We start from the raw sequence: 71,750 nt of genomic DNA on the forward strand, positions 1-71,750 counted from the left end.
TGGATGATACCCAAATCTACATCTCCAGCCCTGATCTCTCTTCACTCCCTTCAGTCTCGCATTTTCTGCTGCTTTCAGGACATCTCTACTTGGATGTCCTCCCATTACCTTAAGCTTAACATGTCCAAAACAAAACTCCTTATTTTTCTACCCAAACCCTGTACTCTCCCATCACTGTAGACACTACTACCACTCTTCCTGCTTCACAAGCCTTCAGCTTTGATGTTATCCTCGACTCCTCTCTCTCATTCAAACCATACATTCAATCCATCGCTAAATCCTATCGATTCCATTTTCATAACATCGCTAAAATCCCCTCTTTCCTCTCCATCCCAACTGTTACCGTGTTCATACAGTCACTTATTCTTTCCTGCCTGGATTACTGCATCAGCCTTCTTGCTGACCTCCATGCTTCCTGTCTCTTCTCCAGTCGAGTCCATACTTCACCATACTGCCCGGATCATTTTTCTACAGAAACGTTTAGGATATGTTTCCCCACTCCTCAACTCTAATGGTTGCCCCTCCACCTCGGCATGAAACAAAAACTCCTCACTCATGGCTTTAAGCACTCAATCACCTTGTCCCCTCCAATCTCAAGTTGCTACTCTCCAACTAACAACCCAGCAAGCCCCTTTCACTCCTCTAATGTTAACCTTCTCACTGTACCTCGATATCTTCTGTCTTACCACAGAGCCCCCTCATCCATGTCCTGCCTCTGGCCTGGAATGCCTTTCTTCTTCGAATCCATCAGCTCATTACTTTCCCCCTGCTCCAAAACCTTACTGAAGGCACATTTTCTCCAAGAGGATTTTCCCTTCCTTTCTCTTCTCCCACTTTCTTCTGTATCACCCTGACTTGCTACCTTTTTTCAGCTCCATAGCAATTATGTGCATATCTGTAATTTATATATTTATATCACTGTCTCTCCCAACTGCTTAGCACAGCACTCTGCACACAGCAATCACTTAATAAATACTATTGAATGAATGAATGAATGAATGAATTGATAATTTGCCCAACGGGAACAACCAGGTCAACAAATTCGAGCTAAGGGCTTTTTCAATGGAGGAAAGAAGGTTAGTCCCCTCCAGGAATTAGGCAGCTCAAAACTGTACATCATGATAGTCCAAAGGGCTACTGAAAATTAGGTGTTGACCTTTAGTTAATGAATTAATCAATGCATGCTATTTACTGAGCCCTTACTGTGTGTAGGGCAGTGAACAAAGTGGTTTTTATGGCACAATACAAGCAAGTTGGGCAAAATCATGCTTGCCAAGATTCATGATTGGTGGGAGAAAGTTGGAATTCTTTCTTTGACATATTCAATAATTACATGTGTCCCTGAAATTTCTTCTATTACTTTACTAAACCCAAGCTGACAAAAAGAATGCACAAATTGGTGTGACTGAAATTTGAAAATTAAAACTTAATTCTTCCATATGTGTAGAAGCCATTGGGGGTGAACTCTCAGGTCTCACCAAGATATCTAAATGCTTTCTCCTCACTTTTGCCCCATTTTAGTGAGTATAAATCACATGTAACCACTGACTGGGATTCTTGGTGGAAATAAATATGAATTGGCTTCCTGTTGCTCTAGCACTAATTTGAAAACACCATTTTTACAGTCAAAAAGGAGTGCGTGGGGGAGGGGAAGGGATGAGGTTTGTGATCTAGAAACAAGGAGAACTTTATTTTCAGGGTTAGAAACGGAGCACATTGCAGTGATACGATGAAACAGGTAATCATCATTATTAAACTAGAAAAATACACCTAAACTGAACCTGTGCAGGTTAAGAGGAAATGCAGAAAAGAGGTAGAGAATGCAGGCACCCATTCTGCTACCTCTCACATGCTCATCGAGTGCTCTTATCATCGGAGCTAATTCCCTACATTGCTGAATTCTCCCGCAACACCAATGCAAACTGCATGGAAGAGCCTGCTTACCATTTGCCATTTCCTATTTAAAGAAAGATCGTGGGCAACTGGCTAGCCCGCTGGAACTAGATCCTAACTCCAGATTGGCAACGAGTCCTCTTCACCCCACCCACTCACAATCTACTTCAAAAATTTCAAGCTCCATGGACACTGCTGGCTTTCACAGGTCTACATCTTCTGGGCAGAGTTAGCGGTGGGGGAGCATGGCTTGCTGGTATCATGCACGAATTTTATGTATGAGGCTTTGGGGTCGAGTCCGGGGTCCACAATCCCTGTGACATTGGACATGCATGGTCCACAAGGCATCACTGCAGGACTTAACACAGAGTTCCAAGGATAGATGAGTTGTGAGGATATACAATTGGGGATCCTGGTTTAGGAGCTCCCGCATAGAGTTGGCGGAGGGGTGTGGGAGGGTTTTGTCCTCAAGAAAGTGAGGTTGGGGAAAAGGGAAATTAGTTTGCAGGCACAAAGAAGAAAACCAGGGAATTTCAGAATGAAATATGCAAAATAGGATTATGGAAAGAAAATGAGGTGCTCCGGAATCAAAGCTGTCTTGATAATAGCATAGCTTCAATTCTCAGAGGCTAGGGTTTGGACCTTTACCTCTCATGATCTTTTGGCCTTTGATATATTGAGAGTGGCCCATAAATGACGATGAAGGAATTACTCAGGGAGATGGATGTGATGCCTGAGTGGGGTCCAGGTCTCTCTGCTGCTGGAAAGGGAGGAAAATGTAGGCTTTTACTTTGGACTGGGCCCTGATACCCATGCTGCCACTTGAATCGATTTGACGGTTTCTCAACAGATGGACTGACCTTCTGGATCATTTTTCTACTTCCTTGTTTATCATTCATTCATCAAATGTAGTCATTGATTTTTAAGTACCGTGACATCCGTTTACCACAGGTAGCACTAGATAGTAAGCATTGTGTGACAGGTTTTATCCTACTTTTCTTCTAGAAATATAATCTGAGCTGGGCTTCAGTGACACTGCCCTCTCCTGGCTCTCCTCCTAGCTTTCTCTGCATTCCTTCTCAGTCTTTTTAGTGGGCTCAGACAATCGGTAAATCAACCCATGGCATTTACTGAGCGATTACAGTGTGAAGAACACCGTATTAAGTGCTTGGGAGAGTACCGTCCAAAGGAATTGGGAGACATGCTCCCTGCCCATAAGGAGCTTCCAGTTTCTAGGGGTGCCGTGGGGCAATAGACATTAAAATCAAGTATGACTGAATACAGAAGTTCTGTGGGGCTGAGGGAAGGATGAATAGGAAGTACATAAAGGATACAGTTCCAAGTACCTAACATACGAGGAAGAAAGAGGGAGTAGAGGAAATGAGGGTCTATTAGAGGCTTATTTGGGCTCCTCTTCTGCCTCCCACCTTCAAACTGTGGGCGGGACACCCTCAAGACTAAGTTCTAGGTCCCCTTCTTTTCTCTATGTACACCCACTCCTGGGGGAACTCCCCCAGCTTCAGCTACTTTCTTTATGCAGTTGTTTCCCAAATCTACCTCTCTGGCCCCAACCTCTCTCCCTCTCTGCATTTTCATATTTCCTCTCTTCTTGGATGGCTTACTAACACCTCCAGGGGTTTTTATGTACAAAACTCAATTCCCATCTTCCAATCTGATACCCTTGGGTCTTCCCAAAAACATAAAACAGTGCTCGCCCCGCATTAAGCACTTCAAAAATAACTTGAAGGAGAATTTTTTTATAACTAAACCCTGTCTTTCTCTAGACTTTCCCATACCTGCGGACAATACCACCATCCTTTCTTTTTCCAAGTTCATAACCGTGGCTCTACCCTCGACTAATCTACCTGTCCCAAACGTCTGTCTGTACTACCTTCAGAGAGCTCTAGAATTTGTTCGTTCCTCTCGATGCAAACTGCTACCTCGCTAATCTGAGCTTTTATATCAGGCCTTGACCTCCTCGCTGACCTCCCTGCCTCCTGCCTCACCTCTCTCCAGTCCTTTCTTAATTCTTCTGCTCTCGTGAGGTTTTCAAACCAACCGCTTAGTCCATGTTCTCACAACTCCTCAAAAACCTCCAGTGGCTGCCCAACCATTTCCACATCAAACAGAAACTCCTCGCATTGCTTTAAGGCACTCAATCAGCTAGCTATCTCCTACTTCACCTTCTTCATCTCCTACTTACAAAGCAACCTGAACCCTTCATTGCCCTAAAGCAAACTGGTCCCTGAACCTTAATCTCATCCTTTGTAGCCACTGACACCTTGCCCACATTTTCCCACTGACCTGAAACTCCCTCCCCATTCATGGCTGCGGGACTACTATTCCCACTATCTTCACTACCCTACTCATATTATATTTCTGTGACAAGACCTTCCTTAACTAAGCCCTCACTACTTCTATTTTTCCTCCCGCCTTTGTCACTATGCACTTGCTTCTGCCACTGTTAATCTCTTGAATTCTCAACCCAAACTACAATGCTTGTGTACGCGTTCATCTGCAATTTATTGTGTTGTCTGCCTAGTCCTTTAGTCCATCAGCTCTTGGCGAGCAGATACTATGCCTACCGACTCTGTTTGTAGGTCTACATACTCTCTTTTATTGGACTCTCCCAAGGGCTTAGTACAGTGCTCTGTACCCAGTAAGTGCTCAATAAATACCACTGATTGATTAATCTTTCACCTAGCATGCAGGATGGTGCAAAATGGGTGCCCACAGTCTCTGCTTTTGCTCTGGTCCCTGCTCTGCGGATCAGACAGCCTCGTGGAAGGAGCATGGGCGTAGGAGTCAGTGGGGTCCTGGATTCTAATTCTGATTCTTCCACCTGACTGGTGAGTGGCCTTGGGCAAGTCACTTCACTTCTCTGTGCCTCAGCTATTTCTTCTATAAAATGGGGATTATAACAGTGAGCTCGCTGTGGGACAGGAGGTCTGTCCAACCTGATTAGCTTGCTTCGTTCATGTATTCATTCATTCAGTCATGATTACTGAGCGCTTTTGTAGAGCAGTGCACTAAGAGCTTGGAAAGTACAACTCAACAACAGATAGAGAAAATCTCTGCCCAACAACAGACTCACAGACCGGGGGGGGAGGGGGGGGCGGAGGGTGGAGACAGACACTAAACCAAAAGAAAACAAGTAGGCAAGCATCAGTAGCATCAATATGAATAAATAGAATTTTAGATCTATAAGCATCATTAATAAAATAAATAGAATGATAAATATGCACATATATAAACAGGTGTTGTGGTGAGGGACTGGGATAGAGCAGAGAGAGGGGGTTGGGGAGATGGAGGGGGAGGATGAGCAAAGGAAAAGGGGGGTCCGCCTGGGAAGACCTCCTGGAAGAGGTGAGCTTTCAGGAGGCTTTGAAGGAGAAAAGTGTGCTAGTTTTGCGGATGTGAGGAGGGAGGGTGATCCAAGCCAGGAGTAAGACGTGGCCCAGGGGTCGACGCTGGAACAGGCAAGACCGAGGGACAGTGAGGAGGTTAGCAGCAGAGGAGTGAATGTACAGGCAGGGTTGTAGAAGTAGAGAAGGGACTTGAAGTTGCAAGCTGATGGAGAGCTTTGAAGCCGAGAGTGAGGAGTTTTTGCTTGGTCCAAAGGTTGGTAGGTAACCTCTGCAGATTTTTAGGAGGGGGTTGACGTGCCTAGAGCGTTTCTGTAGAAAGATAATCTGAGCACCGGAGGAAATATAGACAGAAGTGGGGAGAGACAGGAGAGACTGAAGTGGGGAGAATTGCTTCCACCCCACCTTACAGATCAAGTGCCTGACACGAAGTAAACACTTACCCAGTGCCATAAAAAAGATACAGCACAAGCATATGTATGAAGCGGATTAGCAACAGAGAAACACGTGATGAAAACAAAAGTGAAAAAGACTCCCTGAGCCTTACTATGCCTGAATATGATACTAATAATAGTAACAGTGTGTGTTAAATGTTTACTAAGTGCCAGTCACAGTACTAAGTGCTGGGGTGGATGCAGGAAAATTGGGTTGGACACAGTTCCTGTCCCACGTAGGGCTCACGGTCTCAATCCCCATTTTACAGATGTGGTCACTGAGGCCCAGAAAAGTGAAGTGACTTAACAAGGTCTCACATTAGACAGTGGCTGAGCTAAGAAACCATGACCTCTAACTTCCAAGCTAGTGCTCTATGTCATACTCTTCTGCGGTTTACCAAATAGGCCAAGACACAGCGGTGACTGCTGCTGTTAATTTTGAGGTCTTAGAGATATTTTGCTCTGTGACCAGACTCCACCCATTCGTTGTACCACTTAATGATCAATTTATACCACATGACATTTCAGAATAGTGTGAGAAAGACTGGATGGCTCTGCGCAAACCATTATCACTACTGCAAAACAAATCAAGTACATATCCTTTTGACAATAACATTTCCCTTTCCTTTCTTAATGACTAGAGTTTGAGCATACTCAAATGTCAAGAAGCGAAATGTAGCATTACTGTATTTTCCGTGGTTCAGCATGTGCTAAAGGTTTCTAGAGTGACATTCACACTCATAGATATCATCTGACCTTCGATAGGATCCATTTCAAAGAGAGGTGCTGGAATAGCTAACACATTACCCCATGGAAAGCATACAGAGACACCTAAGGACTCATCATGATAGACTGCCAGTGAATAGGATGGGACAGGTGTGCCAAGGATCTAGAACAGAGGGGCTGTGAGTCACTGGAATTGATTGTCCATCGTTTCCTATCTCACCCCACTTCAATTAATTAAAATTAAGCCAGTTGAAGCCAATTAAATTGAAACCAATTAAAATGGACTCCTGCTCAAGTCTCTGTTGGCACACTTCACAATATTCTGATTGCGAAAGTAAAAGGTCCCATTGTTGATCTATTTTCTCCTTCTCCTGAATGGTTTAGCAACTCACACTCTGAAATAGGTACTCAAAAATTAGAGAGAGAGAGAGAGGGAGAGAGAGGGAGTACCAAGCTGAACATGTCTTCCATCTTCTTAGAGATCATTTATTCATTCAATAGTATTCATTAAACACTTACGGTGCACAGAGCACTTACTAAATACTTCAGAGAGGACAATATAACCATAAACAGACACATTCTCTGCCTACAACAAGCTTACAAATGAAAAAGGAGGGAGAAAGACATGTAAGTAAATAAATTAAAGATATATACCTAAGTGCCGTGGGGTTAGGGTGAGGGGACCAAAGGGAAGAAGACAGGGAGATGCAAAAGGGGAGGGAGAAGAGGATCAGGGGACTTAGTCAGGGAAGATCTCTTGGAGGAGGATGCCTTCAATATGGCTTTGAAGAGGGGAAGAGTTATATTCTGTCAGATTGGAAGAGCAAGGGGCTCTAAGCCATAGGCAGGATGTAGGCAAGGGGTTGGTGGCAAGATAGATGAGATCAAGATACAACGAGAAGGTTATCATTAGAGGAGTGAAGTGTGCAGGCCTGTTTGTAGTAGGGGAGTAGTGAGGTGCGATGGGAGGGGGCAAGGAGATTGAGTGTTTTGAAGCCAATGGTGAAGAGGTTTTGTTTGGTGCAGAGGTGGTTGGGCAGCCACTGGAGTTTTTTGAGGAGTGGGGAATCATATCTTGAAAGTTTCTGCAGAAAAATGATCCAGTAACGGAGTAAAATGTGGACTGAAGTGAGGTGAGATAAGAAACAGTGTTCCCACTGTCCCCACTCAGTTCTTTGACAGTGGAGGTTTTTTCTTGTTCGTGAGGGATAGGGTTTTTTTTCCCTTGCTTCGCTGTTCTCTCGTCCACTTCTCTCTGCCATTCTCCAAGAGGTTTAACATTTTAAGAAATATGACAGGGACATTCATATTGAAAATTGGAGCAGCATTGTAGTGTTCCTCTGCCATCAGGGAAAGCTCCGTATCCAGACAGTACATTTGTCTTTTTCTGCCTAAAGGAAATATTGGTTCCCAAAGGAGTAGACCACCTCTGAACTCAACTGTTACTTATTTAAACCTTTATTCTTCTCTTCCATGTCGGCTCAGAAAGATCTTTTTTTAAATTGGTATTTGTTAAGCAGCATAGGTTCCAGGCACTGTTCTAAACTCTGAGATAGAAACAAAATAATCCGGTTGGACTCAGTCCATGTTCCACATGGAGCTCAGAATCTTAAAATTAATCCCCATTTTATAGACAAGATAACTGAGGCACAGAGAAGTTAAGTCACTTGCCCATGGTCGACCAGCAGACAAGCATCAGAATGGGGACTAGAACAAGGTTCCTTTAACTCCAAGGTCCTTCTGACTCCTCTATCCACTAGGTTCTATTACTTCTTCATTTCCTCTTCATCTGGGTAGATGCAGAAACTATCCACCCTCGGGGTATGTGGAGGAAGGGTGAATGGGTGCAGAAGAGAAATTGCAAATACTAAAAATGATGCTCTCCTCCTATCTTAAATAATTGACGAATTAACAGAAAGCTGCCCTCTCCTGTGAACTGCTTTCATCTCTTTCTCTCTACAAAGTCAGTCAGTTGCCAGCAACCAGCACCGCTCTAGGTCTTGAGGAGAATTGCTGCATATTGCAAAATCACACTAAATCATTTTTTCCTGTTCATTATTCTGACCATCCACACTCATATTTGGCTTTTATTTGTCTTTTAAGCTAACCCTGGCTTCTACAAAATAGAGTGGTTTCTTTGGTGCATGTCTTTGGTAAACCTTACTTTAATGTCCTTTAACGTATATGTCCCCCTCTAGAAAGTAAGCTCCTTGAGGGCATGAGTGGGCCTACTAACTATGCTGCATTGTAATGGTCCAAACCTATAGTATAGTACTCTGCATACAGGGAGCACTCCATAAGTACCATTAATTGATGATAGGAAACTCAGTGACAGTTTTGTCAGTTTCCTTGCTTTCTTGATGAAATTGAGGCACAAAGTTGGTAAGAGACTTTTTCCTTACTTCTCTCCCACTATGCCCGAGCTAGAATCTGCCCAAGTGTGGATAAGGTCAGCCTTATGTTCTGATTTCTGCCAGCAGCGTTCAGCGGCTTGAGCATAAGAACGAAGAAGGTGGACAGTGCAGGTGATCCAGGGCTGAGGGTTAGTGGTGTGAGAGTGACGAAGGGATAGAGGAGTGAGTGCATTGAGTTATGTAGGGAGGGTGGTGTTGAGAGCACCGATTTGGTCATGAGGAGTGGGCTAGATGGGATGTGATGTGCTGAACCAGATGGGTGGGTCGAGAGAGCAGTTGTCTCTGAGGGGGAATAGTGCAGATTTACAGGCAGGAAGAGTACGAGAAAGGAGACAAGTGAGAAGGTTGTGGTCACAGATAGGAATTTCAGAGTTGGTGAGGGTAGAGATGATGCAACGGTTAGAGATGATGAAAGTGAGTGTGTGTCCAAGTTGGTGGGTGAAGGAGGGGGAGTGGAGAAGGAGGGGGAATGGAGAAGGAGGTCGGTGGAGTTGCGGCGTGATAGTAGGCGAGGGGCAGAGGGGTCTCCGGGTACATCTATGTGGATGTTGAAGTCTCCAAGGACCTAATTGGACATGGAAAATGATAGAAGGAACATGAGAAAGGGGTCAAGATGGATAAAGAAGTCAGAGGTGGGTCATATCGGGGATTGGGGGGTGGGGTGGGGGTGGCGGTAGAGGACAGATTCAAGAATCTGGAGGGGGTGGTAAAGCCGGATGATGTGAGCTTTCAAAGAAGGGAAAGAGAGGGATCACAGAGGAGGGATGGTGCGAAAGTAGCCCTGGGGCGCGAGAAGGTAGTCACCACCTTCTCCTTTCCCAGCGATTCTGGGGAAGCGGGAAAGCAATAGACCTCCGCTGGAGAGAGCAGCAGGGGATATGGTGTCATCTGAGGCGAGCCTGGTTTCAGGAGAGGCGAGGAGGAGGACAGAGTGGAACAGGAGCAGGTCAAGAATGAAGGGGAGTTTCTTCATGATGGAGCAGGGGTTCCATATGCCATACTTGGCCGCAGCTGTGTGTGTGTGTAGGGGCGGGGGCTTGGGGGATTGTTTCGGAGGTGGGGGTGTTGAATGGGATCGAGTTGGCAGCGGCCAGCGCACTTGGAGGGGGTGTAGGGGTGGCGCTGGGCCTGGAGGAGAGCGGGGACGTGGGCAGGTGGGAGGAGCGGGAAGGGCTTGGATGGGAGGCGGTTGCCGGGGGCTGGAGCGGGGAAAGAGGGATGAGGGTTGACCCTGGGACATTGGGATTCCAGGGGAGGGGGCTGCTCAAGGGAAAGGAAGGAGTCGGGTGGCAGAGGGGGTTGGGGAGGTGAGGATTGGGTTGGGCTGACAGAAGTAGGGGGATTGAAGGTTCGTGGTGAGGTCTATGAGGTAAACAACAGTTGAAACAGTTATTGCTTAGTATGCGACAGCAATAATGACATAAACGGCTGATGTCCAGAGGAGATGGTTGAATTGCGGTAGGCCATTCCGTGGAAAAAGGACAATGATTAGGGAAGCCCGGGGACTCTAGCTGAATTGTCCCCGAGTCAGTGGAGAGAGGAGGCCAGCATTCAGAGCAGTCCTGCAGAAGACTGAATTGTTATAGGGGACATGGGAGTGAAAACGCCTGGGATGAAGGGTAAATAACAGGGTTTGGGCACAGTAGGTGAGAATAGAGGGAGCTATTGAAAAGTAATAGTGCGAAAACCAGGGTCTCTGTCAGCGGGGCTGGTTGGGAGCGGGGACATTATTCAGCCACACATGCTCGTGTCTGAACGCAGGGAAGGAGGGAGTAGGAAGATAGCCACGTCTCAGCGGGGGCAGTTGGGGACCACAGTTCTGATTGGCGACCCGATCAGGCTGAGGTCACTTCGAGGGGAGATTCTAGTGATCACGGGTGGGGTCCCCAGCCCGAGGGTGCTGCATATTCAGCAAAGGCATTAGCCTTCGGTAGGAGAGATTCCGCTTTCAAAGGGCAGAGGGTCTGTCGGGAGGTAGAAGACCTTCTGGCCCAGCTCCGGGTCATGCGGGAGGGGGGACCTCGGTGGCCTGGGGAGGGTGAACCCGGTGGCCTTGGGCAGAGGGTCCGTCCGGGAGGTAGTCCACCATGAGACTGGGCCGTGGGCCCTACGGGAGGGGGGATCTCAACGACCTTTGGCCAGTGCGGGGTCGGGGTTGGGGTGGCGGAGGGACTCGGCGAACGCGGGCGTCCAACAGAAGGCCGTGGTCGCCAGAAACACAGGCAGCTGAGCGGAAGAGGAGGGTGTGGAGCAATAGAGGGCGATGTGTTTGGCAAGGAGGAGATCATTGGTGAATTTTGAGAAGGCACTGACTGTGGAGTGAAAGGGACGAAAGCCAGACTGGAGACGGGTGAAGGAGAGAATTGGTAGAGAGGAATTTGAGACAGCTGGTGTAGGCAAATCGCTTTAAAGAGTTTGGAGAGGAATGGTAGGTGGGAAATGGGTAAGAGGGAAATGGGACCAGAGGGGTAAAGGGAGGGTTTATTTCAAGGAGCGGAGGCTTGGGTATATTGCAAGCCGTGGAGAAAAAGTCACTGGAGTGCGAGCAGTTGAGGTGGCATTTAGGGAGGGAAGAAGGCCGCAGGGTAAGTGTCTTGATATAGTGTGAAGGAAAGGGGTCGGAAGCGCTGGTGGAGGGGATAGGTTTTGAGAGAAGTCAGGAGGTCCCCTCTAAAGTCACTGCTGGGATAGATGGGAGAGTTGAAGAGGGGGCCGGAAGGAGTAGGGACTGAGAAGTGGCAGAGATTTTTGGGAAATCACATCTGACCGCGTCAAAGTTTCTTAACAAAGTAGGTGGCCATGTCACTGCGGGTAAGGGAAGGGGAGGCCGTTTGTGTGTGTGTGTGTTTGTGTGTGTGTGTGTGTGTGTGTGTGTGTATGTCTAAAACTGAGCTCCTCATCTTCAATCCCAAGCCCTGTCCTCTTCCTGACTTCCCTATCATTGTGGATGGTACGACCAACCTTCCCGTCTCTCAAGCCCGCAACTTCGGTGTCATCTTTGACTTGGCTCTCTTGTTCACCCCACACATCCAATCCATCACAAAAACCTGCCAGTCTAACCTTTAAAATATCGCCAAGATCCGCCCTTTCTTCTCCACCCTAACGGCTATCTTACTGTTACTGGCTCTCACAATATCCCGGCTGAATTATTGTGTCAGCCTTCTCTCTGATCTTCCTTCCTGCTGTCTCTCCCCGCTCCAGTCTATTCTTCATTCCGCTGCCCAGCTCATCTTCCTGCAGAAACGGTCTGGGCATGTCACTCCCCTTTTTAAAAACCTCCAGTGGTTGCCTGTCAACCTCCGCATGAAACAAAAACTTCTCATTCTAGACTTCAAGACTCTCTATCCCCTTGCCCCCTCCTACCTCTCCTCCCTTCTCTCTTTCTACTTCCCACCCCGCACGCTCCGCTCCTCTGCCGTCCACCTCCTCCCGTCCCCCGTTCTCCCCTATCCCACCGTCGACCCCTGGGCCACGTCTTCCCGCTGTCCTGGAATGTCCTCCCTTCTCACCTCCGCCAAACTAATTCTCTTCCCCTCTTCAAAACCCTACTTAGAGGTCACCTCCTCCAAGAGGCCTTCCCAGACTGAGCTTCCCCTTTTCCCTCTGCTCCCTCTGCTCCCCCTCTACTCCCTCGCTTCACCTCCCCTCAGCTAAGCCCTTTTTTCCCGCTTTCCCTCTGCTCCTCCCCATCTCCCTTCCCCTCCCCTCAGCACTGTGCTCGACCGCTCAATTGTATATATGTTCATTACCCTATTTATTTTGTTAATGAGATGTACATCACCTTGATTCTGTTTATTGCTATTGTGTTAATGATATATTCATCCCCTTGATTCTAATCACTGCTATTGTTTTTGTCTGTCTCCCCCGATTAGACTGTAAGCCCGTCAGTGGCCAGGTCCTGTCTCTATCTGTTGCCGATTTGTACATTCCAAGCGCTTAGTACAGAGGTCTGCACATAGTAAGCGCTCAATAAATATTATTGAATGAATGTATGCAAGTGTTTGCGGGGGCGGGCAGGAGGACTAAGGAGTGAGTCAATGGTCTGGAACAACTTTCAAGGGCGATGGTCATGGGTGACAATAAGAGTGGAGAAATAATTTTTCGGGGCAGAGGAGAGATCAGAGTTAAAGCAGGAGAGGATGAACCAGAAGTGGACAGTGTCAGCCTGATATTCGCATTTCCACAACCAGCGCTCTGCAGCTCGTCCTCAGGAGTGAAGCCGGCAGACTTTGGAGTTGATCCGGGTTGCTCTAGGTTAGTGGTACGAGATTGGCGGAGGTATTGAGTGAGTTGATTTCAGTAGGGATGATGGTGTTGAAGGTGTCAGTTTGGTCATCAAGGGAACGTAGGATGGGTTTGGGGGCTCAGCGAGACATTAAATTTGGAGGTCTCTTTGGGGGAATAGATTTATGTTGAGGAGATGTGTGGCACTGAAGGCAAGTGAAAAGGTCGTAGTTAGTTAGAAAGTTTTCAGAGTTGGTAAGGGTCGAGACTGTGCGGTACCTAGAGACGATGAGATCGAATATGTGTGCAAGCTGATGAATGGATGAGGTGGAATAGAGCCGGAGTTCAGTGGAGATGAGGAGTGATAGAATGGGGTCATCAGTGGGATCATCAGGAAGTCCTATGTGTATATTCAAAAATTCATTCCCAAGGTTGAATGTAGGCATGGAGAAAGAGAAGGAATGTGAGCAAGGGATCAAAGAAGTTAAAGAAGCTGAAACTGGGACGTCGGGGTCCTTTTTTTTCCCCTTGCATTCCGTACTGTGCTCCTTGCCACCATATATTTGGCAGCAGGATGTTACCTACACGACTACAGACAATAGCACCATAAACAGCAAAAACCTCAAACAACAACTGCAACAATAATAATGATAATGACAACAATCCAAACAAGCAAAATAACAACAACAAATAAAGAACGACAGCAAGAACAACAACAATAATAATGACGATTGCTATTTTCGTTAGGACCTGGACACTGTCACCTTTCGGGGAAATTTCTGATAGAGACAATGCATTGGCCAGGGATCTGCCAGACAGAAGTGGACCTTGACTCTCCTGCTCTCCTGAAGGCTTTCCAGAAGCCTCTGCTTAGCTGATTCCACCTGGGGCAACGCACACCATGGCCTCCTCAGTTGCTGCAGGCTTCTCCCCCTCTGACCTAGGGGCTCTCACTTGAACTGAACAAAGCAATGGAGGAGAAGAGGTGGCAGTTGATTTCAGAAAGTTCCTCGACCACGGGGCAGGGATTGAGATCCGGACTTCAGAAACTTCCTCTAGGCTTCCTAGGAATTAGGGGTGGAGGGGGTGGGCAAGGGTCTTTCCAAAGCCGCCCTCCTCTGACTGGGTATAGGGCTGGCAATTCTCCACGGTCCAATTCAAGTGGTGCCTTTCCAGTCCGGCATCTCTGACCAGCAATCATAGCGAACGTTTCCCGAATATTCCGAAGAACCTTTCTACTGCTCTGCCCGGTCCGGGCAGTCTCGTTTCTAGCGTGTCGAAGAGTGATTCCTGCGGACTTTCCCAGTACGGAGAAGCAGCATGGCCCAGTGGAAAGAGCACGGGCTTGGGAGTGGGAGGTCATGAGTTCGAATCCCGGCTCTGCCACTTGTCAGCTGTGTGACTGTGGGCAAGTCACTTAAATTCTCTGTGCCTCAGTTACCTCATCTGTAAAATGGGGATTAAGACTGTGGCCCTGATGTGGGACAACCTGATTACCCTGTGTCTACCCCAGCGTTTAGAACAGTGCTCGGCACAGAGTAAGCGCTTAACAAATACCAACATTATTAACATTATCATTACGGACGGAAGGGGCTGGAGGGGGTGGGGGGAAGGAGGAGAGAGGGGAGGGTAGGGCGGAGCAGAAGGGTGGCGGGGTGCGGGGGGGAGGTGTGGAAGAGAGGTGAGAGAAGCAGGAGGAGTCATCGGTAACGCTTGGTTTAGAGATTGTTTCTAGGATTCTAGGTCCCCAGTTTCGAAGGCAGAAGAAAGGCGGAGGAGAACCAGGATGGAGTAGAGCCATTGAAATTTGGCAAGGAGGGGTCATTGGTGACCTTAAAGAGGGCCATGTATCCCAGGTGAAGAGGGAGGAAGCCAGATTTCGCAGGGGCCGGGGGGGAGAACTGGAGGAGAAGGAGTAGAGGCAGTGGGTCCACACAAGCCGATCAAGGAGGTTGAAGAAGAACGTCAGGAAGCAAGAGGAGGTGAGACTTGAAGGATTTGAAGGAGACCACGTCTGGTAATTTTTAATTCACTGTCAAAATAAGGGCTCAAGTCGTTAAAGGAAAGAGATGATGGGGTACGGTAGGGGCCAGAGGTTTGAGAAGGGCGTCAGTTGACAGAAGCCATTGTCGTGAGCAGTGATGGAGTAGTATTTTTGCTAAGAGGATGAGAGAACGGAAGTAAGGTAGGGGAGGAAGGCGTTGCCATGGCCGTGACTGGCCTGATGTCCAGATTTCTGGCCGCAGCGTTCCACAACCTGCACACAAGAGCAAAGGAAGAAGAGGTGGGTCAGGACGATGAGTTGGTTGTAGGATATCATCATCGTTTGGACTGTGAGCCCACTACTGGGCAGGGATTGTCTCTATCTGTTGCCGAATTGTTCATTCCAGGCGCTTAGTACAGTGTTCTACATATAGTAAGTGCCCAATAATATTATTGAATGAATGAATGATTGAATGAGAGTGCCAGCGGAGTGAGGGAATTGAGGTGCCTTCCAATCGACAGGCAGGCGTTGAGGGCGCAGTATCAGGTGTCAGGAGGAGATAGCTGGGTATGGAGACTAAATGAGGTGAGATGCCTAGGAAGTTGGAGGGGTTCAAAATCTGTGTGGGGGAACAGGACAGAGCTGAGGAGGGTGGGCGTGAGGAAGGGAAAGCAGGCAGTTAAGGAGGATGTTGTCAAATAGAGGAATTTCAGAGTAGGATAGGATGTTGGGTGGCGATAGCAAGCGAAACGTTCGGTTCAGATCTTCCCACTCCCCAAGAGGGGACGTCCATCCACCTCCACAGCAAACAGAAACTCCTTACCTTAGGCGTTAAAGCACTCATTCTGCTCGCCATACCCTACCCCACCTAACTAATCTCCTACTCCAGCCCCAGTCCGCACACTCTGCTCCTCTAAACGCCAGCTTGTTGGGTGTGTCCCGCTCTCGTCTGCCTCACCGTTGACCCCTCTTCCCCACCACCCCCCTGGTTGGGAACTCCTTCCTCTCCATATACATCAGCCCACCACCACTCTGTCCACCATCATGGCATTACCAAGGCCACGTCTCCCTCAAGAGGTCTCTGATTAAACCCTCTTTTCACGGACTCACTCACGTCGGCCGTGTCTATGCACTTCGATCTGTAACCTTTGGAGGCTTGACATTCGCCCCATCCCCAACCCCATAACATTATGCACATAATTTTTAAAAGCACATTGTAATTGATACATATTAATGTCTGTCTCCCCCTCTAGGCTGTAAACTCGTTATGGACGGAGAATGTGGCTGCTAATCTGTTGTACAGTATCCTCCCAAGGTCTTAGTGCAGTACTGTGCACATAGTGAGCACTCAGTCAATTAGATTGATTGATTGTTTGATGATACATAACTAGATATGGGAAGCAGCATGGCTCAGTGGAAAGAGCCTGGGCTTCGGAGTCAGAGGTCATGGGTTCGACCCCCGGCTCTGCCACTTGTCAGCTGTTTGACTCTGGGCAAGTCACAACTTCTCTGGGCCTCAATTACCTCATCTGTAAAATGGGGATTAACTGTGAGCCTCACGTGGGACAACCTGATTACCCTATATCGACCCCAGCTCGTAGAACAGTGCTCTGCACATAGTAAGCGCTTAACAAATACGAACATTATTATTAGATAGGTAGATGGATAGATAGGAAGGCAGATATCGAATTGTGATTAAAGATGATGAGATCAAGCAAGTCGGTGAGGGGATAAGATCGGGTGTTACACTTAACTCTCCCGTGCATTTTGTACAGTGCTCTGGCACTCAGGAGGCGCTCAATAAATGCAAATGATGGATTGAATGGTAAGTTGATTGGTTGCGTGATGGGAGCAGGAGACCAGTGGAGCTGAGGAGTGAGAGACATCCGGCTATGGAACAGTCATCGGGAAGGTTCACATGCACCTTGAAATCCCCGAGGACCAGTTTAGGGATGAATAACAGAAGGAAAGTTACAAAAAGGTCAAAGGGGTCCAAAGCTACAGAGGGGTGGACTAGGTGATGGTAATGCTAGCGGTGAGTAATAGGAATGGCGGGTGAGGGGGATGATTTGGATTTCAAAGAAAGGAGAGAGATGAGAGGGGTGGGGCAGGAGATGTGGTGTTATCGGAAAATGATACTGGGGCCGGGGGAAGGAAACCAATTCCTCCCCTTTTCTCAGTGAGTCTTGAGGAGTGGGAGAAAATGAGGCCCCCTAAGGAAGGAAGGGTGGGGAAGACAGTGTCGTCTGGGAGAGCCAAGCTTCCATAATGGCGAGGAGTCGTTCGGACTGAATCAAGTACAGGATGAGGGCAAACTTTCTCTTGGGTGTACCGGGGTTTACACAGGCCACAGTTGGCAGAGGCTCTGGAGTTGGAGTGGGGAGGAGAGGGCACGAGGGGTAGGATGAAACCGAGCTGATGGGGAGAGTGAAAATGATGGGCTGTGGGGAGAGGGAGAGGCTTGTGGGGCAGCACAGAGAGAGAGGGGTTATTAGAGGGTGGGGATTGAGAGGACATGAAGACGTTAGGGTGTACTAAAGAAAGTCCGCGATCGTCAGCGGTTAAGCAGGTTCTTTAAAGGGTTGGGGAACCCAGTAGCTCCCAGCCGGGAGAATCCTCAGAGTGAATGGGCGAATGCCCACAGGTCCTTGGGGCTGTTCAGCGGAAATAGACCACTGTTTGCTAGTCGTTAGTGGCTGAGTTGGTGTATAACATTCTGGGACTCCAGTCATCTCGTTGGTCCGTCTTCAAATTAAGGTCGGATTCCCAATCCCTTAAACTCCCTGTGTGTCTGGAGGTCCTGAGGGTGTCTGTGCGTGGGAGAGAGAATGGGTGTAGGGAGGGGCGGGTGTGGGAGAAGATAATCAGGTTGGACACAATCTATGACCCAAATGGAGCTAACGGACTCAATCCCCATTTTACTGATGAATAGCGATATTAAGTGAACCGCCCAAGGTCGCCCAGCAGACAGGTGGTGGAGCCAGGGACTAGAACCCAGTGTCATGAGCCTGTTGTCGGGAAATTATCTCCCATTTGCTATCAGGCGCTGGAACTAGGGGTTCTTCGACGCCGAATTTCTCTCCCCTTTGGGACCCAGCGCTCAATCTACGAGCCTTTCTCCAGGGATTTGACTCACTTTAATATCAGGCCCTGAATGACAAGTTCAAAGTGAAACTAACCCACCGCCCTAACCAGAGGAAAACTTGATTCCACGTTTAGCCTAATTTAACAAAGGGGTGGGTGCAAACACACCTAGTCTCACACTGGCATCCAGACAGAGTAGCTCTGCTTAGCCACGTTTAGCCTAATAGAAGAAAGGGGCGGATGCCTATACACGTACTCTCGTGCACACGCAGAGACACAGACTAGCTACCCATCCAACGGGTTTTCCCAACGTCTTGCGGGTGGCCTCCCAGCGGAGGAGCTCGAAGCAGTCTGGGAGACCGCGGCACGCGTCCCGGTTCAAGTCTTAGGTGCCTTGGCCCCGGCCTCGCAGACCGGTTCTTTCCTCCTTGGGTCAGTTGCAGAGCAGGAGTTGCAGAGAGGCGGTGTAGTCCTGATTCGCTGCTCAGATTGCCTGCTGTTTTCAGATCGGTACTGGCTGAAACCGGGGTCATCGGGGGACGGGGGAGAAAGATAAGAAATGGGAGTGGGGGACACCATTGATCCTTCCTCCCACGTTTACCCCGTGGCCTTATCCTCATCTGGCAGGCTTTGTTCTGCCCAGCAGTGCGATCTATCTCCTCCTTAAACTCCTCTGCCAAACAATTCCGTTTCTCCTCAACAATTCAGGCCCTCCCCAGATTTCTCAGCAAGATAATTGAGTTTCTCCTCCAAATCTTTCTTTGACCTTTGTTGCTCACGAGAGAATATTCGTGAATATTCATTCTTTCATTCAATCATATTTATTGAGCGCTTACTGTGTGCAGAGCACTGTACTAAGCGCTTGGAAAATACAATTGAGCAGAGCAATAGAGACAATCGTTGCCCACAACAGGTTACGGCCTCGATGGGGTGGGGGGTGGGAGGGAGGTGTTGGGAGAGGGGAGAGAAGGCCGATCGACAAAGAAGTAAACAGTCATCAATATAAATAGAATTAAAGATAAGTACATATATACCCAAGGGTTGTGGGAAGGGGAGAGGGGGTAGACAAAGAGAGTGAGTAGGGGCAACGCAGAGGAGAGGTAGAGCTGAGGAAAAGGGGGACTTAAGCTGGGAAGGTCTCTTGGAGGAAGTAAACCTTCAGGGGAGCAGGGGGGAAGTGTGATTGGTGTATTTGAGCAGGGAGGACATTCCAGGTCAAAGGTAGAACGTGGGCCAGGAGTCGGCGGCGGGACAGGCAAGAATGAGGCCCAGTGAGAATAGTTAATAATAATAATAATGTTGGTATTTGTTAAGCGCTTACTATGAGCCGAGCACTGTTCTAAGCGCTGGGGTAGACACATGGGAATCAGGTTGTCCCACGAGAGGCTCACAGTCTTAATCCTCATTTTACGATGAGGTAACTGAGGCACCGAGAAGTTAAGTGACTTGCCCAAAGTCACACAGCTGACAAATGGCCGAGCCGGGATTTGAACCCATGACCTCTGACTCCAAAGCCCATGCTCTTTCCACTGAGCCACGCACCAGAAGAGCAGGGTGTGTGGACTAGGTTGTAGAAGGAAAGAAGAGCGATAAGATAAGAAGGGGCAAGATGTCGGAGAGTGCTGAAGCCAATAGTGAGGAGTTTTTGTTTGAGACAGAGATTGATAGACAACCACTGGAGATTTTTTTTGAGGTTGCAGGGCCGGGAGTCGGGGGTAGCTGCGGGGCGGGGAGGCTGCAAGGGTGACATGCCCAGAATGTTTCTATAGGAAGATAATCCGGGACGCAAAGTGAAGTATGGACTGAAGTGGGGAGAGACAAGTGGTCACACCTTCGATCTATCTCATCTTCTCTTACCGTAAACCATCTCCATCTTCACCACCTCTGAAATCCTCTCTCTGACCATAAACTTCTCACCTGCCTCCTCTCTCACACTCCTCTCTTCCCTCCCCCGTCCCCCCCCCATCCTTTCTACACAACACAACTCACTTGCTCCCCATCTCTTTGTCGCTCTCGCATCACTAACCGTGGACCAGGTGGAACCGAAGCCTGCGTAGACTGCCTGTCTTCCCCCGTATATTGTTTGAAACAGAACACCGAAGAAAGAAGCGGATAAATCCAGGTTGTTTATTTAGAGTGGAACATGGTGGGGGTGGGGGTGCGGATGACGTTGGGAGGCTTACCCAAAAAAACGGTCCGTGGCGGCTGGCGGACTTAGAGAGATCTCACCGCACTCTCCCCTCACATGCACTGCCTTATATCCCCATTGGTGTCCCGAGAACAAAGGGGGTTCTGCTGGGGGAAGCATCGGGCATCTGGCTCGATGTTTCCTTCCAGATATCCCTGGGGCTATCCCAGGGTTCGTGGAACGGTATGTAGGGCACTTGGCTGTCATCCTTCAGACGGTCTTGTTAATGTCGTGGGGCTGTCCTTCCTCCGGTTGTCCCATCTTCCAACCCGAGGTTGTCACTACGCCGGCTCTGTACAGTCGACGAGGCAGGTTGGAATGAGGTTTGCCTTGACCATGAGAGTTCAATGTTCCCTACCGAATATGACCATACAAACCCACAACCGTGGACCACTTCGACTGTCCCCCTCCCTCTCTCTTATGCTCGAACTGTCAAATGCCGCTGGCGAAAGTTTAGACACTAGGCCAACCTTCTTCCTTTGAAATTCATCCTTTCCTACCTTACCTCTGCCCTCTCCTCTGCCACGCAAAAGTACTTTTCTGTTCTTATTGACACCACCCATGCCCATCACTCCCATCAGCTCTTTCGGACATTTAACTCTCTCCTCCGGGCTCCTGTTCCTCCCCCTCCTCCATCCCTCACGCCCAACGGTCTGGCCACCTACTTCATTAGGAAAATTAAGACCATCAGATCTGAGCTCCCCAAGTCACTCCTCCACCTTTTACATCCCCTCCCCACCACCACTCAGTTTCTCATCCTTCCCAGCAATATCTTCAGAAGAGATCTCCTCCCTCCGATCAAGTGCCACGCCCTCGACCCGTGTTTCCGGCCGCTTTCCCTCTCACCTTAAAAAAAACTCACCCTTTCCCTCCTCCCCTCCTTAACTTCGATCTTCAACTGCCCACTCTCCAACGGTTTCTTCCACTCTGCTTTCAAGCATGACTACGACTCTCCCATCCTAAAAATGCCCCTCTCTTGAACCTCACTGCCCCCTCCAGTTATTGCTCCATCTCGCTCCTACCCTTCCTTTCCAAACTCCAGAGCGAGTGGTCGACACTCGCTGCCTCGAATTTCTCAACTCTAATTCTCTTCTGGATTCCATCCAATCTGATTTCTGTCCCCTCGACTCCAACCAAACTGCTCTCTCAAAGGACACCAATGACCTCCTTCTTGCCAGATCTAGTAGATTAGACTCTATCCTAATCCTTCTCGACCTCTCAGCTGCCTTTGATACTCTCGACCATCCTCTTTTCCTCAACGAGTTATTCAAGAGTCTTCAAGAACTCTGCCCTCTTGTAGTTCTCCTCATCTCTCTGGCCATTCATTCTCAGTCTCCTTCACGGGCCCCTCTACTTCCTTTCATCTCCTAACTTTAGGGTTTCCTCAAGGGTCAGTTCTCGGTCCCCTTCTGTTCTCCATCTATAATCACTCCCGTGGTGAACTTCGCTCCCTCGGTTTCAACTACCATCTCTACACGATGATACGCATATCTATAATCCCCTCCCCTCTTCTCTCTCCCTCTCTCCAGGCTTGCACCTTCTCCTGCCTTCAGGACATTTCCACCTGGATGTCCTTCCACAACCTTAAACTCAACATGTCCAAGACGGAGCACCTTATCTCCCTTCCCAACCCCGGTCCTCTCCCTGACTTTCCTGTCACTGTGGGAGCTTTTTCATCCTTCCCGTCTCACAAGCCCACCACTTTGTTGCCATCCTTGACTCCACTGTCTCATTTCCCCCACTTATCCAATCTGTCACCAAAACCTGCCGGTCTCACCTTCACAGCATTGCCAAGATCAGCCATTTCTTCTCCATCCTAACTGCTACATTGTTAGTTCAATCACTCACCCTCCCCCGACTGGATTACTACATCAACCTCCTTTCTGAACTCCCAAACTCCTGTCTCTCCCCACTTCAATCTATATTTCATTCTGATGCCCTGATTATTTTTCTACACAAACACTCTGGGCATGTCACCCCGGTCGCCCCAAATTTCCAGTGGTTGCCTATCAATCTTGTATCAAATAAAAAACTCCTCCCTATTGGCTTCAAAGGCTATCAACCTGTCTCCTCCTACCTCACCTCCCTTCTCTCCTTCCACAGCCCAGCCCAAACACTCTGATCCTCTGCTGTGAACCTCCTCACTGTGACTCGTTCTCCCCTGTCCCGCCTTCGACCCCTGAGCCAAGTCCTAACTCCGGCCTGGAATGACCCTCCTCTTCACGTCCGCCAAAATAGCACACTTCCCAACTTCAAAGCCCTACTGCAAGCTCACCATCTCCAGAAGGCCTTCCCAAACAAAGCACTCCTTTTTCTCTGCTCCTCCTCCTCATCACCTCTACTCCCTCCCTCTGTTCTATCCCCTCTCCCCGTCTCACAGCATTTATACTTCTATTTATTGTGTTAATCTTGTGTATATATCTATAACTCTATTTATATGTTTACACTGGTGTTACTGATTCCTGTCTACTCGTTTTGTTTTGTTGTTTGTCTCCCGCCTTCTGAACTGTGAACCCGTTGTTGGGTAGACATTGTCTCCATTTGTTGCCGAATTGTACTTTCCAAACGCTTGGTACAGTGCTCTGCACACAGTAAGTTTCTCAGTAAGTTAGCTTTCAATTAAATTTAATGAATGAATGAAAGAAGGTGGAAGAGGAGGAGGAGGAAAAAGAGGAGGCAGGCAGAGGAGTCAAAGGAAGAGGGGGAGGAGAAAAAGAGGAGAGGGAAGGGGAGGAGGAAGAAAAGGAGGAGGAGAAGACAGGGTAAAGGGTATGTCAGGAAACACAATTCAGATCTGAGGGAATCTTTCTGACTTCCGTTCTCCTCCAGACAAAACAACAACAGTAATGGTATTTGTTAAGTGATTACTACGTGCCAAGCACTGTTACAAAAAGCACTTTGGCCCTGGCTGTTCTTGATCAGGACGTTTATATTTGGTTAGTTACTCCCACCCAGTTCTTGACCCGAGCAGAACTGCCTTGATTTAAAATTCAAGGAACAAATCTCTAGGGTGAGAGTGATATGAGAGAGAGAAAGAGAGAGACACGGAGAAAGAGAGAGATGGAGAGAGAGAGTTACATTACATGCGAACTCAAGCGGTTGCTGCCTCAACTCTTCGAGCCAGTACCATTATGGCTGGGGGAAATGCATTGGCTCCATTAGTGCCTTTCTTCTTTCCCCCATCCTCCCACCCCACATCTACCTTTGCTTTCGGGAAGTGCAAGGGTGAATGACACGTGGCGAGGGAGAGGCATCTACTGCCAATGCTCCCACAGCTCCTGTCTCTCCACGCTTCAACTCGAATTGGTGGCAGTGCAACAAAGCAGCCCAACGCAAGACTCGTGGGCTACATGAATGGGAAGCCCTAATAATGTTGGGATTTGTTAAGCGCTTACTATGTGCAGAGCACTGTTCTAAGCGCTGGGGTAGACACAGGGGAATCAGGTTGTCCCACATGGGGCTCCCAGTTTTCATCCCCATTTTACAGATGAAGGAACTGAGGCCCAGAGAAGTTAAGTGACTTGCCCACAGTCACACAGCTGACAAGTGGCTGAGCCGGGATTTGAACCCATGACCTCTGACTCCAAAGCCCGTGCTCTTTCCACTGAGCCACGCTGCTTCTCAAGCCCTAGACGTTCGGGCCCCAGTCCCACGCTTCAGTTAACGGATGACGCCGAGCTCTACTGAAAGGGTGTTTTTGTACCTAAGCCGTTCATTCATTTGCTGTTGTCTCTTGGGATAGTGCCTGGTGGCACTTGTTAACCAAGAAAGGGGTTTTAACAAAGTGGAAACAGTGAACAGGGTCCTTCGGTTTGACCTGAACGACTGAGAATGGAGGTCCTGGTACCTGCATTTGAAGGCATTGGACAGTTGGGTGTAGTTATCCAGTCTTATGTAAAGGGAAAGGGGAACCTCACCACGGCCCTGAAGGTTTCCATGAGGTGGTTGCACTTTTTTTCTATGGTGCATCACTGAGGAGAAATCCTTCAAGATGATGTTGGAGAAAACTTCACACTCTCTAATTTGGGTTCAAAAGGGTATGTTAGAGGGCAAGCGTATTTCCACTACCCGTTCTACTGATATTAGGAGGGAGCAGTGCTGGACAGGCAGAGTTGCCTTTAGTAGCAAAGGCCGGTTTAGCTGAAAGCAAAACAGAGTTTCCTTGCACACCGTTGGTACAGCACCCGAGGTGAGCACAGGATAGAAGATTCAAATTTTAAGAAAAGCAGCAGTACATTCTCCTCTGGGGCAATCTCCCGTCCCTACTCTGTTCTTCTATAATAGAGGCTAAGTAGGCTAACATCACGCCTTGCCTCTGGCCTGACTGACGGGCTAGGGGCCTCCTGCTCTAACCAAGGAGGAATAGTTCCATTCTTCCTTGAAATCTATAACCTGGCCATCTCTCTGACAAGACAGGCAGCAGAGGCTAAAGCACGGGAGATGGGGGGCGGAGGGGTGGAGAATGTGCTGCACTTGCGACGGGCAGCAAACTCAGCAGTACTTGCTTTTCTATGTTATGAGTCCCTCATCTTCCCTCCCAAACCCGGTCCTCTCCCAGACTTCTCTATCGCCGTGGATGGCACAACCATCCTTCCCGTCTCTCAGGCCCGCAATCTCGGTGTCATCCTTGACTCGTCCCTCTCGTTCACCCCACACATCCTATCCATTACCAAGACCTGCCGGTTTCACCTCTACAATATCGCCAAGATCCGCCCTTTCCTCTCCACCCAAACGGCTACCTTACTATTACGGGCTCTCGTTATATCCCGGCTAGACTACTGTGTCAGCCTTCTCTCTGACCTCCCTTCCTCCTCTCTCGCCCCGCTCCGGTCTATTCTTCACTCCGCTGCCCGGCTCATCTTCCTGCAGAAACGATCTGGGCATGTCACTCCCCTTCTTAAACAACTCCAGTGGTTGCCTATCGACCTCCGCTGCAAACAAAAACTCCTCACTCTAGGCTTCAAGGCTCTCCATCACCTTGCCCCTTCCTACCTCTCCTCCCTTCTCTCTTTCTACCGCCCACACCGCACGCTCCGCTCCTCCGCCGCCCACCTCCTCACCGTCCCTCGGTCTCGCCTATCCCGCCGTCGACCCCTGGGTCACGTCCTCCCGCGGTCCTGGAACGCCCTCCCTCCTCACCTCCGCCAAACTGATTCTCTTTCCCTCTTCAAAACCCTACTTAAAAATCACCTCCTCCAAGAGGCGTTCCCAGACTGAGCTCCTCTTCCCCCTCTACTCCCTCTGCCATCCCCCCTTTACCTCTCCGCAGCTAAACCCTCATTTTCCCCTTTTCCCTCTGCTCCTCCACCTCTCCCTTCCCATCCCCACAGCACTGTACTCGTCCGCTCAACTGTATATATTTTCGTTACCCTATTTATTTTGTTAATGAATTGTACATCACCTTGATTCTATTTAGTTGCCATTGTTTTTACGAGATGTTCTTCCCCTTGACGCTGTTTATCGCCATTGTTCTTGTCTGTCCGTCTCCCCCGATTAGACTGTAAGCCCGTCAAACGGCAGGGACTGTCTCTATCTGTTGCCGACTTGTTCATCCCAAGCGCTTAGTACAGTGCTCTGCACATAGTAAGCGCTCAATAAATACTATTGAATGAATCAAGCAGGCCTAGAGGCAGCCAAGCAGGTCTAGGGGCTCTGAAGCTCAGAGAGAAAGGTCAGAGAGCAGGCGGCCAATGCAAGGTTCTGACCACTGTGCCTTCACAATCCCCCCTTTGGGGTTTCATTCCCTCTTACTCCCCCCTTCTCCCCCGCTTATGAGACTGTGAGCTTGTAAGCTGTAAGCAGGGAACGTGCTTACTCATTCTGTTGAACTGTACTCTCCCAAGAGCCTCAATATATAAGATCAAACGAGTGAATGCACTGCATTTCGTAAGTGACTGACTGACTGATTATAGCCCAACAAACAAGGCACAGGCAAGGAGCCCTGTGGCCAGGGCTCATGCTCTTCCAAGGACCCTACACTCCTTTGGCTGCTCTGCACCACGGGCAGCTGTATTTGGTCAGACTTTGAGGTCTGGGGGACCGGCAGCAGAAGGGCGTTTTGATGTTGGGGGTTAGAAGTCTATTATGGTCTGATCCCCATCATACCCCAAACTTCCTTGTCCAACCTCTCTTCCTCCTCGCCCTCCTTGCTGTAGGCCAATCTTGAGCATCCTCAGAGTTATCTGATGGTTCAATTCACGGCTCTGTAATTATAACGACACTGGAGAAAAAGTCTGCCTAGGTAAAGCACAACAGCAAATATTACTACCATCGGTAAGCCATGACAAGTGAGCTTCCAAGATTTCCACACAAGCCAGTGAACCAGTCAGTCTCCGAGGTAGTCATTAGTGGTTTCTTGGAGATTCTGTCCAGCCATATGAATTGAGTCTAGAGTCTTACTGATGTCACCTCCGTGATCTGGGATGAGAGTACACCACAGTTTTCCTATGAGTGAACACACACTCCCTTGACCAGCCAGAGTAGATTCTAGGCTGAACTGTTTTGTAGGGCCATGACTTGGAGAGGTATTTGTTTCCTCATGCAGGCCTCGAATGGCACTGGTCATGGAATTTGCCACCTAACCAGAACTACTTAGACTGTAAGCCCGTCAAACGGCAGGGACTGTCTCTATCTGTTGCCGACTTGTTCATCCCAAGCGCTTAGTGTACATAGTAAGTGCTCAATAAATACTAGTGAATACTTGCTAAGAACCTGACTCCTTTACCCATGTGGGCCAACATGGGTTGGAGGAAGTCAGGATTGGAAAGATTCAATCGGTTTCCAATAGTTCCCGGTGATTCCTTAGTCTTCCGAGGGGAGTGTGTTCAGGTAAGAATTGCTGGCAGGGGTGACATATCCTAAGTAACAACTTCTCGACCAATTTCCTGGCAATTTCCTGATACGGTTCCGATCTTCATAAATTCAATAGGTCTGAATGCAGCCTTTGTGCCGCTGTTGACTTTGTCAGTAGTGTAATCAGTCAGGTTCTGGGTGACTGGAAGCATGAACATTCCCTCTAGGCTACAAATGGGGCACCCCAGCCCATGCCCAGTAATACTGAGATCAAAAGAATATCGGATCAAGGTGTAGTGAAGCAGATTGGCGTAACAGGGGCTGAGATATCCTACACTGCAAAATCAACTAAACCAAAGGTTACCCATTCCATTTTCTAAATAAATTACCAAGAAATAGAAAGATTAGAGTAGCCAAACTAATTATTTCAGGAGTTTTCTACCATTAGAATACTAAGAAACGTGACGATTCCAAAAGTAAAACATAGGATTCCAGGGCTCTTTTCCAGGGCCTGTTGGCATTTGAGTTTGCCTCAGACTGTTGCTGCTGCTCGAGCTGCTGCTGTTAACCATATGCCATCGTGGCCTCAGGAGGAATGGCAGTATTCTTGCAGAGAGAGGCGTAGATTCGGGAATCCAAGTTCTGGGACGTGATGGTGGTAGTGGTCAGGTGGATCAGGAATGCTCCTTTCCACTGAGGTGCCAAGGCGTCCTTTCACCTGCAGACCTTGACAGGTACCCAACCCCCCATTTGTAGAGAATGGCAAGAATGAGTCAGATTCTTCTGGGCTGGCCTCCTAGACCAGGGTGTGATTACTCTGAATGCGTTTAAATGATGATCTATTAAAATCTAATCAAATCAAATTATATATCAAATGAATGTTTTGCAAGATTGGCGGTGGTGGAGGGGGGAGGCAGAAGCCCTCCTAGGGCATCCTGTGGGTAGTTCATGCAGTTTTTCTTTGACCCTGGCTCTCCTGCGCTCATGAGCTAGAGGAAACGTGTCTGGCCTTTTGAGATTTCTTTCAGCCCAGTTTTTAGCCAACGTGTTTTTCAGTATTCTATTTGGTCTTTCCACTGTTTCAGCTGATGGTGGGTCATGAGGGCAGTGGATGTTCCTTTGCATTCCTGGGGCCTGACACACTTTTTTTATAAATTGTCCCATGCAGTGCATTCCACCATTACCATTGAATTCTACTGGAATCTCAAATCCAGAGGAAAGAAACTCTTTGAAAGGTGTTGAACTACGAATCTAGCATCAATCTTTACCCATGGGCAAGCCTTGGTCTACTTGGAAAATGCATCGGGGGAAGTGGGGGGGTGGTAAAGCGGAAGGAACAAGTGGGCACAGCGGTGAAGGGAGGGAAAAGGGGGGCTTAGTCTGGGAAAGCCTCCTGGAGGCGGTTAGCTTTAGGTAAAGCTTCGAAGGGGGAAATGTGACAGCTTGGCAGATTTAGGGAGGGAAGGCATTCCTGGCCAGAAGTAGAACATCGGCCAGGGGTCGCCGGAGGGACAGGCGAGAATGAGGCACAGGTAGAAGGGTAATACCATAGGAATGGAGTGCGTGGGCTGGGCTGTAGAAGTGGAGAAGGGAGGTGAGTTAGGCGGGGGCAAGGTGATTGAGAGATTTATAGTCAATAATGAGGAGTTAACCTCAGCCATTCATCCTCTGCTGGTTCCCTCTGTTACAGTGTCACATTTACCTAGAGAACCTGCGTGGCCCCGTGAAGAGAGCTCGGGCTTGGGAGTCAGCAGGACCTGGATTCTAATCCCACATCCGCCAATTACTTGCTGGAGGGCCTGGGGCAGGTCACTTTCACTTCTCTGGACATCAGATTCCTCCTCCATAAAATGGGGATACCTGTTCTCCTTCCTACCTAAGCTGTAAAACCCTCGTGGGACAGGAACTGTGCCCTTACCTAATTAGCTTGTATCTACCCCAGTGGTTAGAAAGTTGTTTGACACATAGTAACCGCTTAGCAAACACTGAGAAAAACCCTGAAAAATGAAACAAAAACCAGTTCTGAACTAACTTTCCCAACAATGATATCCACCCTTCACAAAACAAGAAACATGACCATTTGATTGAGGGAAGTATTCTTCCTTCAAACACAGTTATTTTGACGTTTAACCTGACAGCTGCAGGTCCCAGAGGGCTTCTTCTATTCCTAATAAAGCCTCGAAAAAGATTGGTTAGGTTTCCTACTCGATGCCTCAGCTGCAACCCACCGAATGATTTCAAGAATTGTTGAGAGAAAGGAAGCAGACTACAAAAACCTAATCAGTGAAATGGCCCGTGAAGCTACCCAAATTCTGTTGGGAATTTCTCTCCACAAAACGCGTTACACACTTTCACAACACTGACCAGTTCACTTAAACATAACCCACCCTAAGCACACAACACGTACACACACACACACACACACACACACACACACACACACGCAATACTTCTAGTATTGGTCTGCTAACTATTGTACTCTACAGAATGTATAATGTATTTCTCTTCAGCCAGTAGGTCTTTGGTAAATACTACCGATTGACTGCAGTGGGTGGAAGGGAAGAGAAAAATAGACTGCTTGACAGGTCCTGTACTAATGGTGAATTTTGGTAATCCTCCCTGACCTTAGTTTTCAATAATCCCAGATTCCTGAAACATGACATTATCTCTTCTCCAAGCATTCAGTAATGCAACAGCATAAACCTATTACAATAAACTGCTCATTGTCTGGGCGCCTGAGGTTCCTGGCTTTCCAAGCATTATTTCCCCGGTTGCTAAGTTCTTTGGGTTCGTGGCTTCAATTCCTGGTTCACCAAGCCTGATTCTTAGTGGTGCACATCTCTACGGTTCATGGCTGCAAATTGTTGCTCAAGTCTAGAGACTCAGAAACTCATGTAAGGCAATAAATTTCCTAATTACCTCCGCCAGCCTCACAGGTGCCAGAGAGGGATTTGCCTATCTCCTGCTTGCCAGCACACTGGAAAACTCCCAGTCAATAATAGCAATCACCCAGGCAAGTCCCTCCCTTCTTCTGTGTCATAGTCCCTCTCATCGTGGCCTCACTGTGTCCACAAGTCTTTCTTCTTTCGTCTCAGCAATGATTTTCCCAAACATTAAAGTTAAACAGACTCCTGCCTGCCCACAATAGCTCCAACCTCATGTCCTTAGAACACCCAAATTACCCTACTTCCCCATGCCCCACCCTCCCCCAGGCACAAACCCTTGGGCTGGAAGGGAGTTTAATGTAGCATTCATTCAATAGTATTTATTGAGCGCTTACTATGTGCAGAGCACTGTACTAAGCGCTTGGGATGAACAAGTCGGCAACAGATAGAGACAGTCCCTGCCGTTTGACGGGCTTACAGTCTAATCGGGGGAGACGGACAGACAAGAACAATGGCGATAAACAGCGTCAAGGGGAAGAACATCTCGTAAAAACAATGGCAACTAAATAGAATCAAGGTGATGTACAATTCATTAACAAAATAAATAGGGTAACGAAAATATATACAGTTGAGCGGACGAGTACAGTGCTGTGGGGATGGGAAGGGAGAGGTGGAGGAGCAGAGGGAAAAGGGGAAAATGAGGGTTTAGCTGCGGAGAGGTAAAGGGGGGATGGCAGAGGGAGTAGAGGGAGAAGAGGAGCTCAGTCTGGGAATGCCTCTTGGAGGAGGTGAGTTTTAAGTAGGGTTTTGAAGAGGGAAAGAGAATCAGTTTGGCGGAGGTGAGGAGGGAGGGCGTTACAGGACCGCGGGAGGACGTGACCCAGGGGTCGACGGCGGAATAGGCGAGACCGAGGGACGGTGAGGAGGTGGGCGGCAGAGGAGCGGAGCGTGCGGGGTGGGCGGTAGAAAGAGAGAAGGGAGGAGAGGTAGGAAGGGGCAAGGTGATGGAGAGCCTTGAAGCCTAGCAGCAGCGGTAGACACAGGGCTGGATTAGAGTTGGCTGGGATAAATTTTTGTTTTGCTTTGTTTTGTTTTAAAATCTGAGGCTAGTGGGGACAGGTTCTGAAGTGTGGCCCTATTGGATGAGTGGGACTTTGTACCTGTCCTTGAAAGTGTGATCCATTTATGAAGGTTACAACAGCACCCAAGGCTAGGCACACCTATAGGATGCATTCGACATGTTTCCCCTTGGCCTGCAATGTGGAACTTTAAGGGCAGCCTTCAGAATGTGCTGATTAGGTAGGCACAGTCCCTTTCTCACGCAGCATACACCATCTAAGACGTAGGGAAAGCAGGCATCTTATACCCATATTACCCTGGAGAAAACCGAAGCCCTTATATTTTAAACTACATTGATTGATTCATTCAATCGTGTTTATTGAACACTTCCTGTGTGCAGAGCACCGTACTAAGCCCTTGGAAGGTACAATTCAACAATAGATAAAGATAATCCCTGCCCAACAATGAGCTCAAGGTCTAAAAGGGGGAGACAGACAACAAAACAAAACGATTTGTTCAGGATCACTTCGTAGGCCAGTAGCGGGCCTGGGACCAGAATCTAGGTCTCCTGGCTTCTAGTCCCACACACTCCCCAGAAAGCTACACTCTCTCCGTGGAACTGCACTGCTTCTTATTCAAAACAACAGGCTGAAACCTTTGGGGTATCCCACTTGTTAGGCTTCTTCCAGTGATTTCTGAACCATTTAAAAATCTTCAAGAACAAGCATCAATAGGGAAAAACCTTTATAACATATCGCATGCTTGGATGCATGATAACATATTAGGATCTTCTTGAGTCTTGCCACCTCCCAAGGACATAGGACACAGCAAGTGGCCAGCATATACCTCGGACTGACTTATTGACTTCAGTATGTGAGCTATCTGTCTCCCGGAGCTCTGCTGCATTCATCCCAACCTCCACAGTCCGTAGAAACCTCAAGTCCTGCTCTCCGCTTTGTTCCTTTTGTAGTTGTCCCTTACCCCTCCCTGCTGCATCGCTGAGACGCTAAACTCCATAACCTTGCAGGGAAGAGTCAGAAAGCCATTAGCAGAGTAGCCACTATCTCTCAAGCCTTCTCCCCGTATTCCCTCTAATTTTTTTCTCCCGGTTCCCCTCTCCCCACCCCCAAATCCACCTCGCCACACACACAGTTGCCACACCCCATGACTCCTCTAAATCACTTTTGACTTCCACTGCTGCAACATCTTCCTTGGTACATACTTACTGGATGGCTGTTTGCAATTGGTTCACTTGCAGTGATTGAGATCACATCAATTCTCTTTAATATAAGTGTTCAAGGAGCGATAAGTGTTCAAGGAGCCACTGCAGGTTTCCCACCTGTTCGTGGCTGACTGTGGAGGGGAACAGGCCAATTCCTATCCTGAAGGACCAACGCGGGGAAAAATTAGATAGACCTCAGTTGGGGTCGGCTTTATCTGAATTTTAACCAAGTCTTATCCTGGAGACCCTTTGTACAGGCAAAGAAACTGAGGCACAGATCATTTGTGAGACTTGCCCAGGGTCTCGCTTCGGGCAAGGGGCAGATCGGAAATATAACCCAGGTCCTCTTTTTCCAAGCCCATGCTTTTTCCACCAGGCCATGCTGGTTCTCTACTTTTTTTTTTTTAAGAAGGCAATAGTTAAGTCCTTGCTAACTGAGAAAACTTCAAGTACGATTTCACTTCCTTTCAAAGTACAAGCTTCCTCAAGAAGCTAACATCTTTCTAAGAAATGATTTGTAATCAGACAGCTGTGCAATTATGAAAATTTTTAATTTAATCTATATCAAAATTCATGTACATATTTACTTTTGTTAAAATGCCAAGGAAGGATTAAATTGCTCACAGTCTGCAGAGGTTTTGTAGATGCAGTCCCGAAGATGTGCTTTTGCGGCCAACTGAAGTACATAGGATGCTTTCAAAGAAGATAGACATTCCCCTATAACTACAAATCTCTATCATCCCACCAACAGAAGACTGCCATCCATTTTCCGGGAGAGAAACTTTTCTAACTTTTCATAAGTAGTATAATGATATTAAGTTTTGTTCTAGAATTTAGAGTATTGGACTTCAGAAAATCTTCACAACTCTTGCCAGTGACTAAGAAAATTACATGTTTAGGCTGGCTCATTTCCAGAAAGTGGGGCTATCGAATCCAGTAATGCTAAGCTATCATTATTCCTTAATGAGAATAATCCTAGTGCTAGCTGGGCTACGGGAATAAGTACAGCTTGAGAATTCAGTTTATTGGTTAAGTGGTTTTAGCCTAGTATAGGCCTGGTAGCTAAAACTGCTGAGAACTGAGTGATGGTGCTCCTTCCGGAGAGAAGGAGGGGGTGGGAGGGAGGGGAAGAGAGAAAGAAGAAGAGATACACCCCTTATTCTTTCAGTGTCTTTGGCACTGTTTGATCACTATTTATTTGGTCAGGATAACATGTTCAATATTGTGCACTAATTTGTTCATTCGGTGTGCTCACAACTCCTCCAAGAGTCCTTTCCAGACTAAGTCCCAATTCTCCTCATCTCCCACTCTCTTCTGTTTTGCTCTAGCTTGCTTCCTTTGTACTTCCTCCCCTCCCCTCCCCCCCGACCCGACCACACCCAGTCAACAGCACTTCTCTCTATATTTCTAATTTCATTTAAGTCTATTGCTGTCTATCTGCATTGCAGTCGCCCCCACCCCCGGCGCCCCCATCCCGCGCCCCCCAGACAGTGAGCTCCTTGTGGACAGGAATTGTCACTGTTGATTGTTGTATTGTACTTTCCTAAGCGCTTAGTACAGAACAGTGTTTGGTACATACTAAGTACTTAACAAATACCATAATTATTACTATTACAGTGCTCTGCACATAGTAAGCACTGAATAAATACGATTGAATTGAATTGAATTGAATTGAATTGAATTGAATTGAATTGAACTGAAGTGAAGTGAATGTGTCTATTATTTTATCGCACTTAGTGCAGTGCTCTGGACACAGTAAGCGCTCCATAAATACGATTGAAGGAGTGAATGAATAATACGTACTAAGCGCTTAACAGGTTTCCTCGATTATTACATAACTTGCTATTAGAGTAATGTATTATAAAGATATGCACAAAATGTGCATAAAGTAAACATATGTGCCTTGTAAACTATCATCTTGAGCTTCGAGATGATAGTTGAGAAGTGTTATAGTAAGCGATTTTAGCTTGGGAACTAACATGACCAGAATATTAGGGTGCATGGCATTTTCGCTGAATAGTTTTAGCTTTATGGACTTCATTTATTAGGCCTCAATGTGGTTTCTATCCAGAAAATTTCCTCGCATATTTGGATCCCTTCACACATGAATCCCAAGTGATGGTTTGGGTTTTGGCAACTTAGGAGTAGTTCTCAGGAATGCAACAGGTAAAGTCAGCGTTTATGGTGACTGTAATCAATCGATCAATGAATCAGTGGTGATAACTGAGCGTTTGCCATGTTCAGAGCACTGAACTAAGCGCTTGGGAGAGTACACTGTAACAGAAGTAGCAGACACGTTCCCTGCCCACAGTGTCTGAGGGAGGCAGACATCAACAGAAATTAGAGAGTAACCATAACCCAAACCCAACCCAAACCCAAAATCTTAAACCAAAAACACCCTAAGCCCAGGTTTAGGCTGTGGGGAATCCGTTCCCTTTCTCCCATTGGCCCCTCGGGTTCCGGATGTCTCGGCCATCAGATCAGGATCCCCAGGCCGCCGAGATCGCTGAAGACTTGAGTCTCGGGGGCTCGTGGAGAGGGCTACCTGGCCTCCCCGCCTCCGGCACGCATGCGCCGCCTGGCCGGCCTGGCCTGACCTCGTTCCCCCGCGCGCGCCCTTCCTGGGCCTCTTCCCGTCTAACTGGCTAACGGCTGAAGGAGTGGTGAGGGCAGCTCCTCTCAGAAAGGAGAACGGGAGAGTGTGAAGTGTCGCGTTCATCGATTTTCCTCTTAAGAGGTGACATCCCTGTTTCCTCTAGACTCCCTTCTACAGTCTTCAGAGCCTTCATCTGTTATGTTCAGTTTTATTTTCCAAAGAGAACGCGAAACTCCCCAACCAACCCTTACTGGCCCCGGCCCGCCGGGTATGGGGGCGCACAAGCCCTGAATGCTTTACAGGCAGATCTCCGATTTGATGGATGTAGTTTTACTTGGTCCACTCAAAAATGATCCGATTTGAATGGTTTTATGGCGGATTTTCCCAGGAGTGCACATGGATGAAGTGCATCTTGTCTGCCAAATCATAGGATTTCATGGGTCTTAGGGAATCCTCCGAAAGCACTACAAATGTAATGAGGGCAGACGACAGTGTGCCCTCTATAGCTTTAGTTTTTGACCCAATAGCAGAGCAACTGCCCTTCTTTTGAGCCTTTAGAACTGTTTTTTACATTGACCCAAAAGATGCCACGATCTCCATTTGAAATTTTAAACGTACAAGAGAAGCCCTTTAAAGATCGTGGTTTTGGATGTGTTTTAGGTGGGTTTTTTTGCCAAATCAAAACGACGCCACCCTGAAAAAGGGATAAACATAATTCAAAAGACTTAATATTGCTATTCATTGCAGTGAGGAATCAGTCGGTAATGATGGACTCCCAGAAAACAGCTTTAGTGACATCTTTTGAAATAGCAAAGGAAGAGCAAGATGAACGTGCCTTTCAGGAAGAGGAAAACAATGATCCCAGTGGCTCTGAGGACGATGTCGGGGAAGGTAGAGTACTCTAAATTGTGTGATAAGTGCAGCATTATTCATACAGTAGGTCGCACTGTTTAGTACTACATATCTCCTCAACTATGCTGACCTGCTTCACTTCATCCAAACACTGATGCAACAATCAACCCATCAGTTGGGTGCTGACTGAGCACTTGCTGTAGGCAGCACACAGTAAGTACGGTGTATTCAGGAAACCACAATATAGCTAGCAAGCAGGATCCTTGTCCTCGGGGAGCTTACAGCTCGGCGGGGGAAGTAGACATTAAAATAAAATACAGATGAGGAAGACACAGAGCAGAAAGGCAAAGTGAGTAACAGAGAGCTTAGGGGGATAGAATCATTCATTCGTTCATTCATTCATTCAATCTTATTTATTGACCACTTACTGTGTGCAGAGCACTGTACCAAGTTCTTGGAAAGTACAATTCAGCCACAAAGAGAGACAATCCCTGCCCAAAACGGGCTTGCAGTCTTTAAGGGGACAGGGGAGGAGGGGATGGAGGAGGAGGAGGGAGGCACATATCAAAACAAGTCAACATACCCATAATCCCTTAACCTTTGTTGTTGTATCAATAATAACAATATAAAGAAATAGAATTAAAACCATATATGCATTGAAACAAGTAAACAGGTATTAATGTAAATAAATAGAATTATAGATACGTACATTTATATATACTCAAGTCCTTTAGGGCAGGGAGGGGGGACAGAGCAAAGGGTAATAATAATAATAATGTTGATATTTGTTAAGCGCTTACTATGTGCAGAGCACTGTTCTAAGCGCTGGGGTAGATACAGCTTAATCAAGTTGTCCCACATGAGGCTCACAGTCAATCCCCATTTTACAGATGAGGAAACTGAGGTCCAGAGTCCCACAGTCACACAGATGACAAGTGGCAGAGCTGGGATTCGAACTCATGACCTCTGACTCCCAAACCCGGGCTCTTTCCACTGAGCCATGCTGCTTCTCCTTCCGGGTGATGTTGGGGGGAGGGGAGTGGAAAGAGCTGAGGAAAAGGGGACCTTAATCTGGGATGGCCTCCTGGAAGAGGTTAACCTTCTGGAGAACTTTGAAGGGGGAAGTGTGATTCTTTGGAGGATTTGAGAAGAGAGAGCATTCCAGGCCAGACGTAGGACCTGAGCCAGGGGTCGACGGTGGGAAAGGCAAGAAGGAGACAAAGTGAGGAGGTTATCTGCAGAGGAAAGGAGTGTGCGAGGTGGGCTGTAGAGGAGAGAAGGGAGGGGAGTTGAGGAGTGGGGAAGTGGTTGGAGAGCTCTGAAGCCAATAGTGAGGAGTTTCAGCTTCATAAGAAGGTTGATAGGTAACCACGGGAGATTTTTGAGGAGGTGGAGAAATGTCCAGAGCGTTTCTGTAGAAAGATATTCCGGGCAGCAGAGTGAAGTAGAGACTTAAGTGGGGAGAGACAGGAGGTTGGGAGATCAGAAAGGATGCTGATGCAGTAATCCGTTAGGAATATGATGAGTGACTGTACCAAAATAATGTAAGTGTAGTAGCAGTTAAGATGGAAAGGGCGGATGTTGGCATCCTTGTGAATGTGAGACCGTTGGTAGTGCTGAGCACAGTGACGGGAAAGTCAGGGAGAGAATTGGGTTTGGGAGGGAATTAAAGGAGCTTTGCCTTGGATATGTTGAAACTGAGGGGAGGGAAAATGAAGTGGGAGGGGTGAAACGTTAGTCAGACAGGGCTTCCTAGGAGATATAGATTTTAGTTTTTTTTGGAAAATGGGGCGAGTGTGTCCCATCACCTGGGAAGGAAGAGGGAGGTATAGGTGGGAGGCAAAGGCCAAGAAAAAGCAAGACCAAGGCACAGTAAATCACGAACTTGGACAAACACTTGATCTCATCATCTCTATTAACTGTGCTGTAACCTTAGCAAGTCTGAAATCCTATACACCAACCTGAACCTCCTCTGCTTTCTCTCCTACACCCACTCCCTGCAAGAGAAGCAACGTGATCAAGTGGCTAGAGTTTGGGCCTGGAAATCCAAAGGAACTAGGTACTAATCCCGGATCTGCCATCTGTCTCCTCCGTGACATTGGGCAAATCCCTTCTCTGGGCCTCTGTTCCTTCATCTGTAAAATGGGAATTAAGACTGCAAACCCCATGTGATACACAGACGGTGTCCAACCTGATCAACTATGTGCCTGGCACGTGGTAAGATCTTAACAAATTCCTTTGGAAAAAACACCCCAAAACAAATTTCCAGTAACTGTCTTGTCCCCACAACAGTGACCCCTTAACCTCTTGACACGCCCTTCCCTTCGCCGACCCCTCCCAGTGATCCCAAATAATCGTGCCCTATTTGAACTCCCTACCCAAACTAACCTCTCAACACACAAATCCTAGAGTGCAGGCCTGGGAGTCAGATGGTTATGGGTTCTATTCCTGGATCTGCCACTTCTCTGCTGGGTAGCCTTGGGTAGGCCACTTTACTTCTCTGGGCTTCAGTTACCTGATCTGTAGAATGGAGATTGAGACTGCGAGCCCCATGTGGGACGGGGACTGCATCCAACCCAATTTGCTTGTATCAACCACAGCGCCTAGTGCAGTAACTGGCACATAGTAAGCACTTAACAAATACCATCACCATGATCATCATTATTACTTTTATTACTATACCTGCTCTCAACTCTGTCCTCACCTCCCTTGTTCCCCTCTGTCTCCATCGATCTCGTGCCACCTGCCTGGAGCGATAGAACCCCTCCAAGCTATTGTTCTTCCACTCCTTGGTGGAAACTCGGGCAACAAGCCAACCTCAGCCATATCAAATACATCCTCACCTTTCCTCTGCCCAGAAACATTACCTCTCCACCGCTATTGACTTTAAAGGTCATTGTTCCATGGTTTCTGATTTAGGACTCCCTTAATAAGCCCCTAGCGACCCCACCACCTCCCTCATCTCTTGCCCTTGATGACCTGGACATTGACAAAATAGAAACCATTAGGCCTGAACTCCTTAAAATACGTTCCTCAATTCTCTTGTCCCTCCACTTCATCCTTACATCCACTCTCTCATCCTTCCCCGCTGGCCCTCCCTGAGGAGATTCCTACCTCTTCGGAAAATCTTGCCCCTCTTAACAGTGGCTTTGGTAGCTCTTCCCACCATAATAAAGCAGTTGTCCTCTTTTCCCTCTATGATGACCTCTGCAACCATTTGTTCTCTGTTTGTTCCTTCCCTTCTGCTTTCAAATAGGCCTACATATCAGCTAACTTAAAATAAACCTCCCTTGATCCTTGATCTCTTGATGAGTACCATACTGCCCATCTCCTGTTACTGCCCATCTCCCTCCTACCAATATTCCTTTCCCAGTTCTTTGAAGCAGCTGGATACACTCCCTCCTTCCAATTCCCCTCCTTCAACTTTCTTCTTGCCCCACTGCTGCCTTGGCTTCTGCCCCTTCTGATCCACTGAAACTGGTCTCACAAAAGCTAGTAATGACTTCCTAGTGGCCATATCCGGTGTCTTCAATTCCATCCTAATCCTTCAAGACCTCTAAGCTTCCTCTGACCTTGTGGCCTACGTCTATCTCCAGAAGTCACTGTATAACCTAGGTTTCTCTGACACTGTCCCCCTTTGGTTCTCCTCCTGCCTCTCTGGCAGATCCGTGCTCTTTTTTTTTCCAGCTTCTCCTCGGACTCCAATTCTTTAATGTATGTTCTTCTCAAGATGTAGTTCTAAGTCCCCTTCTGATTGATCTCCACTTTCATCTGCTCCCTTGGAGAACTCACCCCGTTCTATCGCTTCTCTTACCATCTGCATGGGGCTGAATCCAGATCTATTTTCCCAGTGCCGACCTCTTTTCTTCATTGCAATATCACATTTTCTGTAGCCTTCGGGACCCTGTTTATTGCCTATCCCTCCAATACTTCGAACTTAACATGCCCCAAACTGAACTCCTCATTTGTCCACCCAAACATTTCCTTCCCGCTGCCTCTCCTCTCATTGTTGGCCATACCATCCATTCTCCCTGTTTCACCAGCTCACAACCTTGGCACTATTCTTGGTCCATTTCTCTCCTCTAACCCAAGTATTCAGTTAGTCACTAACTTTTATCTATACCCCGGTTTTGTCTTTCTAACCCAACTGCTCTCATGCTGGTCCAAGGACTTGTCAGTAATCTGTCTCAACTACTACATCAACATCCTTGATGACTACCCTGCCTCCAGCCTCATCTCTCCCCAGTCCAGTCTTCACTGCGCTGCCCAGATCACTTAGAAAAAACAAAAGATTCTGCACGTCTCCATACCCAAAACACTCCAATCGTTGCCTAGCCAAGCCCTCCACCTAATATAATAGCATTGTTATCATTATCATAATCAGTAGAGGCAAGAGGGAGAGGGTTGTTTACCTTTAAGAAGGCAGTTTCTGTGGAGTGATGGGAGTGGAAGACAGATTGTAGTGGTCAGCAACAACAGCAACATGAACAACAACGGGTGGAAATGAACAAAGAGCAAGCCAAATAGCTATGTGGGTGGATGCTTAAAACACTCACTTGTCATTAGTTTGTTTTGGGTTGCTGGATAGAAGAGAGAAAAGGAGGAGAGAAGCATGAGGCAGAGTGTATAGGTAGATCACTCAAGAGTTTTGGACAAGAATGTTAGGAGGAAGATGGACCAATAAGTGGAGGGAGTCTTGGGGTCAAAGGAGCGTTTTATTTTTTCAGGTTAGGGGAGACCATGGCATGTTTAGAAACAGTGGGGAAGAAGTCGCTGGAGAGCGTCCAGTTAAAGATGGAGGTTAGGGAGGGAAGAGTGGAGGGGGCAAGTCCTTGGAGAAGGTGCAAAAGGATGGGGACGGATGTTGATGTAGAAGTGTTGGATTTTGAGAGAAGGCAGGAGGTGTCCTCTTGGGGAACTGCTGGGGCAGTTGGGAGAATTGAAGGAAGGGCAGGAAGTGGGAGGGGTTGAGGAGAATGAGGGAAGATTTTAGGGCGATCACGCCAGATAGTTTTTGATTTTTTCAAAAAGGTCGTTAGTCAGATCATTAGATGCCAGATGAAGTCAGATGAAGGAGGCCGAGGTTGACAAGGGTTTTGAGGAGGCAGTTAAGCAACTGGAACAACTGGCAAAAGCAGTGGACATGGGTATCAATAAGGAAGGAAAAATAATTCTTCCGGACACAGGAGAGGGCAGACTTAAAACATCTAAGATTAAACTGGAAGTAAAAGAGGTCTGCCTGAATTCTAAATTTCCTCCAGTGGCACACTGTAGCTCCTGGCCAAGAACGAAGGAGCAAACTATGGAGGTAATCAAAGGCTGAGGTTTAGTGGTACGAGGCTGGCAAGGGGATAGGGGAGCATGTGGGTTGAGTTCAGTACAGAGGGTGATGTTGAGGGCGTCAATTTGGTCTTCAAGAGAAGGTCGTTTGGGAAATGGCATAATGAATTGAGAAAATTGGGTGGGCTCAAAATATCGGAGGTCTCTATGGGGGAAGAGATTTTAGTTTGGGGTGAATGGTAAAACATGGCGTGGTAACCGGCTCTGCACTGATTCATAGAACAATTCCCAACAACCTCAATGGCAACTGTTCAAGCATAGTAGGGAATCCCAGAAGTGAACCAGACCTCTGGTCTAGGTTGGCCACTTGGAAAACAAGGGGTGAGACAGTTCTGGGTTAGGCAAAGGCGAGCCACATTGCATAAATCTCTGGATTAGAGAAGCCCTAAGTGAGAGGAGACAGATTTTACATTTCTGACTTTGAAAAACCTCTTGGGTTGTTAAGTATTTATTCAAAATATATACAAAGTAAATTTCAAGGGCCATTACAATTCTCAGAGTTTGAGGGCAGGATAGAGTGTGATGGAAGCCATGAATAGTTCACTTCAAAAGATAAGTGAGCTTTTGCTAGCATTAAGTGTGTTCTTGAATTTCTTCAACTTGTAATATTATTAAGAATGAAGGACCAGCTACCAAAAAAACCCCAAAAACAAACAAACAAAACCCAAACCAGTGAAATTCTTGCACCAAGATCCTGAAAGAAAAATAGTTTAGTAATAGTAATAGTAATTTTTGGAACTCGATATTTAGGGTAGCATTGCTGTTTAGACAAAAAAAAAAAAGACCATTCTGCTGGCCCCACCCAGGAAAGAAGAATGTAATAAAAAGACTGAAAATTTTAAGGATCCTCTTGAGAAGACAAGACTCTTAAGAAATGCTACTTAGAATTAATGTTTCATGTTAACAGTTGTACTCCTTCTTAAAATACTATAAAACCTCTAGGCAAATTTATTTGTTTCCCCTTGACAGTTTTTCAGCTGTTTCTAGAGATAGATGAGCTGACAGTGAAAATCATCAAATTACTTTACGTTCTTTCTGTAGGAGAGTCTTCCAGATCTGAAAAGCGAGGGATGAAAAGGCCTCTAAGGAATTCTCATGAAACAGATGAGGAAGATATGGGGTAATGTGGTTCAAGAAGTTTGTGCTTCCGGTTAAGCAATAAGCAATAATATCCACTTTGGCAGATAGTAAAATAGTGGAGAACACTTGCATGGTATATTCCTTCCAAGATGTGGCAGTGTGGCTCTTTTATTTCTAAATATTTACCACTATTGATACATGATTCTTTTAACAGGGATGTCCAAAGTATCCTGGAAAGATTTAAAGGTATGTTTTCAACTCTTACCTTTTCTTTTGTTTTGCTTTTTAAAATGGCTTTTGAGTAAGCTGTGTGCATTCAATAAAATCTGAAATAGGTAACCTCAGAATAGAAAGTGCCAAACTTGGAATATAAATTTATAGAGCTTTTTAACTGATGCTGAGCTGTTTGCAGTGCCAGTCATCCTGAATCTGGGGATATACCAAAGAGGAGAAAGGCTATCATTCTTACAACCACAATGGCTGAGTTATAAGGACCGGTTATAGGTTAAAGAGTGGTCCAAACAGCTTAATAATTGTCATGGCAGCAAAGTCCCCAGTAGATGATTACTGACAGAAGCACTACTTTGACTATGCAGAGCAACGTGTTACAGAGGCCATAGGTGTCAATACCTTGGGGCCAAATGGGGGCACTTGCATCCATGAATTTCCAGCTGTGGCAATGAGGACTTTGTTGTTTTCTTCCACACATTTGGGTCTGGACTCTAAGCTTCACTTTCCCCAGTAAATAGAGTTAGGAGTAATAAAGGTACTTAGAGGGGAAGTGGGAAAAGTAAGAAGCTATTGGTTCAGGCACTGTGCCATCTCCCTTAGAGTCCCTTACTCACAGTCCAGGGGCTAAAAGATGAAATATGTGATATAGTAATAATGATGATAATGATGATGTTAATGATGATGATAATCCTACGTGACCTACTCCGCAAGAGCATAAAAGTAGCAGGTTATTATTTCTGGAAGTGATAGATCCTCAGACTTCTCAGCCCTCCAGGCAGAGCCCAACTTTCCCAATATTCTCACTGTAGAGAGATTTAGCATCACCTTCTGTTGATGTCAGTTGTCGGTGGGTCTTCTCACCAGCAAGAGCCAGGAGTCTGATAAGCCCTGAGAACTTTGTAACAGGCTGAAAAGAACTGAGAATTTCCAATCAGGGCTCAATCTAGACCTTGATTGTGAGCTGTTTGGTCGGCCCATTCCTAAGACTCATTCAAAGCTATTCCCCGGTACTCAAGATGGGAAGTTGGTGCCTCCGAGAGATGTGACTCGAATGCCCACTTAAAACTTCAGGAACATGCCCACAACCTAAGTGTTTCTGGCAAGAGCAGAGAAGAGATACGACCTAGTGTTTTAGTGGATAGGATCCTGGCGTGGGAGTCAGAAGGATCTGGGTTTTCTCATCTCAGCTCTTCGACTTGTCTGCTGTGTGTCCTTGGTCAAGTTGTCTAACTTCGCTGTGTCTCAGTTACCTCAACTGTAACTGTGAAGACTACGACTGTGAGCCACTTGAGAGGCAGGAACTGTCCAACCACACTTGCTTGTATCCACCCCAGGGCTGAGCATAGGGCCTCGCATTCAATAAGCCCTTAACAAATAGCATAAAAAACCGAAAAGACAGCAACAAAAGCGTTGTCACTTCCCTCCCAACAATACTCATCTCTCATCCTTCCTCAGCAGTGGCAAGCAGGCAGGGAAGTTATATTCCATCAGACAGGTGGCTAAATGGCACTAGAAGGACACCTTGAAGTGGTACTTTTTTATTCCTCGAGAAGATGCCTGTCACTCGATTGGCATTAACCTTTATTTCTTAGCACAGTTGGTGAAAAGGGGCAGGAATGTTAGGGAGCAGGAAGATAAGAAAAACACCAGTTTGAGAGATCTAATAGGCAGAGAAACTCCCATTGGGCTTCCTTTCAGCCCTAATTAGAATCTCTTCGGTTATCACCCGAGACCTAGGTTGATGTCACCTGTCACCTGGCAATGTTTTTGCTAATTGGCGTGGCAAGAGAAAGAAGCCGGAATCAAAAGCTGAATTTATACAAAATTTATTCCGCACATAGAACTTCTCTTTCGAGAAGCTTCGAGAAGGATATTATTTAATTATTTGGAGGTGAAGAATTGAACTATTTCAAAAGAAATGCAATTATTTAGTTATATTGGAGATTCCCTGATCGGAGGATTATGCTTATGCGCTACTTGCATGTGGCAAAACACCTAGCTTCCATCCACGAACTCTTCCCACTCGTGAGGAATACATGAGCGTTCACCAGGCAGTTAGCCACCCCACGGCTCCTCACTTGGTGTGGGCAGGGCGGGGATTCCAAGATCCGCACAGTGATGATGTGCAGCCGTTTGCCAAGTTCTCGACCTGCTACCCTTGATGGTCAGAACACGTAACTATTTAAAATAATGTTGGTATTTGTTAAGTGCTTACTATGTGCAGAGCACTATTCTAAGCGCTGGGGTAGACACAGGGGAATCAGGTTGTCCCACGTGGGGCTCACAGTCTTAATCCCCATTTTACAGATGAGGTAACTGAGGCACAGAGAAGTTAAGTGACTAGCTCACAGTCACACAGCTGACAAGTGGCAGAGCCGGGGTTCGAACCCATGATCTCTGAGTCCAAAGCTCGTGCTCTTTCCACTGAACCAGGCATTTATTGCCTGGGCTTCCAGGCTTTCCCAGCTACTGGCCTCGGCCTGTCCAATCTCTGCCCTCCACATTCCTCTGTAACTTATTTGATTGACACGGGGGTGAGGGACACCTTCGCTAGTCCTAGCCTGGCCTGTTAAACTAGCCATTATGGTTGCGGGGGCAGTGCGCCACCCTCGCTTCCGAGTCCCACTTCGCTGGCTCGGGCAGTGACGGGATAGCTTTTGACCTTGAGATGGTGGGGAGCCCAGTTCACCTTGGGAGAGAAGAATAAATCTGAGAATTTAACTCTGGGTACCAATATTGCTGGCTTCCCCATCGAGTAGTTTTCTATGTATTTAGCCAGAAAACTTCCTCTAATTAACCTTACACACATTTCAGTCTGCCAACCTAATCCACAACTCACTCCTTCTCTGTTTACTCCTTACCCACTATTACTTACCTCCTTGCATAACTGCCTCGTTCTTTTGAATAGATTGTGTGACCCAAAAAGTAGGGAGGGATTATGGTAGGAGAGAATGAAGTTTCCCAATAAAGAGAACAATAGAACAAAAGAAAGAAGAGGAGGAGAGAAGGAAGAGAAAATTAGCGGCTTAATTAAGACAGACTTCTCCTCTACTGAACTCTCTCAAGGATTGCCTTCAATATGCACACAATGCCTTAATGTCCCTTCCATTCCTCACTGCACTGTCCTGTTCTCAGTTCTCAGTCTTAATGGCTAACTTCTCCACCTGCTTTGAAACCCATTTTCACCCTTCCTTCTCCTTCTCCAGCATATTATTTGGTGCCTCATTTAATCTTTAATTTCCTCCTAAGTATCGGGATGAGGCAATTCTGTGACCAAATGCCTTTTACAGCATCACTAAACTCTTCCCTTTCCTCTCCATCCACAATGATATAATGTTCATCAAAGTATTTACTCTCTCCTGCCTTGATCACTGCAGCAGTCAGTAATTGTTGACCTCCCTGCCTCCTGCCTCTCCCCCCTTCAGTCGTTACTTGCCTCTGTTGGCCAGATCATTCTTCCTCAGGAATGATCAGTCCGCGTATCTCTACTCCTCAAAAAGTTCCAGGCATGTCCCGCCCATCTCTGCCCTGAACAGAACCTTCTTACCATCATTAGCTTTAAAGCACTCAATCTTGTCCCCTCCTACCTTACCTCCTTGCTTTCCTATGAGGACCTAGTCTGCACACTTCGCTCCTTTACTGCCAACCTACTCCGTGTACCTTGATCTTATCTCTCTCCCCACCGACGTCTTGTTCACTTTCTGTCTCTGGTCTGGAACGCCCTCTCTCTTCATATCTGACAAATGATGCCTCTCCCCACGTTGAGAAGCATATTAAAGGCACATCTCCTCCAAGAGGCCTTCCCTAATTAGGCTCCCACTCCCTTCTGGGTTGCTCTTGCACTTGGATTTGCACCCTCAACTTCATAGCATTTATATCTGTATCTGTAATTTATTCATCTTAATGCCGTCTCCCCGGCTAACTAGTAAGCTCCATGTGGGCAGGGAATGTGCCTACCAACTCCCTCATATTGCACTCTCCCAAGCACTTCGTACCGTGCTGTTGATTGACTGATTGATATTGATTGTTTGACTGGTTGATTGATTTACTCTTCCCAATTTTGAAAGTTAGTCCCTTGCCACCAGCCTCCCCAGGTACCGACATTTAGCCAAAATACAATCAGTAAAACTGAACACTATGGATCAATCAATCAGTCAATCAATCAGTGGTATTTATGCTTACTGTGCTTTCTGGGTGCAGAGCACTGAACCAAGCTCCTGGGAGATTATAATACAGGAGCGCTAATAGACTCGTTCTCTGCACACAGGGAGCTACTGTCCAGGGGAATTATGGGACAAAGGGGGATTAGCTTGCTATGGATTCCTTCACCATGGAGTAAAATTCCAGAAGCTTTTCCTCCGTAGTTCAAAGGACTTGGAAAATCACAGAAGAGCAACTTTCTAAAGTGTGGCTTAAAGCACTGGGCACCCTCTCCCACAGATTTGCCTCATGCTATTTGATGGATTGTATGAGCAGTTCTGTCCAACTCTACAGGGTATTAACTGTGGTTGAATAATTAGCATTAGTTTGTAGGCGAGGTATGAATGAGTTGATATAAGTAAAGAGAAGCACAATGAGTAAGGTGCCGGGCCCAGCAAGAGAGATTACCCATAGATCTCAGGGGAAGAGCTAGTAACACTTGATAGTTCATCATTGACAGTTGCTGAGCATTCACTGTTCACAATGCGCAGTATTAAGTTCTTGGGAGGGAAAGCAGGAGGCCCCAGGGTGCGGGTGATGGGATAGCCCACGGACAAATGGATCCACCAGTGATATTTACTGACTATTCGCTATGCAGAACACTGTACTGTAGTAGCTTGGTACTACTACCACTACCACAGTTACTCAAATATCTATACCTCGGTAGCCAATCTACCATACAGGTGGCAATGGCATTAGATACTCATTAACATCATTACCATCAGTAATCATTAATTACTGATTAATGATTAACTGCCCACCTCCTCACCATCCCTCGGTCTCACCTATCCCGCCATCGACCCCTGGGCCACGTCCTCCCGCGGTCCTGGAATGCCCTCCCTCCTCACCTCCGATAATCGAATTCTCTTCCCCTCTTCAAATCCCTACTTAAAGCTCACCTCCTCCAAGAGGGCTTCCCAGACTTAGCTCTCCCCTTTTTCCCTCTGCTCCCTCTACTCCTCCCTTCACCTCTCCACAGCTAAACCCTCTTCTCCCAAATCATTACTCATTACCATCAGTAATTCCTGGGTGACTGTCGTGTAGGGGACATTTACTTGAGAATGCAAAATAAAATTTTTAACTAGATGATTGATCCCCTAGGCTTTTCCCTTTACCGCTAATCTCTTGTGGAGAGTTCATCCACTCATAGTCATTCAGCAATCACATTTGGGCAGAGGAATCCCAAGTCTCTCTCCCTCTATTTTTCATTCTCCACTCCTGCCCTCTCACCAATCTCATATATTCCTCCTGTCTTCAGGATATCTCCACTTGAGATACCCTAAAGGCAACTCAAACTGAACTTCTAATCTTCTCTCTACATCTTCCTTTTCACCCAACTCTCTAGGCCTCAAGGCTCTCCATCACCTTGCCCCTTCCTACTTTTCCTCCCTTCTCTCTTTCTAGTGCCCACCCCGCACGCTCCACTCCTCTGCCGCCCACCTCCTGACCATCCCTCGGTCTCGCCTATCCCGCCGTCGACCCCTGGGCCACGTCCTCCCGTGGTCCTGGAATGCCCTCCCTCCTCACCTCTGACAATCAAATTCTCTTCCCCTCTTCAAATCCCTACTTAAAGCTCACCTCCTACAAGAGGCCTTTCCAGACTGAGCTCCCCCCTTTTTCCTTCTGCTCCCTCTACCCCCCTTCACCTCTCCACAGCTAAACCCTCTTCTCCTCCCTTTCCCTCTCCTCCTCCCCCTCTCCTGTCCCACCCCCTCAGCACTGTGTATATCTTCATCACCCTATTTATTTTGTTTATTTTGTTTAATGAGAAGTACATTACCCTGATTCTATTTATTTGTCATTGTTTCTATGAGACGTTCTTCCCCTTGACTCTAGTTATTGCCATTGTTCTTGTCTGCCTGTCTCCCCCTATTAGACTGTAAGCCCGTCAAAGGGCAGGGACTGTCTCTATCTGTTGCTGACTTGAACATTCCAATCGCCTAGTACAGTGCTCTGCACATAGTAATCGCTCAATAAATACTATTAAATGAATGAATGAACCTCTTACCTTTGGGCATTTGATATTCACCCCACCGTCAACCCCACAGCACTTGAAGTAAATATTTTTAAATGATATATTATAGATTACTAATTTAATTCTATAAGTGAATAAATAATGAACTATATAAATAAATTTAATTTGTATGTATACTTTTAGAGACTATATAATATAAATTGACATGGATAAATATATAAAAATAAATGATAAATTTATATGAATAAATAAATCTGCTTGCCTCTCTAGACTGAAAGCTCACTGTAGGTAGTGAACTTGCCTGCTAATTTGGATCAATAATACTCTCGTAAACACTTAATACAATGCTCTGCACAGAGTAAGCCCTCAATAAATACCACTGAGAGATTGATTGATTGGTGACTGATTATTTCTTCTTTACCTTGAGCTGTGATCAGATATTTCATTAGGTGATTCTTGTCCCAAATACACCTCATTAATTTAGATCCAAGTGAGATTTTGAATTCCACATTGGTCTGGCACCACACTTAACTTGTTTTTCTGACAACCAATCACTCGATCAATCAATCGTTCTAATCAAGGCCTTACTGTGTGCACAGCATTGAACTAAGTGCTTGGCAGAGTTCAATATAACAGTATGATAGAGTTGTAAGAAACGTTCTCTGTCCATAACGAGATCACAGTCTAAAGGGGGAGTCAGACATCAGTGTCATTCAATAAATGAATTCCTGATATATTCACAGAGTGCTGAGGGGCTGAGGGAGGGGTGTCTAAAGGGAGCAAATCCAAGTGCAAGAGCAGTGTCGAAGAGGGTGAGAGAAGTGGAAATCACAAATAAGAGATTGGTCCCAGTTTTAGAAAAGGTTTACTTGAAGTTAAAAGAATTTCCAATCCATCTGAAAATAATCTTTTTTTGAAAACACCTGCCACATACGGCAAATTCATTCTTTACAGAATTTGTGGAGCCATTGCCCATTTTTTACTCTATGCTAATACTGATGATTCATTTTTAATGTCTGTCGTAACCTCCGTGTAATAGAATGTAACAAAATTCCTCCACTACGTGAGGTATTAATAACTGTTTCACTGTAGCTGATATTAGCAAGATTGTTTGTGCAAAGAGAAAAAGACTGGAAGTGGACACTAAAGCTTTGCTCCAAGTGACTACCCAGAAACTTGAACAGATTTGGCAAACGGAGAAAGAGCAGAGGTAAGACTTTCAAGGGATGCCTCTATTTGGTGGATTTATTTTGTGTTTTATCCTGTTTTCTACTTCGTTTTCATGCCAACAAACATTCCAGAGGGATGTGTGTGTGTGTTTGTGTGTTTTCACTTCTATGCAAACTATTCTCAGCCCGATTCTCACTGGAAGTCAATGAGGTAATTAACAACACAGCCTCTTGAGTATGTCCAGATCCACAGAACTGATGTTTTTATAGCAACAGAGGCTGAAGTCCAGTGGTCAGAATTTATGATGGAGCTGGTCAAATAAAGCCTAGAGGCTCATTCAAACATTCCAATCCCAAGTGACACACTCACCCATTGGACAGTTCATTTATTGAGGGGAAAAACAATCAGATTTACCCCGCAGTTCTGAACTGACTTCAAGCCTGCTGCAAGTGTAGCCAGCAACTGTTAGAATTGTTGAGCTTGCTTATGGCACTGGGGCTGGAATGGAATCCAGGGTTGCTGTGGGTGAAGGTACAGCAATTTCCTGTCTCTGAAAGTTTTTCTTCCTTCCTCATTCTTTACTGTGTGCAGTCCAAACAAGTCCAAACAAGCTATTTACTGAATACCTCACTAGCCAGAATGATTGTCATCCCTGATTAATACACTGACAGTGGATGTTTAATTTTGTCAAATACCAAAATATCAATATCGTGAGTAAGGACAATGAATCACAGAAATGATCAGAGTTTCTTTTCTAAGTTTTTGGGCTGGTTTGATAGTCTTCTTTCAGTAGTACAGTCAGGTCTCCTATCACACGTTAGCACATTTGAAAATATCTGTAGCTTATTTATTGATTTACATTAATGTCTGACTTTCCCACTAGGCTTTAAGCTCCTTGTGAGCAGGGACCAGGCCTACCAACTCCCCCTTCTAGACTTTGGACCCGTTGTTGGTTAGGGATTGTCTCTGTCCATTCCCGAATTGAGCTTAGTACCGTCTTCTGCATACAGTGAACGCTCAATAAATATGATTGAATGAAAGGATGTTACTTTGTACTCTCCCAAACACCTAGTACCATGCTCTGCACAGGATAAGTGCTCATTAAAAATGATTGATTTACTGATTGATGTTAGCTGTGGTTTCATGTTACAGGAACCTCATTCTATGGAAAAAAAAATAACATTATGATACTCATGCTTTGATCAGTGCCTCCCAGCCCCCCTCCACCTCCTCAGCACCGCCCCACCCACCAGCCCAATAGAGACATACACAGAACCATTTCTTCACACGCACAGCTTCTATGGGTTTCAGCTTTTTAATCATATTATTACTCGATTTTTATTGTGGCATTTATCAAGTACTCACTGTGAATTAGGTTCCATGGTTGATAGAAGATTGGCAGATGAAAAACTGCACCTGTACTGCATGAGGCTCACAATCCATCCAATCTACCTTGAATTGATAAGGAGTCTGAGGTCTGGAAAGTTAAATGATTTGCTCACTGTCACCCAGCAAGGCAGAGACACAACTGCAACTAGACCCTAAGTCTCCTAATTACTTGTCCTATGATCTTTCTATGAGTCCGCACTCCCAAGACACACAAAGAACATTCCCAATTCTTCAGTCTTCAATAATCTTCTGTTCATACTATTTAATCGAAATTGGTGTTGGAGGAAAACTGACTGTACTGATAATTTTTCATTTTCTGTCAGGAATGTCTATTTCCTGTGGATGATGATGACCTCTAGTTATTTTGCCTTTTCAGGAATATGATCCAAAAAGACTATTCCCAGCACTTTCTGACAATATTTAAGCAATGGGATAAGGATATTCAGAAAGCTGAAGAATGCAAAGAAAAATTAGGTGTAGGTATCATACTTTATTTCTTCTAAAACAAATATTTGAATATTCTGTGTTTAAAATGAACCATGAAAAATACAGCAGCTCAGCACCAGGCTTTAAGTTTTCTAGCCTGATGGAAGACCAAGGAACAAACTGGGTACCTTTTCATCCCATCTTTTCTTGTACCTCATTATTTATTATAATAATGATAATAAAAAATTGATAATAACAATTGTAGTATTTCATTCAACCAGTTATATTTGTTGAGCGCTTAATGTGTGCAGAGCACTGTACCAAGTGTTTGGGAATGCACTGTACTACAAAAAAACAGTGACATTCCCTGCCCACAAGGAACTCACAGTCTAGAGGTGGGAAGATAGACATCTATACAAGTAAGTAAAATTCCAGATAGGTACATTAGTTTGGGAGTGGGAGAGAGCAAAGGGAACCATTCAGGGTGACGCAGACGGTGTGGGAGATGACAAATGAATGAATGATGGAGCACTGAATGAAGCACTTGGGAAAGCCTCATAGTGTTGGAAGACACTTACCCTACCCTCCATGAGCTAATGATCTAATCAGCAAGGCAGTCCCGAAATGACTAACAGACAGAAGAGGAAAAAAACGGGATATGGAGATGAGTAAGTGGAAATGGATATGGAGATGAGTAAGTGGTTGAAAAGGGCATTATTCTTCAACTACAAGAGATTCTACTGCGTGTTTGAGCGAGAATTTAACCACATGCTTTTTCTGACAATGCAAGCCTGCCTGCAAGCCACAGTGCAGTCACTTATGGAAGCTAAGTCTGTACACTGGTGAATGGCTCAGCCTTGCGTAAGGTGGGTACAGCAACCCGAGTTATATTATCATGCAATTCTGTAAGAACACATTCCTTGCGTTTTAGAAGAACTAGGTCTTAACTTGTCTGCTTATTCAAGGGATTACTAAATTAGTGTATGACAATTTTTTTAAAAAAAGATAAATTTCTCGAATTTTACTCTTCCAAAGCAAGAGAATACATCACAGTTACTTTGACTTTTGTATTTTAGAAGCTGATTTATGAACAACAAAAAGTTTGCCAGCAATTAAGATTGATTCAGAGCCAAAGGCTGAATACAATTAAGCAGATATGTGAACAATTTTCAAAGGTATGGTGAATCATATTAGTGCCCTTGTTATTTGCAGAGGTAACATGTCACCATAGTGGCATGTCCAAAGAGAGCTGTTTGTCTTCCGATGAAAATCCTGTCCTTTTCCAGACTTTCCTTCCAGCGCTTAGAACAGTGCTCTGCACATAGTAAGCGCTTAACAAATACCAACATTATGTAGAAGTCACCACCATGTTTCCCGTCTCACAAACCCATAACCTTGACGTTATCTTTAATCGCTCTCTCTCATTCAGCTCACTTATTCAATCCATCACAAAATTATGCCGTTCTCACTTTCACAACATCGCTAAAATCTTCCCTTATCCCTCCATTCAAACTGCTACCACGGTAACACAATCACTCATCCTAACCCACCTGTATTACTTTACCAACCTCCGTGTTGACCTCCCAACCTTCTGCCTCTCCCCTCTCCAGTCCATACTTCACTCGACTTTCTACATTATTATCTTTCTACAGAAACATTCCAGATACCTCACCCTCCTCCTCAAAAGTCTTCAGTGGCTGCCCGTCCATCTCCGTATCAAACAAAACCTCCTCACTATTGGCTTTAGAGCATTCCATCACTTCTCCTTCTCCTACCTCACCTCCCTTCTCTCCTACAACCCAGCCAGCACACTTTGCTTTTTTGGTGCTAATCTTCTCACTGAGCTTCAATCTCACCTGTCTCACTGCAGATCCATGGCCCCCGTCCTGCCTCATGTTTCCCTCCTCAAATACGCCAGAAAATTACTCTCCCCACCCCCACCCCCACCACTACCCTCCTTTAAAGCTTTCTGAAGGCACATCTACTCCAAGAGACCTTCCCTGACTAAGCCCCAATTTTCCTCATCTCCCACTCTCTTCTGGGTCATCCTGACTGGCTCCCTTTGTTCTTTGCCCTCTCCACATCCCAAAGCAATTAGGTATGTATCTGGAATTTCCTATATTTATATTGCTGTCTGCTTATTTCTACTGATGACTGTCTTCCCTCTCTCCCCTCCATAGACTGTGAGCTCATTTTGGGCAGGGATTGTCACTCTTTATTTTTGTACTGTACATTCCCACACCTAATACAGTGCTTGCACAAAGTAAGGGCTTAATCAGTATGATTGAGTGAATGAATGAATGGAATGAATAATTCCCTTGGCCCCCAGATATGGGAGAGGGAGCAGGAAGCCAACGGTGACTCACTTTGTGGTGGTCCTCCTTGAAGACAAAATGAACCAATCAGAGAAAGATTGAGGAGGAACTAATAGGACCAGGTGAGGAGGAAAAGGACATGGGAGGTATGGCACGGGGAAAATAGTGCTGAGGAATCTGGACATACAGAGCACAGGAAGGGCTTGGAAAAGATCGCTGGAGGCCAAAGAGTCCAGCAGCCAGGATTCTGGAAGCATGAGAATCCTGCCCGCAGGTGAGGGGTGTGGGAGAGGGAGACCCAGGGAAAAATGTTTTGAACTGGTTTTGTTTTCATTTGTTATCTTGTTAAGTACTAGGAAATGCCATTGAAATATCAGATCCGGGGGCCTGCCTGCAGTAGGGGCTGAAGGACAAGCTCCGGAAGATGTGGAGACAGGGTGAGCCAGGGAGCCTCAAGCAATGGAGGGAGTTCTTTGCCAGTGGACTACCTGCAGAGAGTCCTGGACAGGGGATGGGAAATGAAATCATCTGGGACCTGTTAACTTATAGGTTTTTCAGGAGATGCCTAGACGTCAGCCCTACAGTGACAGCAGCAACAGGAGTGCAGGAACTGGGGGGAATAGATGCCTTCAAAATGTTCTTGAGGAGAACGGGAGGAGTGGAGAGCATTAGGAATGAGCAAAGCAGTCCGGGCCCTCCTTCAGTGGCTCTGGAAGCTCATTCATTGTGGATTCGGGGATGGAAATCCTGGATAATGTCACATGCCACAGTGGCAAGTCATGTGCAACAGTAATAGGCTCTTACCTTCCCATGAGGCTAGTGGGAAAAATTAGTTTATGCCTCTGCAAGAGTTTGGAGCAATACTGCTGCTCTATCCATTTGGATCTTCCAAGAGATAGGTGAGCTCCAAGTATACCATATCCCTTCCACCACCTACCCCCACCCCACTACCTGCTTAGAGAAGCAGCGTGGCTCAGTGGAAAGAGCCCGGGCTTGGAAGTCAGAGGTTGTGGTTTCTAATCCCGGCTCTGCCACTTATCAGCTGTGTGACGTTGGGCAAGTAACTTAACTTCTCTGTACCTCAGTGCCCTCATATGGAAAATGGGGATTAAGACTGTGAGCCCCACGTGGGACAACCCGATTACCTTGTACCTACTCAGCACTTAGAACAGTGCTTGCAACATAGTAATCACCTAACAAATACCAAACTTATTATTATCATTACTATTCACACGTAATCACACACAACCATACATACACACGCTTCTCTCTCTACTCTCCAGATGGTCCATAACCTATTTATGGACTCATTTCGATTAGCCCATTGGATAAAGCTTGGGCCTAGGATTCAGAAGGCTATGTGTTCTAATCCCAGATCTGCCACTTGCATATTCTTTTGACCCTCTGAGACCTTTGTGTTACTTATCTTCTCTTTGACTCATTCACTTCATCTATAAAATAAAGATTAAGACTGTGAGCCTCATGAGGATAATGGATTGGGTCCGAACTGATGAGCTTACCTCTTTACCGGTTCTCAGTACAATACCTGGCACAAGGAAACACTTCACAAATACTGTAAAAAGTAGCAAATGACACATACCACTTAAAAAAAACACATCGGTGAAAAGAACCTCACGGGTCCAGAATCTCTTCTTTGGATGGACTCCAGGATACTCCAGGATGCTGATTTGTACATTCCAAGTGCTTAGTACAGTGCTCTGCACATAGTCAGCGCTCAATAAATACTATTGAATGAATGAATGAATGAATGAATGAATGAATGAATCCCAGGAGGAATTTGTGCATGGGGGAGCCTGGTTGCATTTGGATCTACAATTAAATCTAAAGGGACAACATCCAGAGGGACCTTTACTCCTCTGTCATACTAAATTCCTAGAGCAGCTTACCTATAGATAAGCTGGAAACTTTACTCCTGAACTTCACGTTGCATGAGATTCATTTGGGATGAAACTCTCACAAATAAAGGGAATAAATTCTTCCAATAGTATGAGGGAGTGGCCAAGTCCTTTCTCCAACAGTTAACTGAGATCGACTCCTTGGGAAAAAATGCTAATCGGTCGCCAAGTCACTAGGACTTCACATCAGTTCCTGTTATAGCCCTGGGAACCTGAAAAACTACTCCAAACCCGGGTGCTTGTAAGGAGTTTTTTCTTTTTTTTTAGGTTGTCTCAGTTGTCCGGTCTCATTTTTGACAGGAGATTGTAACTGAAAAAAAGAAAAATGAAGGGAGGAAGGAAAGGTGGTATGGAGAGGGAAGGAGGAAGGAAGGAAGGGACCGGATAAATGAAGGAGAGAGAGACAGAAAGAGAGAATGTAAAAAAGCTGCTTTATTCCTTCATTTGAGAGTGTGGTTTATATCTTTTTCAAAGTGTAAAATTCCTAGAATTGCTTAGCAAGATGGGTAATTTATCATCACGACTTGAGCACTGAGATGGTTATGCTAGTTAGGTACCAAGTTATGACTGTGTGACTTGTTAAAGTTTTACAAAGATTTACATTTACAAGGGAAAATGTCCTTATTTTTAGGTTAATGAAGAAATGGAAAAGAAAAATGAAATCGTTTTAATAAAATCACAAAATGAAATTGAAAAAGAATTTCTTGCACAACGAAGCAAGATTAGATTGGACAGTGTAAGTAATATCGTCAATCCTTTTTGGTTTACCCAGGCAATTCATCTTAAAATGAACAATTGCTTGGTAATGAGGATCTTCTTTCATTAAACGGGAAAAGCCTTGGAAATATTTCATCACGCCAGATTTTCTTTTCCCAAACATGAATGTTATCACTAAAAAAAGTGGTCATGACTATTCTTTTTCTCTTTAACAGAGAGAGTAAAAGATGGGAAGTTTCCTCATTTGCCTCCAGTCCGTGTAATTTTGAATGCTCTGAGAAGAAAGAACTTATACCTAAGTAATGTGATATAACTGTAACCATTAGCTAAGGGAATTTTAAGTTGTTGCTGTGCTTTAAAAACTTTCAAGTTCCTAAACCTGAAGTTTTAAATAGGTAGTTAATGAAATGCTTGAATCTGTATCATAGAGTCCACCGGTGTAAACAAAAGAATGTATTATGTATATACACATCTGAACTGGGTACTTTCACTTAAATATTACTAACATTGTAAAAATGACAAATGTTTTGGTATTTGGTGAATATTTTTTCAACCTGAACAGTGAAAAAGCCTACTTGGTGCCAATAAAAATTTGGTCGATTTTACATTTGGGTCCTTATTTTAGCACAGATCAGTGATAAAAGGTGTGAATGAAAGGCAGGGCACTTGTCTACCAACTTTGGGGTAAGCACTCAGTAAAGGTCACTGATCATTGGTGTGGCATTTGCCAGATCCAAAAAAGGCCAAAAACCACTCTGATGTAGTTAGGGTCCATTTTGTGCACATTTCTAAAATTAATTTAGGAGAGTTACAGAACAGAGTTGAAGAGACTATAAGATCAAACGAATCAGGAAACATTGTGACTTAGTGTAAAAAGCACGGGCCTGGGAGTTAGGGAACCTGGGTTCTAATCCTGTCTCCACCACATACCTGGTAGGTATCCTTAACTTCTCTCTGCCTCACTTTCCTCATCTGCAAAATGGGGATTTATTCATTCACTCAATCATTCATTCATTCAATAGCATTTATTGAGCACTTACTATGTGCAGAGCACTGTATTAAGCGCTTGGAATGTAAAATTCGACAACATATAGAAATAATCCGTGACCAATAAGGGGCTCACAGTCTAAATGGAGGAGACTGTCAGCAAAGAAAAAACAGAACAAAACAAAACAAGCAGACATTATTAAGATTATTAGAATCACAGAGATATACACATCATTAACAAAATCAATAGAGTAATAATTAGTGTATATGAATATGCCCATTGCTGAGGGGAGGGAGTGGGGGAAGGAAGGAGCGTGTGAGGGGGGGAATTTGGAGGGGAGAAGGAGCAGAGGGAAAGGGGGGCTCAGTCTGGGAAGACCTCCTGGAGGAGGTGAGTTCTCAGTAGAGCTTTGAAGAGGGAGAGTTAGTTTGACAGATATGAAGAGGGAGGGCATTGCAGGACAGCGGTAGGACGTGGGCCAGGGGGGAGACAAGCACGAATGGGGGACTGTGAGGAGGTGAGCGGCAGAGGAGCAGAGTGTAGGGAATGAGCCATAGAAAGAGAGAAGGGAGGGGAGGTAGGAGGGGGCAAGGTGATGGAGAACTTTGAAGCCAAGAGTGAGCAGTTTTTGTTTCATGCCAAGGCTGATAGGCAATCACTGGAGGTTTTCGAGGAGTGGAGTGACTTGCCCAGAGCGTTCCTGTATGAAGACGATCCAGGCAGCGGAATGAAGAATAAACTAAAGCGGGGAGAGACAGGAGGAAGGGAGATCTAAGACAAGGTTGACACAATAATCCACTCAGGGTATTATGAGAGCTTGTTACCAGCAAGGTAGCAGTTTGGATGGAGAAGGTGGATCTTGGCGATTTTTTGAAGGTGAGACCAACAGGTCTTGGTGACAGATTGCATGTGTGGGGTGAATGAGAGAGCAGAGTCAAGCATGACACCAAGTTATTGGGCCTGAGAGACAGGAAGGATAGTAATGCCATCCACAGTGACAGGGAAGTCGGGGAGAGGACAGGATTTGGGAGGGAAGATAAGGAGTTCAGTCTTAGACCTGTTGAGATTTAGTTGGCAGGCATCCAGGTGGAGACCTTGCCAAAGGAAGGAGGAGACACGAGCCTGGAGGGAGGGCGAGAGAACAGGGAGAAGATGTAGATTTGGGTGTCATCTGCATAGAGTTGATAGTTGAAGATATGTTATCTCGTGGGCCTGTTACTTGGACTGCAAGCATGGTATGGGGCCTGGTGATCTCGTATCTACCCCCAGAACTTAGTTCAGTACTTGGCACATAGTTAAGCCCTTAGTAAATTCCATAGGCATTATCACTGTTGTCATCATTATCATCATCATCATCATCACTATCACCATCATTATTTTTTTCATTATACTTTTACTAATTAATGCCATGTCAAAATAAATCTAACATAAATTATTAATCCTACGAATGGCGCTAGATTTAATTGTAAAATGTACTGATGGTGATTTCTATGGAGTCAGCAATGGGGGTACAATTTTCCTGAGAGGCTCTGAATGGTTTATGATGTTATTCATTCATTCATTCAATAGTATTTACTGAGCGCTTACTATGTGCAGAGCACTGTACTCAGCGCTTGGAAGGTACAAATCGGTCACAGATAGAGACAGTGCCTGCCTCTACGTGAGATCGACTTATGGAGACCGAGTTAGAGGAGAGAGGTGTGTGGACTAGATTGTAGGAGGGTGCCTGGTAATTGAATGCTTTATTGCTCATGAAAGAGAGTTTCAGTTTGACGCAGACTTGGATGGACAACCACTGTGGGTTCTTGAGGTGTGAGGGAGCTTAGACTTTAGTAATGCTGTGAAAGTTGAACTGACAGGATTTGGTGACAGGTTGAATATGTGGGTTGAAGGAGAGATGTGTTGATGATAATGCCAATGTCACTGGCTGGTAAGACAGAAAAGACAGTGGTGCTGTCTACAGTGATGGGAAAACCATTAGGAGGACAGGGTTTGAGTGGGAAGATAAGGAATTCTGTTTTGGACAAGTTAAGGTGGAGATGTCAGGGGGACATCCAAGTAGAGATCTTAAAGACAGTAGGAAAAGCGAGATGCAGAGAGGAGGAGAGGAAGAGAGCTGGAGACAGAGATTTGGGAACCGCCACGTAGAGGCGGTAGTTCGTGGAAGGGGAGTGAAGAGAAGTGGACCCAGAACTGAGACTTGAGGGTTTCCCACAGTTAGAGGATGGCAGGCAGAGGAAGAGTTCATGATCGAAACTGAGACTGAGCAGCCAATGGGACAGGAGGAGAACCAGGAGAGGACAGTGTCAGCGATGCTGAGGTTGGATAATGTTTCCAGGAGAAGGGGTAGGTCAACGGTATTGAAGGCAGCTGCAAGTTCGAGGAGAATTGGAGTCGAGTCGAGGCTCTTGGATTTGCCTAGAAGATCACTGGTGACTACTGAGAGGGTTGTTTGCAGGGGGTCAAGGAGAGGATTGGAAGAGTGGAACTCAGGGACTCAGGTGTAAACAATTCACTTCAAGGAGTTTGGAGAGGAACGGTAGGAGGGAGAAGGGGAGATAACTGAAGGGAACACTGAAGTCACAGGAGAGTTTTCTTAGAATGGGGTCACGGGTCTGAACAGATAAGTTTGAAAGCAATGGGGAGGAAGTCATTGGAGAAGGGACAGCTGAAGATGACGGCCAGGCAGGGATAAAAGGGAGGGGGACAAGGGCTTGGAGAAGTTGTGAAGAGATGAGATCCGATGCACAGGTTGAGGGTGTGGATTTTGAGGGGAGGCAATGGAGTGTTCAATAGATTTTAGACTCCATTCAACGTGCTGGTTCGACCTCCGTTGATCAGAAAATTAAAGTTTCTGAAGCAGGAATGATGAAAGGAGGTTTTCTGCACAAATTAGAATTGGTTATCCCTTTGAGAGCACACAAGAGACTGCTCATTTAGGAATGCTACACGTTTATATGATCTGCCAAGTCTTCCATCTTTTGACTCAACAATCGTATTATGCAAAACATTAAATGAAGTGTCTTTGACTGTTTGTGTTATTCAGTTGTTTCTACTACCATTGAGGAAATCCTTTGAACTTGCACTGAAGGCTCGTTTCCTGGTCAATCCAGAAAACGATTTCTATGTTAGCATCATAGTTTCTCCAAATATGTATAACAGTGACGAGTAAATAGGGTTATTAAACTAGGTAGCATATGCCGATATCCACTGGGTCTGATGGTCTTTGGATAATGGAAAGAACAAGGGATAATCAAAAGGAAGTTGGCAAGTGCTTTTTTGATTACAGTAAGGCCTTTGTGTGTATCAAGAGAAACTCTAGAGCACATTAAGGAAAATGGGCATGCCAGACCATTTATACAGAATCTGTATACGCTACAATAAGAGCAGAATATTGAGCACCAGATATGTTTCTCATTAGTAAGGGTTCAAGACAAGGTTTATCATTAGTAAAGGTGCAATCTAACCACCTTACCTGTTCATGCTTTACCCCGAATATCTAATGAGAGAAACTAGAGTGGATGAAGATGAACGTGCAGTAAAGATTGGAGGAAGGAACATAAAGAACTTTCATTATGCAGATGATAAAACCCTACTAGCAGAAAGTGAAGAAGATTTGAAGGGTTTATTATTAAAAGATAAGGAACTGAGGGAAAAGATGGATCTATATTTGAATGTCAAGAAAATAAAGATCCTGACAACTGGAAGTGTTAACACATTGGTAGAGGATGGAGGGAAGACTGAAATGGTTGACAATTTTCCTCTCCTAGGATCGAGAATCAACAATAAAGGAACCAGTAATCAAGAAACATGCTGAGGATTAATGTTGGGAAGACTACTATGACTACCCTAGAAAAGGTCATGATACATGCCAATGTACCAATTGCCAGAAAAATACAAATTGTCAATTCTGAGTGTTTCCACTGACAATATATGGACCCAAAACTGGTCAGTGAAAAAGAAAACACCCCAGGATGGAAAGAACATCAATTCTATTGAAGTGTGGAGTGGGGGAAGGCTTTTGTGTACCACGGACTGCCCCAAAATCAAACAAATGGATTTTAGAGTAATTTAAACCAAATTGGTCTTTGGCAGGCCAAATAACTCGACTTAGATTAGCACATTTTGGACACATCATCAGGAGGACTAATTCTTTAGAGAAGGCACTATTGCTAGGGAAAGTCCAGGGAAACAGAGGAAAAAGTAGACCATCAGCTAGATGGATAGAAACTGTAACGTTAATGAAAAAATCTTCAGAAAGATCATGGATTAAGGCAGGGGACAGGATGTTCTGGAGAAAGCATATCCATGGAATCGCTATGAATCAGAAACGACTAGATGACACTTAATAATAAGGCAATGATGAAAGTGAAGTAACTGTTTCCATGCAACTGCCACCGTAAAGTGGCCCTGCAGGGTTGCGATCTGCCTAACAAGGCAACACATTGGTTTGCGAATGTGTTTGGGCATTCTACTTGATCTACCAAATCTGAGTTTTAAGAGGTTGAATACCTCTTCACCATGGAACTCCCTCTCCTATTACTCCATATTTTACATACTGATGCTGGCCTGGCATCAGTGCTCAGCACATACTAAGCACTTAACAAATAGCAACATTATTATTTTTATCAGTCTGTTGGTCCACTCCCCGCCCCGGAATCAGGCATGTGACACAATCAACACCCATACCAAGTCCCGACCCTCAACAAATGGAAGAATGTAAGCCTCATTGCCCATCAGAGGCGTTTGTGACCAGAATTGAGGCCCACAGCGAGGGAGGAGGGAAGGCGAGAAGTTGTGAGCGGTGGTGGACAAGAGGGTGGCTGAGGCAATTCTGCGCCGGACCAGGGCCTTGGAGGAAGAGTCGGGTTGGGTGCATGGATGAGGGTGAGAAGTGGGTGGCCTTGTTGTACGTTGGGCTCGGTGGAGGAAGTATGGGCACGAAGGTTGGGTAAGACCTTCCCCAGTAGGGACAGTGCAATTTCCAGGCTGCCCTTCCCGGCACTCAGATTCAACTAATGTTAAATTGTGAATTTTTGTTGCAGGATTGTGGCAGTATTGACTAATGAAAAGGAAGGGAAGGAGGATGGTGAAATGGGGAAAAAGAGTTGGGTAGAGGAGTGCTGTACCCGGGGTAGGCAGGCTTGATACTGCACACTCCCTCAAGCACAGATTCACAGTGCCACCTTTATCTGCATCTTAAAAATTTTCAAAAACCCCAAAAGGACTTTCAAAAAGCTCTGGAGATTTAAAAAAAAACCATATAAACATTCCATGTCCTCCAAAGCTTATATTTTTAGAGATTAAGTCAAGGTAAAAGGATCGGTGTGATCATAAATAGACTAATCAAATAAAACCCGAAATGTCTGAAGAATACCTTATCCCTCCAGTCCCTCCCTCCACCAAATCCTTCCTTTGCAGGTCTGATTTCCTTTGCCAAAGTATCCTCTCCACCTCATCCTCTTTGTTCTCTCTGGTGCTCATGGTAACTAGCACTCTGTCCGGATCTTCAATAATTCTCTTTTTCAATGATAAATCAACATACTTACCAGTTACTGTTTCATGTTCTGGGAAAACTACTGGAAGCTGCAATTCCTTTGGGTAACACTCAAAACAGTTGTTACCATTAGTAAAATCATCTTTCCTGAGAACCTATCACCGGAAAATCCTTCAAAATGTAAATTACTTTTCTATGCTCTTTGCAAAAGGTGGAAACTGGTTTCTGTTAGTCCTATCCTCCCCTGAACCTCCGTCCTTGCCATCTCCCTCCCTCTCCTTGCCTCCTCCCCAGGCTGCCTCTCACTTAGAACAGCTCTTCTCTTACACCTTCTGGGTCCTGCTTACCATCCTCAGCCTCACCTGCTGATGCCATAACTCTGATTCCCCTAATATCCCTTACCGGAAAGAAGAAGGCATTAGAAAAGGGAGAAGAGGCAAGCACCAACAAGACTCTCCTCCTGCGGAGAGGTCTCTAGAAAAATAATTAACATTTCAAATTGTTTATCAGGTGGGTAAGGTAAGGACACTTCTTCAACCAGAAAAACAAAAAGGGTAGCAGAGGAGGGACCTTTAAGAACAAAGCTGGGAGGTCATCTTGTAGGGGCCAAGCCAGACCCTGGGTGGAGGTAGCAATAGCAGATGGAGAGGAAAGGGTGGATTCTAGAGATATTGTAAACGTAGAGCCGACAGGTTTCCCTGCCCAACAGGGACTTTCAATCTAGACAACTCTCTGCCTTTCTTCTGCAAAAAGGGAAGATAGTACCCACCTTTCTCTGCCTTATAGGCTCTTCATTCAATCATTCATTCAACGGTATTTTCTAAGCACTCATTTTGTACAGAGCACTGTATTAAGCTCTTGGGAGAATACAAGGTACGAATAAATTAGGATAACCAATGTGAAAGTACTTCGGGAATAAAAGTACTTGATAGAAACAATTTGAAAGTAACTGAAACTCTGATTATTGTGATGAACATTAATGTTATCCACTAGTATTTTAGTTATGCGACCCCCCGAGCCCTTTACAATATCGCCAAGATCTGCCCTTTCCTCTCCACCCAAACGGCTACCTTACTGCTACAGGCTCTCGTTATATCCCGGCTAGACTACTGTGTCAGCCTTCTCTCTGACCTCCCTTCCTCCTCTCTCACCCCGCTCCAGTCTATTCTTCACTCCGCTGCCCGGCTCATCTTCCTGCAGAAACGATCGGGGCATGTCACTCCCCTTCTTAAACAACTCCAGTGGTTGCCTATCGACCTCTGCTCCAAACAAAAACTCCTCACTCTAGGCTTCAAGGCTCTCCATCACCTTGCCCCTTCCTACCTCTCCTTCCTTCTCTCTTTCTACCGCCCACCCCGCACGCTCTGCGGCCGCCCACCTCCTCACCGTCCCTCGGTCTCGCCTATCCCGCCGTCGACCCCTGGGCCACGTCCTCCCGCGGTCCTGGAACGCCCTCCCTCCTCACCTCCGCCAAACTGATTCTCTTCCCCTCTTCGAAACCCTACTTAAAACTCACCTCCTCCAAGAGGCTTCCCCAGACTGAGCTCCTCTTCTCCCTGTACTCCCTCTACCACTCCCCTCACCTCTCCGCAGCTAAACCCTCTTTTCCCCCTTTCCCTCTGCTTCTCCCCCTCTCCCTTCCCATCCCCTCAGCACTGTACTCGTCCGCTCAACTGTATATATTTCCATTACCCTATTTATTTTGTTAATGAATTGTACATTGCCTCGATTCTATTTAGTTGCCATTGTTTTTACGAGATGTTCTTCCCCTTGACTCTATTTATTGCCATTGTTCTTGTCTGTCCGTCTCCCCCGATTAGACTGAAAGCCCGTCAAACGGCAGGGACTGTCTCTATCTGTTGCCGACTTGTTCATTCCGAGCGCTTAGTACAGTGCTCTGCACATAGTAACCGCTTAATAAATACTATTGAATGAATGAATGAATGAACATTGTGCTTCCCTGCTCGGCCCTGGGGACATTGTGTCCCCCAATCGGGCCCGGGGACATTGGGCTCCCCAACCGTCCCCTCCTACTCCATCTGAAGCGGCCATTTTGGGAAACCCTCACTCCCTCTTTTCCCGTGAGGTGATTCATCTCCCCCGCCCCCGACCCGGGCGACGATGTCCTTGTTCTCACTGTGTTACCTTACCTTAGCCACCGCCTACGCCCGCAACCCACCCCGGACAATTTCAGGGCCCCCGCTGCCGCCTCAGAGGCATTTGGTCATGAGCCCCGGGACTCGCCCTGGCGCTAGCCGCTTGACTTTGAGTTTGATCAGGTCGACCCTTAATCAAGTCGACCCCCGACCCTGGTCATCGCCCGCTTATTAACACTATTGTATTGTATCATACTGTATCATGTTGCTATATTACCGATTTCGCTTGTTATTGTTTACTGTTGTCAGTGCTGCCACCCACCTCTCTGGCCTCACCATGTCGCGGCAGCCCCCCCTCCTCCCTCCTGCCCCTTCCTATCCTCCCCTTCCCCTTCCCCTCTCTCGCCCAGCTCTTTCCAGCTCTCTTTTCTGCCTCCTCCCCCTTCCTCTCCCCCGCCCTAGAACCCTGCTTTACCCGCGCCACTCCTCTTCCCCCTACCCCTACGCTCCCCCCCACCAAACCCCCCTCCTCTAACCCTCCCCCCTTTCCTCTTCCCCACCCATCCCAGGCCTCTTGTTCCTCTGCCACCCCTCCTCCCCCTCTCCCCGTCCAGGGTCCCGCCACCTCCTTGCCATCCAAACCCTCCCCGCCCCCTGCGCCCATCCAAACCCTCCTCTCCCCCCTCCTTGCACCCAAAGCTACTTTCAAGTTTGGCCTCTGGAACCCCCGCTCCATTACAGGTAAACTACCTTTCATCCATGACTCTTTCCTTTCCCGCTCTCTCCTCGTCCTCGCCCTTTTGGAAACCTGGCTCACTCCTGAAGACACGGTCTCCGCCGCTGCTCTCTCCAGCGGTGGCCTCTCCTTCCCCCACTCCCCCAGACTCACCGGTAAGGGAGGAGGCGTCGGCTTCCTCTCTCACCCCGTTGCCGCTTCCGCACTATCCATCCTCCCCCTTCCCTCTCCTTCCCCTCCTTCGAAGCCCATATCATTCGCCCCTACCACCCCCTCCAGATACTTTTGCTGTCATCTACCGCCCTCTTGGTCCCACCCCCGACTTCTTCAACCACCTAGACCCCTTTCTCACCTTCCTTCTCTCCTTCTCTCTGCCCACTCTGATCCTCGGTGACCTCAACATCCACATGGATGTACCCGATGACTCCTCTGCCGCCTGCCTGCTATCCCTGCTCGACTCTGCCGACCTCCTGCTCCACCATACCGCGCCCACTCACCGATTCGGTCACACCATCGATCTCGTCATCTCCTAACGCTGCACTACCTCCTCCTCCACCAACTCGGAAATCCCTCTCTCGGACCGTAACCTTCTCACCTGCCTCATCTCTCACACTCCCTCCCCCTGCAAATCTTTGCTATTCCCCCACAGAGACCTCCGCTCTCGTGATCCCACAAATCTCTCCAAAAGCACCTCTCCCCACCTTGCCCCCCGTCCTCACTTCCCACTCTCAATGATCAGGTCTCCACTCATCTCAACTCTCTCGGCCCCCTTTCCCTCCGCCGCTCTCGCTCCACTAACCCACAGCTCTGGATCACCTCCTCTGTCCGCCTCCTACGCTCCTATGCTCGAGCTGCCGAGCGCTGCTGGCGAAAGTCCAAGCACCAAGCCTACCTCATACATTTCAAATTACTCCTTTCCTCCCTGAACTCTGCCCTCTCCTCCGTCAGGCAAAACTTCTCCTCCCTCATCGACACCCATGCCGGTCACCCCCGCCAACTATTCCGGACCTTTAACTTTCTCCTTAGGCCCCCTGTTCCTCCCCCTCCCCCACCTCTCACCCCCAATGATCTGGCCACCTACCTCATCACAAAAATCAACACAATCAGGTCTGAGCTCCCCAAAGTCACCCCTCCTCCTCTTGCCCCCCCCCCCCCAACTCTCTCCCCTACTTTCCCACCCTTCCCTGCAGTATCCTCAGAGGAGATCTCCTCCCTCCTCGCAAGTGCCACCCCCTCCATCCGCGCCTCGGACCCCATTCCCGCTCACTTTGTAAAAGCCATCGCCCCTGCCCTCCTCCCTTCCTTAACTTCTATCTTTAACCACTTAATCTCCAGTGGTTCCTTCCCCTCTGCCTTCAAACAAGCCCATGTCTCCTCCATCCTAAAAAAAAACCCCTCTCTCGACCCCACTTCCCTTTCCACTTACCGCCCTATCTCCCTACTACCCTTCCTTTCCAAAATCCTAGAACGAGTCATCTACACTTGCTGCCTTGAATTCCTTAATTTCCATTCTTTCCTGGACCCCTTCCAATCTGGCTTCCGTCCCCTCCACTCTACCGAGACTGCTCTCTCTAAGGTCACCCATGACCTCCTTCTTGCCAAATCCAATGGCTCCTACTCCATTCTAATCCTCCTTGACCTCTCAGCTGCCTTTGACACTGTCGACCATCCCCTTCTTCTCCGCACTCTTATCTCACCTTGGCTTCACGGACTCCGTCCTTTCCTGGTTCTCCTCTTATCTCTCTGGCCGGTCATTCTCGGTCTCCTTCGCAGGTTCTTCCTCCCACTCCTATCCTCTAACTGTTGGGGTTCTTCAAGGGTCAGTTCTTGGCCCTCTTCTGTTCTCCATCTACACTTACTCCCTCGGTGAACTCATTTGCTCTCACGGCTTCAACTATCATCTCTATGCAGATGACACACAGATCTACATCTGTGCCCCGTCCTCTCCCCCTCCCTCAGGCTCGTATCTCCTCTTGCCTCCAGGACGTTTCTACCTGGGTATCTGCCCACCACCTAAAGTTCAACATGACCAAAACTGAGCCCCTCATCTTCCCTCCCAAGTCCTGTCCTCTCCCTGACTTCCCTATCACTGTGGATGGTACGACCATCCTTCCCGTCTCTCAGGCCCGCAACCTCGGAGTCATCTTTGACTCGTCTCTCTCGTTCACCCCACACATCCAATCCATTACCAAGACCTGCCGGTCTCACCTTTTTAATATCGCCAAGATCCGTCCTTTCCTCTCCACCCAAACGGCTATCTTACTGTTACAGGCTCTCGAAATATCCCGTCTAGATTACTGTGTCAGCCTGTTCTCTGATCTCCCTTCCTCCTCTCTCTCCCCGCTCCAGTCTATTCTTCACTCGGCTGCCCGGCTCATCTTCCTGCAGAAAGGCTCTGGGCATGCCTCTACCCTTCTTAAAAACCTCCAGTGGTTGCCTATCAACCTCCGCTCCAAACAAAAACTTCTCACTCTAGGCTTCAAGGCTCTCCATCACCTTGCCCCTTCCTACCTCTCCTCCCTTACCTCTTTCTACTGCCCACCCCACACGCTCCGCCTCTCTGCCACCCACCTCCTCACCGGCCCTCGGTCTCGCCTATCCCGCCGTCGACCTCTGGACCACGTCCTCCCGCAGTCCTGAAATGCCCTCCCTCCTCACCTCCGACAATCTAATTCTCTTCCCCACTTCAAATCCCTACTTGAAGCTCACCTCCTCCAAGAAGCCTTCCCAGACTGAGCTCCCCCCTTTTCCCTCTGCTCCCTCTACCCCCCACCTCTCCGCAGCTAAACTCTCTTCTCCCCCCTTTCCCTCTCCTCCTCCTCCTCTCCCGTCCCACCACCTCAGCACTGTACTTGTCCGCTCAACTGTATATATATTTATCACCCTATTTATTTTGTTTAATGAGATGTAGATCACCCTGATTCTATTTATTTGCCATTCATTTAATGAGTTCTTCCCCTTGTCTCTGTTTACTGCCATTGTTCTTGTCCGCCTGTCTCCCCCGATTAAACTGTAAGCCCGTCAAAGGGCGGGGACTGTCGCTATCTTTGGCCGATTTGTACATTCCAAGCGCTTAGTACAGTGGTCTGCATATAGTAAGCGCTCAATAAATACGAATGAATTAATGAATGAATGAATGAACGAATGAAAGTAGGGTTATGAAGAGGGGAAGAGAATTAGTTTGGCGGAGGTGAGGAGTGGGGGCCATTCCAAGACCGCGGGAGGACGTGGCCCAGGGGTCGACGGCGGGATAGGCGAGAGGGGGGATGGTGAGGAGGTGGGCATCAGACCAGCGGAGCGTGCGAGGTGGGCAGTAGAAAGAGACAAGGGAGGAAAGGAAGGAGGGGGCAAGGTGACAGAGAACCTTGAAGCCTAGAGTGAGAAGTTTTTGTTTCGTACGGAGGTTGACAGTCAGCCCCTGGAGGTGTTGAAAAAGGGGAATGACATCCCCAGAGTGTTTCTGCAGGAAGATGAGCCCGGCAGCGGAGTGAAGAATAGATTGGAGTGGGGAGAGAGAGGAGGAAGGGAGATCAGAGAGAAGGCTGACACAATAATCCAGCCGGAATATTATGAGAGCCTGTAACAGTAAAATAGCCGTTTGGGTGGAGAGGAAAGGGCGGATCCTGGCGATATTATAAAGGTGAGACCGGCAGGTTTTGGTGATGGATTGGATGTGTAGGGTGAACGAGAAAGCCGAGTCAACGATGACAACGAGGTTGCGGGCCTGAGAGATGGGAAGGATGGTCGTGTCATGATAAGACTACTGTATCAGCCTCTGCCTTCTTCTCTACCTTTAGCCTCTCTACCTTTCCAGTCTGTACACCATGCTGCTGTCCAGAAATGTTACTCAGCCCCCAGGTTCTGCCTCCTCCCCAAACCTGCCAGTAGTTCTCCATCTCCCTCTGTGCTAAACCAAATACCTCACTATTATTACTTTCAAGGTCCTTCACCAACTTTCTCTCTTTAACCACTGGTATTACCCAGATTGCATTCTTTTCTGTTCCCAACTCCTCCTCTTAGCTGTGGAGGAGTTGAATTTGTTAGTTGTTCACAAGGAAGTAGTAGCTGAAGCTAGGTATAGCAGCTCTGTGAGAAGAAATAGCTGTAGAAGCAGAAGGGGGCCTTGAGAGATGCCAATTGAGAAAAATGGGAGGCAAAATATGAATGAGGAAGAGAAACCAAGAAGTGATCCGGAAGGTATGTAGAGAGCCATATTACTGTCATGTAAGCAAAACTGAGGCTTCAAAGTGTTTCAACAAAGGCAGAGTGGAACACAGTGTCAAAGGCAGTCAGACAACAAGGAGGATTAGAACAGAATAAAGTCACTGGTGGTCTGAAAGGGTGCAATCTCAATTTATAATCTGTGGAGCTGGAGCAGGGGTAAAGAGCATAGATTAAAACATAATCGCCGAATCCTCAAAAAAACAGCAGTTGGATACAGACCTCTAAATCATATATTATAAATGACTTTCTCATATTAATGTCTGTCCACCTTGCCAGAGGATAAGTTCATAATGGGCAGGGAATTGCCTGCTAATTCTGTTGTAACTGTGCTCTCCCAAGTGCTTAGGAGAGTGTTCTGCACAGAGTAAGTGCTCAATGAAACCATTATTGATTGAAGGATGGATGGTTGGATTGATCAAATCTAGGATAAAATAGAATAAATAAATGCTTTCCCATCATTGTAAATGACATCACCAACTTTCCTGTCTCATAGGCCTATAACTTTTTCTTTGACTCCTCTCTGTCATCCCACCCACATATTCAATCCCTCACCAAATCCCTTTGGTCCCACCTTCCCAATGTGACAAAAATCAGCCCTTTCCTCTTCATCCAAATTGCTCCCATGTTAATCCAATCACTCATCCTATCCCACCTGGATTACTGAATCTACCTCCTTGCTGACCTCCCGGCTTCCCAGCTTCCTGCCTCTCCAGGATGTACTTCACTCTGCTGCCCAGATCATTTTTCTACTGAAACGTTCAGGACATGTCACCTCCCTCCTTATCCCAAGTTGACCCCGGGGTGCCCACCATCTCAAGGTCAAGTCCAATCTTGGGACTGCCTGAGTACAAGATTCACAAGTTCCAACAGGCAGAACTCGGATGTGAGGGTGAAATAGCACTTCCACAGCTGCAACTGCTAGATTGACAGTCCAAGCTGGGAATATAAAAGGTGTCCCTCACCCCACGCCAATCAAATTAGGTATAGAGAAGGGGGGAGGGAAGAGATAGGATGAACTGAGGCCAAAAGCTGGAATGGCCTAGGAACACAGTTGATAAATACCTGCAGTTCTGACCTTCTGTGCAGCACTTGGAGACTTGCAGCAGGTCGATTTAGTCCAGAGCGTGAGAAGCCCGCTCTGCCTGCACCAAGTGAGGAACCCTGGGATACGAGAGTGTCCCATCCCATTGAATGTTCATGGGCCCTGGACACCAGATGCTTCACCACGGGTGTGGAATGCATAGATGGATTCCTCCTAAGTGGGAAGTACTCCTGTGTGGGTGCTAGGCTCTTCACCATACCTGTGTAACAAGTAAATAGTTTCTTCCCAAGTGGGAAGTACTCTTGAGTGGGAGGTAGGGCCTTCACCGCGGGTGTGTAACGCAGAAGAGGAGTCTTGACAAGTGGGAAGTGCATGTGGATGAGAGCTGGGCACCTCCCCATGTGCAAACAAATTGTAAGTGAATTCTGCCAGGGTGGGACCTGGTGCCAGCGTGAGTAACATGCAAGTACATTCCTCCCGTTAGGGAAGCTCTAATTTCCCCAAATAATCATTGGAAATCCCCCCAAAGGAGAAGTTCAATTCGCTGTGTCCAAAATAAACAAACAATTCAATTCACCTCGCGGGAATTAATTTTAAATATAACTCAGGCTTTCCGTATCCAGTCTCTCTCTCTTTCTCTCTCTCTCTTGCTGCACCAATTCCAGAAAGAACCCGTCCCCAGGAGAAGGG

At 46.7% G+C, this 71,750-nt stretch overlaps 1 protein-coding gene across 4 annotated transcripts; it reads left to right on the forward strand.

The window, feature by feature from the left end:
• The first annotated feature begins 34,881 nt into the window (after positions 1-34,881).
• Positions 34,882-57,082, forward strand: LOC114808679 (synaptonemal complex protein 3). Of its 4 annotated transcripts, none has more exons than XM_029056481.2 (9): positions 34,882-35,007; positions 35,614-35,757; positions 42,100-42,178; positions 42,353-42,384; positions 49,637-49,754; positions 51,480-51,579; positions 52,606-52,704; positions 56,392-56,496; positions 56,693-57,082. In XM_029056481.2, exons 2-9 carry the CDS (start codon positions 35,631-35,633, stop codon positions 56,699-56,701), a joined length of 669 nt encoding a protein of 222 aa, XP_028912314.1. In that variant the 5' UTR covers positions 34,882-35,007; positions 35,614-35,630; the 3' UTR covers positions 56,702-57,082. The 4 variants fall into 4 exon arrangements, with proteins under 4 accessions (XP_028912314.1, XP_028912316.1, XP_028912313.1 ...); XM_029056480.2 differs by lacking the exon at positions 34,882-35,007 and adding an exon at positions 35,326-35,526; XM_029056482.2 differs by lacking the exons at positions 34,882-35,007; positions 56,392-56,496 and adding an exon at positions 35,347-35,526.
• The last annotated feature ends 14,668 nt before the right edge of the window (positions 57,083-71,750 follow it).

The sequence above is a fragment of the Ornithorhynchus anatinus genome, assembly GCF_004115215.2.
Source record: "Ornithorhynchus anatinus isolate Pmale09 chromosome Y3 unlocalized genomic scaffold, mOrnAna1.pri.v4 scaffold_233_arrow_ctg1_1, whole genome shotgun sequence".
NCBI classification, from domain to species: Eukaryota; Metazoa; Chordata; class Mammalia; order Monotremata; family Ornithorhynchidae; genus Ornithorhynchus; species Ornithorhynchus anatinus.

Bases quoted from the DNA above. Each gene is read 5' to 3' on its own strand.
- LOC114808679 (XM_029056480.2), top strand. From the start codon at position 35,451: ATGCCACGATCTCCATTTGAAATTTTAAACGTACAAGAGAAGCCCTTT. The intron at 35,758-42,099 runs GTAGAGTACTCT...TTCTTTCTGTAG, and splicing joins TGAGGACGATGTCGGGGAAG to GAGAGTCTTCCAGATCTGAA. The intron at 42,385-49,636 runs GTATGTTTTCAA...GTTTCACTGTAG, and splicing joins TATCCTGGAAAGATTTAAAG to CTGATATTAGCAAGATTGTT.